The sequence below is a fragment of the Equus asinus genome, chromosome X, assembly GCF_041296235.1.
Source record: "Equus asinus isolate D_3611 breed Donkey chromosome X, EquAss-T2T_v2, whole genome shotgun sequence".
Classification (NCBI taxonomy): domain Eukaryota; kingdom Metazoa; phylum Chordata; class Mammalia; order Perissodactyla; family Equidae; genus Equus; species Equus asinus.
In genome coordinates, this window is record NC_091820.1 from 39,222,752 (window position 1) to 39,293,226 (window position 70,475).

A 70,475-nucleotide genomic window follows, 5' to 3' on the forward strand; every position below is an offset into this window, starting at 1 on the left:
GCAGGATGTCACCTTTCTGAGCTGTTTGGGATCAATATCCCAGAGGATATCACTGAAATGATTATGTTTGGGATCACAAGATTTGTGTCACAGCTGTCTGAGCCTTTTGTGTGTGAGGTCTCAGAACACTTTGTAGGGCTGGTGCTCATGTTATGCGGTGTTTGAGTATTTTTCCCCTACTTACTTTCCCCTCATTAACAGCGTGTCCTTTAAGTACTCCCACCAGCTGGGACAGGTGTGTCACTCTCATTCTGTTTGCGTCCAAGCCTCTGAATTGCTTTGTGGTCTATGACAAGATTGTGAGGCCTTTGCCTAGATTTTATGTATATCCCAGGTGGTGAGGTCTCTGTGTCCATAGTATGAGGTATGTGAGTTGTTTGGGGTTTGTGTCCCAGTGTGGAAGTTCCCTGTGGTGTTTTGGTGTCCCAGGGTGTGAGGTCTCTGAGATGTTTGTAGGAGTCTGTGACCAGAGGATGAGATCTATGAAATAACCAGCTATCTATGTCTCATTATGCAAGTTCTCTGAGCTTTTTGCCAGCCTTTGGCCAGAGTGTGAAGTCTCTAGGCTGTTCTGTGGTCTGTGTCCACAGTGTGAAATCCCTGAACTGTTTTGGATTCTGTGTTCCATGATGTGAGGTCTCTAAGCGCTTTTGTGCTCTGTGTTCAACAATGTCAAGTCCCTGAGCCATCTGCTGTATGTTTCCAGTGGTGAGGTCTCATTCTGTTTCACGCCCAGCTGGTACTCCATGGTATAATAAATTACCTTTATTTATTTACCCTCTTCCCTCTAGGTGTTTGCTCCTCTCACACAGACCTGTGCACGTGTGAGTGTTTCCTTAGAACACTAATTTAGAGGCAGGAATTGTCAGGCCAAAGGAGTCATTTATTCAACAAACTCACTGTGTGCAGAGCTCAGTTTTAGGCACTGCAGAGACACAGGGACACTAGAAATCCACATACACACTGGTGGCACTGACATTCTAGTGGGGAGAGGTGTCAATTTTTTATTTTGATCAATGCTGCCACACAAATTCACACTTCCATCAGTGGCATCAGGGTAATGAATGTCTTTTTACGGGTCAGGGCTCTGCAGCAAGGGGTTGGGCGCCCTGGCCTCGCTCTCAACAAGATCATCAGGATATGGGGCTGAGACTGGGGGGCATGGGAGGGAGAGACGGGGATGGAACGTGGGCAGGAGGAGGAAGACATGAGTTTATTTAGTGGTGTTGTCGTGAACCGAAGATTGAACGGTTCCTGGGACGTTGACAAGAAACACCCCTTCCTAGGTCGCACACACACGGACAGCGTGAGGGGTGAGAATGAAGAGTTAATAATAAGACAATGCAGCTCCGGGACATACCATTGCGCGATGCGGAGAGGGAACAGTTCGCTCCGGGAAGTACCACGGCGGGGGGGCGGAGGATCACGTATTCTGGAAGAAACCACTCTATGTGTGGGGACACGAAAGGGCTCATCCCGCGCGTGGATCAGCCCCCACCCCAGATAGAGGAGAGAATGGCGCTGCCCTAACCGACCTCGGCGCCGTGGTGGTGGGGGAACCCCGCCCTTGGCCTAAAGCCTCCATCTATCAGGAAGCCGCCATCGCGGTGGTCTTACATTTGGTCCCGCCTGGGTTGGCTCTACAGATTCCAATCAACAGCAGAAGTCGGGTAGGGTGGAAGGCCGCGGAGCGGTGATTGGCTCCGGGGTGAGTAAGGCGGGATCAAGTCCCATCCTGAGCTCTGATTGGTCACCGCGAGCCGGCCTGCCCCAAGCTCTTTCAGGGTACCGAGGTTTTCCGGAATTACTTACAGGCTGCGAGCCGGGTCCTCCGGCTCTGTGCTGCCATTGGCTGCTGGTTTGACGCAGGCGCTGTGCCTCCTGGGTTGGCGTTCAGGGTTGCAGAGGCAGGGCTTTGGCTACTGGAGAATGGAAGTTCGAATCCCGTCTAGGAACTTCAGTTTACGCACCTGTAAAAGCAGCTGGCATTATTGGCTGGCACAGAATGTGTCGGGTAATCTTTTCTCTTCTCTTCTACCTATTCTTTTTCTTTTTAAAACAATGCTTATTGCGTCCCATTATATTGCTTTCAGGACCCACTCACGCTTCGCAACAGCACTGAGGAAAATTCTGCTCCAGGGTTCCTGACATCTGTATTTCAGGCCTCCAGTAGGTCTGAGTCCTGCAGAGAAGGTTCAAGGCGATCTCATGATCCTCCTCCAAGGCATCACCTCCTCCCTCCGGAGAGGATGACTTAGAGGCTTCCTGCCACCTCTGGACCAGGCCTGACTAGGGGTGTGTGGAGGTGTATGTGTGTGGAGGAGTAGGGCCAGGCGGTCGGCCATAAATGACCAAAGAGAGATGCATGATTTCATGCTCTGGGATGGAGGGGTGTGTGGCAATTAAAAGGAGAATTTTGAAGGCGGACAAGACAACTCAAAAGAGTAAACTTTTTAATGATGGGATTTTAAGCATCAGGCAGGGGAGGTGTTTGGCTGAGTGCAGGTAAATAGGAGGAAAGTGGTTCTCACCTCAGTCAACTCCATCATAAGGTAGTCATTACACGCCGTGCGTGGTTTGTAAGACTGTCCAGGATGGGAAGTCTCGGACTTGTTTTGGAATGTCAGTTCAGAGTATGACATCTGTGAACAGACTGTGATGCCTCTTGGCTGTTTTGGGGTCCGTGTCACAGGGGTTCAGGTCTGCCACATGTTTCTGGGTCACTGTTCCAGGGTGTGAAGTCTCTAAGCTGTTTGGGGGTCTTTGTCTCTAGATGTGCAGGTTTTTTTTTTTTTTTCTTAAAATTGAATTTTATTTTGTTTTATTGGCATTTCTTTGACTACTAGAGGAGCTTAATACTGTTTTTGGAGCTTGTTGGCAAGATATATTTAAGCTTTATAAATTTCCTTTTATGTCCTTTGACCTTTTCTCCTTTTTTTAAAAAAAGGTTTTTTAAAAATCATTTTAGATTTAGAGAAAAACTGCAAAAATAGTGCAGAGAGTTCTTGTATGCCCTTTGCCCAGCTTCCCCTAATGTAGAGAACTTACGTAACCATAGTACAATTTTAAAACCAGGAAGTCAGCGATACTATTGTTCATGAGGTGTTGTTCACCTGTTTGGTGTCTGCATCCAAGGTGTGAAACATCTGAGCTCTTTGGACCCGAGCTCTCTCAGGTTCTGTGTCCCATGCCGTGATGTCTTTGAGCATTAGTGTATGTTTCTAGATGCTAGGTCTTTGATCTTATTGGTGGTCTTTGTCACAGAGAATGATATTTTTGTCCTATTAGGGGTCTCTTCAGAGCATGTCTTCTCTGAGCTGTTTGGGCTTCTGTGTTCAGGGTGTGAGGTCTCTGAGCGCTTTGAGGGTCTGTGTCCAAAGCTGTGTGTACTTTCAGTTTTTATTGGTCTCTAGCAGAGATTCGAAGGTCAGTAAGTACTTTGGGGTTCTGTGTCTAGGACAGGGTTTGCCAACCTCAGCACTATTGACATTTTGGACCAGAAAATTCTTTGTTACGGAGGGCGTCTTAGGATGTTGTATTCGTTTGCTAGGGCTGCTGTAAAAAAAAAAAAAGTACTACCAACTAGGAAGCTCAAACAACAGAAATTTATTGTCTCACAGTTCTGGAGGCTACAAGTCCGAGATCAAGGTGTGAGCAGGGTTATTTCCTTCTGAGGGCTGAGAAGGAGAATCGGTTGCAGGCCTCTCGCCCAGCTTCTGGTGGTTTGCTGGCAGTCTGACGCTCCTTGGCTTCTGCGGCCTCACCCTGATCTCTGCCTTCATCTTCACGTGGCGTTCTCTTTATGCACGTGTGTCTGTATCCGAATTTCCCTTTTTATAAAGACACCAGTCATATGGGATTAGGGACCCGCCCAGCTTCAGTGTGACCTTATCTTCCATCTGCAATGATCCTGTTTCCAAATAAGGTCACATCCTGAGGTTTTAGGGTTTGGGACTTCACCATATGAATTTGGGGGCGGACGCAATTCAACCCATAACAGATGTTTCACTTGAGAAAGACAGGAAAGGAGGGAGAAGGAGAGGGAGAGAGGGAAGGAGCAGCCGCCAACGTCCAGAAGCTGTCCTGGCACTCACAGCCCGGCTGTGTTATTCTCTTATTAGACATAAACGATCTCACAGAATACTAATGTCAGACACGGTTACTCTGAGACCGTGCTAAAATGAGACAAAGCAGAACTGCTTTATAACGTTGTCTAAGCACAGACAAAAACAAGGTCACTGTGCCACCCACAAGACGCCAGACATCCCCCTCTCTTGGTTAAAATGACGGACTGCTACTTCTTTACCAATTGCAGCTTTATCCTAACTCTAGTCTGCCCTCTCTAAAGATAAGGTTTATCGAGATACCTGATCATAAAATTGCCCTCACTTTCTGACAGCATCCAATCCAGACTGAGCTGAGCCCCCACTTTCTTAGACCCCCCCCCCAAACCACTCAACTGAAGCCCAGATCCTATAATGGGTTCTTTCTAACACCCTCCTGCCAAGATGTCCCACGGTTCCCCGGGATGTGCTTTCTCCCTCACTGCGGTCAATCATAAGCCCAGCCTGTTCAACTTGAGGTATGTTCCTGGGGGATCTTTGGCTAAAGGGCGCTGACAGGCAGTATCTTTGATCTCTACTCACTAGATGCCAGTAGCACCTCCCCCCTCCCAGCTGTGACAACCCAAACTGTCCCTAGGTAGTACCAATGTTCCCTGGGAGCTAGAGTACGGAGTGTTTGAGGAGTCTGGGGGTCTTTGTCTGAGGTTTGTGTTCTCTGAGAGGTGTTTGGGTCTGTGTCTCAGGACGTGAAGTCTGGTCTATCTCAGGGTCTCTACCATACTGTTGGAAAGCTCTGAGCTCTTTGGGGTGCTGTATCAGGAATAAGTGACCTCGTTATGTACCAAAATCCAGACATGAAATATTTGTGGCACCCTCGCCCCGACCCTGGCCATATGCCAGTTCAGAAAGGCAGTGAGAAGAAGGAGTCACGTGATTGGTCGTGAACTCCTCCACACACAGTCACAGCAACCCCAGCTTCCTTGTCTAGACCATGAAGTATATATAGGTGGCCCACTTCCTTCAGAACATCTATCTTGCCCTTTGTTCTAGAGCTCACAGAGTCACCCTTGACACCGTTTGTGGAGAGCGAGTTGTAGGGAGGTGTTTGTTGTGTCTCCTCACACCAGAGCCCTGGAGTGGGAACCCTTGTCTCTTGGGATGGACGTTGCTTAGATGGACGTTGGAGTCCATCTCCCCCTCAGGCCTCGTTCACACCCAATACTACCAGCTCACACCCAGTACATGTGGGTTTTGGAGCCTGGTGGACCCTCTTTCAGAGCATGGAACCCCCAAGTCCTGGGAGAGTCTAGCTTTGTGCATTGTATTTCTAAACCTAAACTTGACTTGCTGAGGTTTTACAAGACTGCTCTGAGTCAGTAGGACAATGTGCGATCCATACACCTCTACTCCGTTAATTTCAGCCCTCCCTCGCGCCCCCAGTCACACTTCACTTCTGAAAGCAGAATTCAGGGCTGGGAGAAGGGATGCAATCCAGGTAAATGCCTGGCCTGGCCAGGGGCCAGTGTGGGTCTGAGACTGTCTCAGTTCGAACATAGGAGTAACATGCACATATCGTTTAATATAAATATGTGTTGGGTTCAAGAAGGAATAAACATTTTCCAGAATTGTGTCTCCATCTCTAGTAAACCTACAATTTTACTTCAGCTGTTCTCTCAAGAACATGCATCACAGGCTGTGCATCAGGAAGCAAGGATGCACAGTGAGAAGAAATATTGTTCCTCTTGTGAAAACTGCAAATAAGAGAGACAGGTTTGTACATTTATGCAAGAGGCAGGATCTGAGCTCTGGAGAAAGGCTTGGGGGGAGGGTGCAGGGTCTCAGTGAGTCAAAGAAGCCTTAAGAGAAATTAAAAATTAGTTTGAACTAAATGAAAATGAAAATAAAACTTAGCAAATTTGTGAGATGCAGCAAAGCAGTGCTTACTTTGAGGGAAATTTAAAAGGCATTTTGGCTTCTGCCTTGCTCTTTCTTGGATCCCTTGCTCTAGGGGAAGCCAGGCACCATGTCATGAGGACACCCAAGCAGCCCCATGGAAAGATTAATGTACCACAGAACTGCACCCCAGCCAAAAGCCAGCACCATCTTGCCAGCCGTGTGAGTGATCCAAATTGGAAAAGGAGCTTCCAGCCCCAGTCAAGCCTTCAGATGACTGTGGCCTGAGAGACCCAAAGCCAGAACCACACAGCTAAGCTGCTCCTAAATTCCTGACTCCTCCAAACTATGTGAGATAATTAATGTTTACTGTTGTTTTAAGCTGCTAAATTTTATGGTAATTTGTGGTGTTTCTGAACTCTTTGAGAGTCTCTGTCCAGGTTTCGAGATTTCTGAACTTTATACATCCTAGGGTGTTTTGGGCATTCTATTTCACATTTTTAGGCCTCTGATCTCTTTGGGTTCTTTCTCTAGGTTTTTAGCTCTCTGCATTATTTGGGGATCTATCTCCCGAAGTGTGGCTATTTTTCTGCTCATGTCCAGAATGTGATCATAACTCTTTGGGATCCTTAATCCTGGGGTATGATGTCTCTAAGATACTTTGTACTGTACTTGGGTTCAGGATTTGAAGCCTCTGAGCTCTCTGGCAGTCTTTGTTCTGGGTGTGAGGTCACTGAGGTGTCTGGGAGGCTGTGTCTCAGGTTTCCCGACCATGACCTCTTTGGAGGACTGCGCACAGGTTTTGTTTGTTCTTTGAAGTGTATGCATTTTTAAATGCCGGGAAGAGACATCACCAAGATGACTGAAATCTGCATCCGTGGCGATAGGTGTCGGAGCAGTTTGGGCCACTGAGTCCCTAGATTTGAAGTCTCTGCAGTGTTTGGGAGTCTATGTCCAGATATTGACATTTCTGATTTTGAGGGCAGAGTGAATTTGTGTCCCAGGGTGTCAGCTTTCTGAATTGTTTATGGGTGTATGTCCCAGGAGGTAAGGTTCCTGAACTGTTTGTGGGTGTATGTCCCAAATGTGTGAGGTCCCTGATATGCTTGTGGCTACATGTTGCAGTATATGAGGTCTCAGCTCATGGGTGTATGTACCAGGATGTGAGTTATCTGAGCTCTTTGAGTATGCGTGTCTGAGATTATGAAGTCTCTGATGTGTTTGGATGTATGTTTCCCAGGATGAGAGATTTCTGATTTGCTTGTGGGTATATATTCCAGGATGTTACTTACCTGATCTATTTGGGTGTGTATGGTGTAAGGTTTCTGATCTGCTTGTGAGTGTATGTCCCGGGGTATGAGGTCTCTGATTTGTTTTTGGCTCTATGTCCCTGGATGTTAGATCTCTGATCTCTTTGTGAGTGTATGTGCAAATGTGTGAGCTCTCTGATCTCTTTGTGGGTATATGTGCCAAGGTATAAGGTCTCTGAGCTCTTTGTGGGTATATTTCCTTGGTTGTTAGATTCCTGAGCTTTTTTGATTGTGTTTTCTGCAGCATTAGTACTCTGATCCATTTGTTGAGACTGTGTTTTTGTAATATATGAGGACTATTCTGTCTGAGGGTGTATGTCCCAGAGTGTGAGGTCTCTGCCGTGTTTGTGGGTGTATGTGTCTGGGTGTGAGATTTCTAAAACGTTTGTGGGCGTAGTTCCCAGGATGTAAGTTCCCTGGACCATTTGTGGGTATATATTCCCAGAATGTGAGATCTCAGATCTATCACTGTATATGTCCCAGTATGTGAGGTCGCTCTTCATGAGTGTACGTCAAGGGTATGAGCTCTCTGATACTTTTGTGTTTTTATGTCTCAGGAAATGAGGTCTCCGATTTGTTTAGGGAGAGGATTTCACATAATGTGAATTCTCAAGTATGCTTGTGGCTCTATGACCTAGGATGTAGGTCTCCGATCTCTTTGGGTGTGTATGTCCCATGGTATGAAGTCTCTGAGCTCTTTGTTGGTATTTATCCCAAGGTGTGAGGTCTCTGATCTGTTGGGTGGTATATTTCCCAGGATGTGAGCTCTCTGATCCATTTGTTGCTGTATACCAGTATGTGAGTCTGTCTTCATTGGTGTATGTCAAGGTCTGTTTGTAGGTGTATTTCCCAGGGTATGAGGTCTCTGGTCTGTTTCTGAGTGTACATTCCAGAGTAAGGAGTCTCTGATCTGTTTGTCCACATAAGTCTCTGGATGTGTAAGGTCTCTGATCTTTTCAGAGCTGTATCAAGAGGTCTTTCATCTCTTTATGGTTATAACTCCCAGATGTGATGTCTGTGTTGTATCTGTGGCTGCATGTCTTAGCGTTTTAGGTATCTGGGTTGTTTCTGCAAGTGTGCCCCAGGGTGTGATCTCTTTGTGCGTGAGTGTCCCAGATGTGAGGTCTCTGATCTGTTTGTGGGTATATTCACCAGAATGGGAGACCTCTGATACGTTTATGAGTGTATGTCCCAGGGCATGAGACTGCTGATCTGTTTGTGCACGTAAACCCCACAATTTGAGGTCTCTGATCTGCTTGTCACTATGATTACCTGTGCGTGAGGTGTCTTTCATGGTTGTATGCCAAGAATGTAAGTTGTCTAATATGTTTGTGGTTGTATGAACCTGGGTGTGAGGTCTCTTGTTTATGGGTGTGTGTTTCAGTGTGTGAGGTTCGTGAGGTCTTTTTGGGTTTGTGTCCCATGGTGTGAGGTCTCTGATCTATTTGGGGCTATTTTCCAGGATATGAAGGTTACGACCTTTTTGTTGTTATATATTCCATGATGTGAGGTCTGTAACGGTAATTGTATATCGTAATATGTGAGGTCTCGTACATGGGTGTATGTAAAAAGTGTAAGGTCTTTAATCTGTTTGTTTTATATATCCCTGGGTGTGAGGTGTCTCATCAGTTAATGGATTTAATTCCTAGAGTTGGACATCGCTGATCTGTTTGCAAGTGTGTCTCCCATGATGTGATGTCTCTGATCTTTTCGATGGTGCGTGTTCCACAATGTGCGGTATCTCATCTATTCCTCAGTGTATTTCCAAGTGTGAGGTCTCTCACTCTGTGAGGGTATATGTCCTATGATGGGAGGCCTCATGTATTTGTAGGTATATTCCCAGGATATGAGCTCTCTCCTCTCTTTTGAGCAGTATGTCCCAATTTGAGAGGACTCTGCTTCGTTTCTGAGTGTATTTCCCAGTATGTGAGGTCTCTGAGCTGTTTGTGCTGTACACTGCAGGATTTGAGTTCTCCAGTCTATCATGTGTGCATGTCTCAGGTTGTGAGGTTGCTAATCTCTTTGTGAGTGTATATCACAGAATGAGAGTCTCTGATCTGTTTGTTGTGTTTGTCAAGGGTATAAGGTCTGATCTCGTTGTGCATATATGTCCCAGGATGTATGGACCCTAGCTGTTTGCGGGTGTTTGTCCCAGGTTGTGAGAGCTGTTGGTGAGTGTATGTCCCAGGATGTGAAGTCTCTGATCTGCTTGGGTGTATTTGTTCAGGGGTGAGATTTCTAATCTGTTCTGGGGTACATATCCCAGGAGGTAAGGTCTCTGATCGCATGGTGTGTCTAATTCCAAGAATTTAAGTAAGGTCTCTGATCATCTGTGGGTGTATGTCCCGGACTGTGTGTTTCTCTGCTTTCTGTGGGTGTACATACCAGGTTGTGAGTTCTCTGATCTGCTAAGAGGGTTATTTTCCAGGATTTGAGGTTTCTGATTTGTTTGTGGGTGTATATCGTAGAGTGTGAAGTCTTGGGTCTCGTAGGGTGTGTATGTCCAGAGTGTAAGGTTTGGACCTCTCTGTGGTTGTGTCTCATGGTGTGAGGGCTCTTCTCTGTTCATTCCTGTATGTTTCAGTGTGTGACGTCTGTTCGGAATTTTGTTAAGGATGTAAGTTCTCTGATATATTTGTTGTATGTTGCAGGACGTGAAGTCTCTGTTCTGCTTGGTGGTGAATGTCCCAGTGTGTGAGGTCCCTGAGTTCTTTCTGTGTGTATGTCCTGGGGAGTGACAGGTTTGTGGATGTATATCCCAGGTTGTGAGCTTTCTGATCTGTTTAGAAGTGAATTCCACCAAGTGACATATCTGAACTCTTTATGAGTGGAGGTACCATGCTTTGAGGGTGCTCACACATTTGTCAGTGTATGTGCTGAGTGTGAGGACTCTAATCTGTTTCTGGGTGTGCTACCCAGAATGGGAGGTCTCTGAACTGTTTGTTTGTGTTGCAGGACTTGAAGTCTCTGATTTCTGTACGGCTGTATTCCCAGGTTGTTAGGTCCCTGATTTGTCTGTGGGTCTATATATGTGGTAGGAGCTCCCTGATTGGTTTGTGGGTGGATATCCCAGAATGTCCTGTCTGTACTGGCCTATGTTTGTATATCTCTGTTCAGCTGAATACTGGCCCCCAGTGATATCCGTGTTCCAATCCCTGGAACTTGGCGACCATGTTAACTTTTTGGCAAAAGGGACTTTACAGATGTGGTTAAGTTAAGCACCTTGAGATTGAGAGTCTATCCTGGACTATCCAGGTGGGCCCAGTGTAATCGCTAAGGTCCTTACATGTGGGAGGCAGGATGGTAAGAGTCATAAATGATGATGTGACGATACAAGCTGTCAGAGAAGGTGATGTAATGATGGAAGCAGAGTCAGAAAAGCAGATATGACAACTGAAACAGGAAGAAGAGAGACCAGAGAGAGATTTGAAGATGGAGAAAGGGGCCATGAGCCAAGGAATGCAGGCAGCCTCTAAAACTGGAAAACACGAAGAAATGGATTCTCTCTTGGAGCCTCCAGGAGGAAGGCAGCTCTGCCAACAGCTTCATTTTATCTCTGTAAGACTCATTTTCAGGCTTCTGACCTGTAGAAATGTAAGATAATAAATTTGTGTTGTTTTACAATGCTCTGATTGTAGTGATTTGTTACAGCAGCGATAGTAAATGAATGCAGTGTCCCGGGTTATGATGTCTCTCTCTGGCTGCCAGTGCACATCCCAGGAGGTGAACTCCATGATCTGTTTGTGAGTGTGTGTCTGATGATGAGAGGTCTCTGATCTGTGTGTGGGTATATGAACCAGGGTGTGAGGTCTCTGACCTATTTGAGGGTGTGTGTCCCAAAATTGGTGGTCTCTGAGCTGTTTGTTGGTGTATGTCTCAGAACATGAGGTCTCTGATCTGTTTGTGTGGGCATGTCCTAGGATGTGAGGTCTCTGAGCTGACTTGGGGTGTGCGTCCAGTATGTGAGGTCTTTAAGATTTTTGTGGGTTGCATTTCAGGTTGTTAGGTCTCTGATGCATTTCAAAGGTATTTCTGATGCTAATGAGCTTTCTGCTTTCTTTGGTGCTATATATACCAGGATGTCAGGTCTCTAATCTGTTTAGTTATGAATGTCCAGGGGGTGTGAGATTTCAAAGAGCTTGTTGTGAGTATACGTCCCTTGGCCCAAATTCTCTGATCTCTTGTGAGTACGTGTCCCTGGATATGAGCTCTCTGATCTCTTTGTGGGTATATGTCACAAGATATTAGGTCTGTCATCTATTTCTGGCTCTTTTTCTTAGCTTGTCTGGTCTCTAACATGCTTGTGAGTGTATGTTATAAGATTTGAGATCTCGGATCTATTTCTGGGTGTCTCCTGTTGTATACGGTCTCTGGTGTGTTTTGGAGTGTATCGTATGATGTGAGCCCCTCGATCTGTTTGTCAGTATATTCCTCAGAAGGTAAGGTCTCCAATCTCTTTGTGGGTATATATTGCAAGGTTTGAGGTCTGTGGTCTCTTCGTGGTTACATGTCCAGGTTATGAGGTCTCGAATCTGTTTGTTGATGTGAACACAGGATGTGTTCTCTGATCTTTTGTGTATGTGTGTATCTGGGGGGGTGGGTTATGTCTAATGATGTGAAGATTCTCATCTGTTTTCTGGTAAATGGACCAGGTTAAAAGGACTGACATGTTGGAGGGTGTTTTCCCAGGATTCTCTGATCTGTTTCTGAATACATGTCCTAGGATGTGAGGTCTCAGAGCTATTCATGGCTGTACATCCCAGGCATGAGCTCCCTGAGCTGTAAGTGTATATATCCAGAGTATGAGGGTTCTGAGCCCTTTGTGAGTGTGCGTCTCAGAGTTGAGGCCCGTTTGCAGGTGGACGCCCCAGTACCTGAGCTCTCTCATCTCCTTGTGGGCGTATGGCCCGAGAGGTCAAGTATTTTTAGTTATTCTGGGTGTATTTCGCAGGATGGGAAGTCTCTGACATCATGGGTTCCTGCTGTAAGGTTTGAGGTCTCGGGTTCATTTGTGGTGATGCATTTCTCGGGTGAGGTCTCTTATCCATTTGTGTGTGTGTGTCACAGTATGTGAGGGTATTTTTGGAGGGGGAGTCTCTTTTGCTTGTTTGTCTTGGGTATGAGGCCTGTTCTTTTTTGTGGGTATGTGTCGCAATTTGTGAGGTCCTGGACTTGTTTGTGGGATGTATGACTCCGGTGAGGCATGTGAGCTGTTTGTGGTGTATGTCCTAGGATTTTTATGTCTCTGAGCTTCTTGGAGGTGTGTGTTTTGTGATGTGAGGTCTCTAATTGTTTGTGTGTGCGTGTCTCTGCTCTGCCACCTTAAGGCCCCCTAAAGATGCTCATGTTCTAATCCTTGGAAACTGTGCGAAGATGCGACCTTACGTGTTAAAAAGTACTTTGTAGATGTGATTAAATTAAGCCTCTGGAAATGAGGAGATTTTCTAGGTGGGTTCAATGTAATCATAAGGGTGCTGAAATGCAGGGGACGGGATGGTTATTGTCACTGAATGCAAAAGAATGACACAAGCCAAGTCAGCTGTGGCGATCTGGTGGTGGAGATGTTTGTGGGTGCGTGTCCCAGAGTGCGAAGTCTCTGAGCTGTTCATGGGGGTGCGTCCTGAGATGTGACGTTTCTGATTGTTTGTGCATCTATGTCTGTAGTCGGCCAAATAATAGGCCCCCAAAGATGTCCAGTGAAGGATGTGTGACCAAGGAGCCCTGATTGAAGAGATGCGATGATGCAAGCCGAGTCAGAGAAGGAGATGTGACAACAGAGACAGAGATCAGAGAGGTTTGAAGATGAAGCATTGATGTCTTTGCAGGTGGAGGAAGGAGCCGGGGGCCAAGAATACAGGCAGCTCTGGGAAGTGGAAAAGGCAAGGAAATGGACTCTCCCCTGGAGTCTCCAAAAGGAAGATGACTGTTCATGCCTGACTTTTGAGGGTATTTCCGACAGTTTGAGGTTTCTGGTTTCTTTGATCCTATATATATACTGGGATGTTAGAGCTGTGATTTCTTAGCTTTGTATGTCCAGAGTAGGTAGGGTTTCTGAGCTCTGTGTGGGTATATGCCCCTTGACTTGATCTGTTTGCTGGCAAACGTTCCAGCACATGAGCCCTCGGATCTGTTCGTGGATCTGTGTTGCAAGATGTCAGGTCTGCGACCTGTTTCTGGTCTTTTCCTAGCCTGTGAGGTCTCCGACTTGATGGTAGCTGTGTTTGGCAGGATTGGAGGTCTCTGATCCGTTTGTGAGTCTGCGTCTCCGGTGCGTGTGGTCTCTGCATTGTTTGTGGAATAGATCCCAGGAGGGGAACTTTCTGATCTGTTTGTTATGGATGACTCGGGACTTGAAGTTTCTGATCTGTTTGTGGGTACATGTTGCAGAGTTGAAGTCTGTGGTTTTTTCATCGTCACAGGTTGTGAGGTGGTGCATATCCCAGGATTTCAGCTCCCTGAGGTGTTTAATGGTATATGTCCCATGGTGGGAGGGCTCTGAACTATTTGTGGCGTTTGAAGCCTCTGATCTGTTTGTGGCCACCTGTCCAGGCTGTGAGGTGAGGTGTGTAATCTCTGTTGGTATATGTTCCCGGATGTGAATTCCCTGATCTGTTTATGGGTAGCGTCTGATGGTATGAAATGGCTGATGTGTTCACTGGTCAGTGAACCAGAGTGTGAAATCTCTGACCTGTTTGGGGGTGTTCTCCCAGGATCTCATTTCTCTGATCTGTTTGCTTTCAGCATGCCCTTGGAAATGTTTGCTCTCTGAACTCTTTATGGATGTCCATCCCAGGATAAGAGTTCTCTGAGCTGTTGGGGCGTGCATGCTCCAGGTTGTCAGACCTCTGAGGTTTGGGGAGTAACTTTCCAAGCATATGAGATTCCTGGTTTGTTTGCTGATATATATGTGTGTCTATGTCTATATACATTTAGCTGATCTGATAAATCAGTACGTCTAGGCTGTGAGGTTATTGAGGTCATTTCCCTTGGTTTGAAAGCTCCGACCTGTTTGGGAATATGTCCCAGAATACAAGCTCTCTGATCTTCTCCTGGGTGTGTGTTGCAAGATCTCAGGTCTTTGATTGGTTTCTGGCTATTTTTCCTGGCACGTGAGGTCTCTGACCTGACTGTGGGTATGTTGCAGAATTTGAGATCTCTGATTTGTTTGTGGCTCTCTCTCTGTCCCAGGTCGTGAGGGCTCTGATCTGCTTGTGGATGTATGTCTCAAGATGTCACGTCTCTGTGCTTATTCTCGGTGTATTTGCTGCATGGGAGCTCTTCAACCTTTTTGTAGCTTCATGTCGCAGCATTTGAGGGCTGTGATTCCTTTTGGGTTGTATTTCTCACATGAGGTCTCTGATCTGTTTGTGAATGTATAGCATGGTATGTGAGTGCCTGATCTGTTTGTGTGGGTTTATCAAGGGTGTGAGGTCTATTCAGTTTGCTGTTACGTGTCCGAGTTTGTGAAGTGTGACCTGTTTGGGGGTTTATGTCTAAGAATATGTTTCTCTCTGCAGTTTGTGTGTGTGTCCTGGACAGAGTCCTCTTCTGTGTTTGCGAGTTTAATTCCAAGTGATCGAGAACTGTGAGCATTCTTAGGTGTTTGTCCCAGAATGTGTGTGTCTCTGTTCTTTTTGGATGTCTGTTAGAGGGTAGGAGTTGGCTCATCTATTTGGAAGCACATGACTCAGAATGTGAGGTCTGTGAACTGTCCGTATAGGTGTGTCTCTGGTGGCTGAGTAACAGCACCCCAAAGATGTCCAGTTCCTAATGCCTGGAACCTATGATTATGTTAATTTACATGGAAAAAAGGACTTTGTGGATATGATTAAGTTAAGCATCCTGAGCCAAGGAGATTATCCTAGATTATCTGAGTTGCTTAATGCAATCACAAGTGTCCTTATATGAGGGAGGCATGAAGGCAAGAGTCAGAGAACACGATGAAGTGACGGAAGCAGAGGCAGAAAAGGTGACAGGGTGACATAAGTAGAGATCAAAGAGAGACGGAGGTAGAGATGGGGGCTACAGAAAGAGAGAGAGGTTGGAAGATGAAACCCTGCTGACTTTGAAGACTGGAGGAAGGGGCTATGAACTCAGGAATGCGGGAACTCCAGAGAGAAGTCCACTCTACTTACACCTTGGCTTTTACCCTGTGAGACTCCTCGTCAGTCTTCTGATCCGCAGAAATGTGAAATAACAAATTTGTGGTGTTTTATGGCAATAAGACTGTGGTGATTTGTTACAGCAGCAAGTCCAGAGCCCTGAGGAGATCAAAGGCCTGCACCTTCAAGAAATGGAATAAATGTGGCTTTCTTTTCTAAGAGAGAAAAGAAAAGAAAAGAAAAGAAAAAAAGAAACAGTGTCCCAGGTTGTGATGTCTCTATCCAGTTGTCAGTGCACATCCCAGGACGTGAGCTTCACGTCTGTTTGTGAGTGTCTGTCTGATGGTGGGAGGTCTCTGGTCTGTGTGTGGGTGTAGAACCAGGTTATTGTGTCTCTAATCTCTTTGATAGTGTATGTTCCAGAATTTGTGGGCCCCGCTGTTTTGGGGTGTATGTCCTAGGAGAGAAGGCCTCTGATCTGACTTTGTGTACAGGTCCCAGGATGTGAGTTCTCTGAACTGTTGAGGTATGTATGTTCAGGATGTAAGGATTCTGAGCTCCGTGGCCATATTTCCCTTTGCTTGAAACTCCTGATCGAAACAGATGTTTCTGTTTCTGTTTCTGTTCAAGAATGTGAGACTTCCTGGTCTGTTTGTTTGTCTCTGTCTTGTGGTGTGAAGCTTCTGGTATGTTTGCTAGTGAGTGAAGCAGGGAGTGACGCAGGGTGTATATCCCATGATGGGAATTCCGTCATCTGTGGGTATTCGTCTGACAGTGTGAAGTGTCTGATCTTTTCAGTGGTGAATGAACAAGAGTGTGAGGTCTCTGACATGTTTGAGGACGTTTTCCCAGGAGGTGAGTTCTCTGATCCGTTTCTCAATGCATGTCCTAGGATGTAAGGTCTCTGATGTTTTGTGAATGTACATCTCAGAGTGTGAGGTCTCTGAGCTGTTTGTGGGTGTATGTTCCAGGTTGTCAGATGTCTGATGTCTTATGGGGAAATTTGCAAGCATTTTTGATTTGTTTGCTGACATATGCCATGAAGTGATATTCTTGTCTGTTAAGGTGTACATATCTGGGATGTGGGATTTCTGAGCTCGTTCTGGGTGTATGTTTCAGGATGTGAGGCCTCTGACCTGTTTATGGGTGCATGTCCCATGTTGACAGCTCTCTGCTGTGTTTCTGGGTGCATTTCTTTGCATGTGAGGACTCACTTGTTTCTGGGAGGATCTCTGTGAGTGTGTATCCCAGGATCTGAGTTCTCTGATCTTCTTGAGTCTGTAGGCCCCAAGATTTCAGGTGTCTGTTTTTATCTGGGTGCGTTTACCAGCATGTCAGGTCTGTAACCTGTTTGTTGGTTTATGTTGCAGGATTGGAGGAGTCTGGTATGGTTTGAGTTGTATTTCTTAGATCAGGTCTTTGAACTGTTTGTGCGTGTATGTCACATATGTGAGTGTGTCATCTCCTTGGGTGTTTTTGTATAGGGTATGAGGTCTGTTCTATTTGTAGTTGTATGTCCCACTTTGTCAGGTCCCTGATCTGTTTGTGTGTGTGTGTCAGAGAATGTGGGCTTTTTTCTGCTCTTCGTGTGTGTATATCCCAGAGTCAGAGATCTAGTCTGTTTGCGGGTCCTGGAGTGTGGATCCTTGATCTCCTTGTGGGTGTATATCCCGCCATGTCAAGTCCCTGTTCTTTTTGGATGCGTATGTCCCAGAGAGTGAGTTCTCTTATGTCTTTGTGGGTTTAATTCCCAGAGCGTGAAGACTCTAAGCCTTACTTGATGCATGTCCCAGAATGTGTGGCTCTCCTGTCGTTTGCATGTATGTTTCGGGGTAGAAGGTCTCGATCGCTTTGGAGGTGTATGACTCCAGCTGTGAAGTCTGCGAGCACTTCCTGGGTGTATGTCCCAGGATGTCAGGTTTCTTTTTGTTTGTGCATGTATGTTCTCTTTGGTCAAATAATGGGTCACCAAATACGTCCTCACCCCATTCCTGGGACTTGTTAATATGTTGTCTTACCTGGAAAAAAGGACTTTGCAGATATGTATTTGGAAAGCATCCTGAGATGGGGCAGTTATCCCGGATTATCTAGGAGGGCCCACAGTAATCATGAGGGTCTTTGTATGAGGGAGGAAGAACCTTTAGGATCAGAGAAAACTAAGTGACTGTGTACGTCGAGACAGGGAGGGCTATGTGATATAGAGTCACAAAAGGTGAGGTGATGGCTGAAGCAGAGGTCAGAGAGAGAGAGAGAGAGATGCTAAAATTCAAGCTCGAATGCTTGGATCCTCTGATTTTTTTGTGGGCTATGCCGCAAGATGTCATGTCTACCATCTGGTGTATTTTCTGGGCATATTTTTCAGCACGTGGAATATCTGACTTGATCGTGTTGCAAGATTTGAAGTCTCTGATCTGTTTGTTTTCTGTGCTCCAGAAGGTGAGGTCTCTGAGCTGTTTGTCCATGTATGTTGCTGGATCTGTTTGTGGGTGTATGTCCAGGATGCGAGGGCCCTGATCTGTTTGGGTGTGTATGTCCCATGATTTGAGGTCTCTGAATTATTTGATGTCCTGCATCCAGCATTTTACTTCATATTTTGGGGTCTATACCCTAAGTCTCAGAAGGATTTCTGAACCTTGGACTCAAGGGTCCTGAGCTTTTTCTGGTCTACATTCCAGGGGTGAGTTCAATGAGCTGTTTGGGTGACTGTGTTCTAGAATACGTGGTACCTGAGCTCTTTTGGTTTGAGAGTTCCTTGACCTGTTTGGGACATATTTTCAGATGTGAAGTCTCTTTCTTTTGAGAGGTCTCAGTCCCAGGATGTGAGGTATCTGACTCATTAGGGTTCTGTTCCAGGGTCATGATCACTGAGTTTTTAATGGGGGGGGGGGGCAGTTAGTGAATTTTCTGAGCTGTTTGGAGGTCTTTGTTTAGTGTGTGAAATCTCTCAACTCTATGGTGGCCTCTGTGCAGAGTACGGGGTCTCTGAACTACTTAGAAATCTCTCCTTTCAGGGATGAGGTGGCTGAGCTATTTGGGGTCTGCGACCCTCACATGAGGACTCTGATGTGTTTGAGTGTCTGTGGTCAGGATGTCAGCCCCATGTCCCAGAGAATGAGTTCTCTATGATGTTGTGGGTTTTGTCCTCGGGGGCCATCTTTTGGAGCAGTTTCAGGATCTCTTTCCAGAGTTTGAGGTCTTTCTACTGTTGCAGGCCTCTGAGGTGCTCCCCTTCTGTGTCCCGGAGTGTGAGATCTCTGATCTCTGTATCCCTTGGTGTGAGGTCCCTAACTGTTGGGGTGTGTCTCCAAGGGCGAGGCAGCTCCAGGGTGTGAGGTCTCTGAGTGCTTTGGGGTTCTATTACCAGTTTATGATGTCTCTCGGGTGTTTGAGGGCTATCTCCAGGTTCTTAGGTCTCTGAGCTGTGTGGGGGTCTGTGTCCTAGGGTTTAAGTTTTGTTAACTCTGAGCATTTTGGCACTGTACGTCTGATGTGTGAGGTCTCAGGCCTATCCGTGGGTCTGTTCTCCAGATTGTGAGGTTAATGAACTCTTTGAGAGTTTCTGTCCCATCATGTGAGGTGCTTGAACCGTGTGGGCATATGTAGCCAGGATGTGCTGTCTCTGAGCTGTTTTTGTGTCTGTCTCCCAGGTTCGAAGTTCTCTGAGCTATTTGAGAACTTGCGTCCACGATGTGAGGTCCCTAAGCTGCTGTGAGTCTGTGTCCCAGTTGTGAGGTCTCTCCGCTGTTTGTGGCAGACTTTGAACAAAATGTGAGGTTTCTAGGCTGTATGGTGATCTGTGTCCATGAGTGTCAGGTGCCTGAAATCTTTCCGGATATGAGTACAAAGTGTGAGTTCCATGAATGGTTTTGGGGTCTGAGTCCAGGGTGTGAGGTTTCTGAATCATGGGGAGGTTTGTGTTTAGAGTGTGAAGATTCTGAGCTGTTTAGTGTTGGGAGCCTAGGATATGAGGTTTCTGGGCTCTTTAGGGTCTGTGTCCAGGATGTGTGATCTCAACTTATTTGGGGTCTCTATCACAGGGTGTGAAGTCTCTAAGCTATGTAGAGGATTTGTGTCCGGATTTTCGGGATTCTGAGTTCTTCTGTGAACCAGAGTGGGAGGCCTCTGAGCTGTTTGGGGATCTGTCTCAGTGTACGAAGGCTCTGAGCTATTTTTGTGAAATCTGTGTCTGGTACGTGACATCTCTGAACAGGAACCTGTGTTGAGGGTGTGAGATCTCTGAGCTGTCTGGTGGTCTGAGAAGAAGGTGTGAAGTCTCTGAACTGTTTGTCCTTCTTTATTGCAGTTTGTGAGTTCTCTGAGAAATTGGTGGGTCTTTATCCCCAATTGTGAAGTCTCTGAGCTTTGTGGGGGGTCTGTAATCATATTTTCAGGTCTCTGAGCTCTTTGGATGCATGGGTTACAAAGCGTGAGGTCTCTGAGGTGTTGGGTGGTCTTTCCTAGGGTGTCCTGACGCTGAGCTGGTTAGGGGTCCGTGTCAGGAGATGTGAGGTCTCTGAGCTGTATATAGATGTTTCCAGAGTTGGAATTCTCTGCACCGAGTCTGTTTCCGTGCTGGGTGATCTCTAAGCCTTTGGGGTCTGCGTCTGAGGCTTGACTCGAGTTGTTTGTGGCACTATGTTCTAGGGAGTGAGGTCCCTGAGATGTTTCGTGCTCTATTATCCAGGGCGTCTCTGAGCAATTTGGGGGTCTGTGTCCCAGATATGAGGTTTCAGAATCATTTGGGGATCTGCAGAGTGTGAGGCCTCTCGGTGTTGGGCAGTCTGTATCAGGGTGGCACAGCTCAGCTGTTCGGGGGTCTGTCCCAGGATGTGAGGTCTCTGAGCAGTTTGGAAATTGATGATCAGGGTGTGAAGGCTCCGAATAGCTTGGGTGGCAGTAACCCAGGTTGTGAGGCCTTTGAGATGTTTGTGCATCTCTCTCTAGAAAGTCCTCTGGTGTGTTTGGGGTCTGAATCCCAGCATATGAGGCAGCATGAGGTCTCAGAGGGCTTTGGGAGTGTGTTCTAGTCTCAGTGCGGCCTGTGTGTTATTTGGGGCCTGTGTCCGGGTATGAGATCTCTGAGCTCTATGGAGACGTGTACTCCAGGGTGTGAAGTCTCTGCGGTCTGGGGTCAATATCCAGGGCATAAGGTCTACAAGCTGTTTAGAGGCCTGTGTCCTAAGTCTCCTGTGTGTGTCTCCGAGCTGTTTAGGATTCTGTCACCTGTGTGTGAGGTCTTTGAAATATTTGGGTATCTGTGTCAGTGTGTAACATCTCTGAGCAAAAACAAACGGCACTGGCTCATACTCAGGTTGAGGGATGATGGAAACAAGTACATTTGAAACATCATCTCTTTGTTCTCTGCTTTATACCCTGGCACATATAGGTGCTCAATGAATATTTGTAGAAAAAGCTTCCCCCAGCACGCACAGACTTTCCTCTTTGAATGTACTAGGCAGGCTTTGGGTTCAAAGCCTCTATGAGCAGAGAGGGTCCAGCTAGAATTTTATCATATTTCTGTATTTCTACTATCTTTATTTCTCTGGTTACTTATTTTTGTTTCTTTCTAGTGAGAATGGTTTGTCCATTTATTTATTTTATTTTATTTTGGCAGGGGAAGATTTGCCCTAAGCTAACATCTATTGCCAATCTTCCTCCTTTTTTTCCCTACCCCCCCCCCCCCCACCAAGCCCCAGTACATAGTTGTGTATAGTTCTTTTGGTTCTTCTATGTGAGCCACTGCCATAGCATGGCTACTGACAGACGAGCAGTGTGGTTTCACACCTGGGAACCAAACCTGGGCTGCCGAGGCAGAGCACACTGAACTTTAACGGCTAGGCCATCAGGGCTGGCTCTGGTTTGTCCATTTAGACAGCAATGGATTTAGTTTGCTTTTTCAGTGCATGTGAAAATTAAAGTATAAAGCAAGCTTATTGTAGGTCAAGACGTTATATAGATGATGGTGCAAGTGGTATAGTGTGCAGAGTATTATAGTCAAATGGCTGAGGTTTGAGGAACATGTCCCTGAGCACCCCAGCTCCCAGCCTTTCATCCCCCCAATCCCTACCTACACAGGTCTTCAATCCCCACACCTTGATTTGTTCAGTCATTGATTCTTTTTATTGATGCTCACCCCGGGCTGGGTAGGGCCAAGGGATATACAAGAGGAGAATCAGATTCGGTCCATGCCTGAAGGTCAGTCTGGGGGCGGGGAGCACAGACACACAGACGGACACACAGACAGACACACAGATCTAGCATCTGGTGGCAGGGCACACAGTCTCACGTAGGGGCACTCTGGGCAAAGGTAGTCAGGGAAGGCTTCCTAGAGAAGACCTCATGGGGGAAGCGAGGGGCGAGGCAGCCATCAGAGCTGTCGCCTTTTGTACATTTGTGGGCAGGTAACGAGACCAGGGGACCCAAGGTGAGCGCAAAGGGCTGGGGCTGGGGCTGGTGGGCGGCAGAGGCTTCCCTCTCACCTCACCATAATCTCATGGGTAAGCCATCCCCATTCCCCCATTCTCGGCCTGTACTTTGCCCTCTGCCACATGGGCCCTTTCCTGGGGCCCACCTCCATAGTTTTCAAGGCTTCCCTGAGACAATCCACGAGGACCAGGTGCTCTGCCCAGTGCCTGGCACCTCATCAGCACCCCATCAATGCACATTTTTCTCCTAAGTGCTATCTACAGCCTAGCTAGGCCTTGGTTCCAGCTCTGAGTAGTCACAGCAGTCATCATATCCCAGCTCAGGGCTCCCAGCACCAAGAGCCCGGGTGCCTTCTCTGCACTCCCAAAGGCAGAGCTCAGTCCCAGCCCCTCTTAAGGGCTGGGAAGGTCTGGACTGCCTTCCTCTCACTGGTCAGCGAGCCACGGGCATCCATTCCCCTTCCAGTGGCATGTGGATGTCTACTTCCCAGATGTGCGGCCCCGGAAGAGACCGTACGGCTCTTAGGCCAACACTAGCCAGCATGTGGGCATGAGCAGAAACCAGGCTCAGCCCCCAGCCCTGGAGCCCTCCTTTCTTTCACTAGCAGAGCTTCTGTGGGAGGGAACCACGCGGGCGGGGAACTCCAGGCTCTGATGCCAGCCCGCCCTGGGGCTGCTTCCCCACACCCTTGGGGCAGTAGGGAGAGGGTCTGCAACAGACCCCTCAAGCTCCAGGCAGAAGCAGTACAAAAACAAACATCTTTCTATTCTGGGGCTGGGCTGGGGCTCACCCCTTGGACTTCCTTGATAAGCCATGAATCCCAACTGCAGAAAGTCCCGGTGCTGAACCATTACTTCTGAAGGTGGGCAGGGGTTTGTAAGTGCAACCCACAGATGGGGCTGGGACAGGGAGGGGGAACTCCTGGAGTCAGTCCTCACGGCAGCCCCGCAGCCCTGAGTGTGGGGCAGGTGGAGGCGGGCAGGAGGCCCTGGCAGTCATTCCTCGACAAAAGGGCAGCGATGGGTGGGTTGGGCGGGCAGCTTCAGGCCCCCAAGGTCAGTCTGGCCTCAGACTTCAAAGGGCTAGAAGAGGTATTTGCGGCAGGATTCAGTCCCACACTTGCATTCAATACGGACCCGCTTCTTGGGGGAGCCAGGGAGCCCAGCCAGGCCAAAGTTGGAGTCCATGCGGGTGCTCTCCATGTCCACGGGGTCCACTGTGGAGTCACAGCCAGGGAGGGCAGGAGGGGGAGAGGACTTGTTAGAAGGCCTAGATGAGGTGGCCCGCTGCCCTTTTTACCATGAGACCCGTGGATCTTGGGGGCTGGGAGCAGGTCTGGGGTTTGGGTCAGGAGGAAGCTGGGGGTCGGTGCTTTGGAGCTGGGGCCAGGGCTCACAGTACTAGAGGGGTGTTCAAGTGTTAGGAAGATGGCCAGGGGTTGGGGGTTGTTGGGGAGGCAAGAGGCTGTCAGGGGGAACCAGGAGGGTCATGTCAGGCAGGAGTCAGGAATGGAGGGTCACCTGGCCGTCCAGAGGGGCATCTGAACTCTGCTGCCAAAGATTCCCCCCTCAAGTGTCTCAGAGGTGGCTAGTTTGTCAAGAAGGGGACTGGCTGGAGGCCACAAGGGTGTCCAGAGGCTTGGAATGAGGAAGGCCAAAGTGGGTTAGGAGCAGGGAGGGTTGGGGGACTGGGGAAACTCAGACAAGATTGGAGTCAGGAGGAGTGTCTTAACTCTCCTGCCAAATGTCCTCCCCCAGGAGTCTTGGGAGAAGTTGGTACAAGTGTCTCAGAATTGGGGTCCAGGGGTTGGGAATAAAGGGACCACCAAGGGGTGGGCAGGGGTCCAAGAGTCCAGATGGGAGACTGGGAGTCAGGAAGAACATCTTAAAGCTCCTTGGGTAGGGGTCCTTGTGTCCCACATCACTGTGTGCCCCTGCCCCCGGTCCCCTGCCACCCCCACCTTGCATGTTGTAATCAAAGGTGAGCTCCTCGCCTGCCCGGATGGTTCTTGTGGCAAAGAAAGCGATGCGGGGCAGTCGCTCATCAAGGTTGTCTATGAAGACGTTGTACACCTGGAGGTTGGGGTCACACTGGGCAAAAAAGAACAGCGGGAGGGTGAGGAAGTGCCCCAGCCTGCTCCTCCCGACTCCCCACCCGCCTGTGGGGTACCCACACTGTGGTTGACAAAGTGGGAGATGTTGCCATAATAGGCGGCATCCACGGTGTACACGTCCTCCACGTAGTCCAGGTCGAAGAGGTAGGTGGCACCCTGGCGGTCGTAGATCTGGCCCCGCCGCTCCGCCTCCTCTGAGGTAATGATCTGGGGAGAGGGCCATGGGGGAAGGGAGATTGGCCAACAAGGCTCAGGAAAGCCAGTGTAACTCCTGACCTCCAACCTGGCCCCCCAAGGGGAGAAGAACAAGTGAGCAGGGAGGCACCCCAACCCACTGTGGGTGGCTCAGGGGGCCGGCAGGCACGGACACACAGGAGGCAGTGATACGGAGGGGCTGTCAGCCCTTCTCAGGGGGCTGGGCCTCAGCTGCCCGCCACTCATCCCTCCTCAGGCCTCTGGATGGCACGAGGAGTCTCTCAATGCTGGGTGGAGGCTGGCCACAAGGTGCAGTAGTGAGAGACAGACACACACAGACCCCCGATGTAAGAGACCCACAGTGAGACACAGTGAGGCGAGCCAGATCAAGGGCAAGGAAGAAAAAGGCCCAGGGCTCAACAGAGAGGGGCAGGCAGAGTCGGGGGGGAAAAGAGACGCTGACTGATCTGGGGCAAGAGAGCCTGAGGCATTGCGGGAACCAGCACAAGAGAAGTGAGCCAGTGCAGGCCGTGCAGACAGTAGGAAGGACATGGAGGATGAGAAGAAAGAGGGCCCTGGGAAGGTGGGGAGAGAGAGACTGAATGAATGGGAAGGAGACTCAGACAAGAAAGCCAAGAGCAGAGTTAGAAACACAAACAGAATCTTAATACGCAAGACTCAGGTCCAGAGAGAAGAGCAAGACCCCCAAGAGTCTGAGATCGCAAGAAAGGGGCTAAGGCCAAAAACAGAGAGATGGAAGATGAAGATGAAAGAGATGAAGAAGAGGAGCTGAGCACCAGTGAGAAGCCCTCCCTCAGCCCTGCCGCTGTGCAGCGCCAACTGGTATTTAAGATGGCAGGAGGCATCTCCTCCTCCCCCGCTGGGTCCCTGGCTGTCCTAGTAAACAGGAAGCTGCGCCACCATCCTAGCCCCAACCTGTCCTTGCCTCCCAACTGCTGGTGATGGATTCTCCACCCGACCCCTTCCCCGACAGATCTCTCCCCTCTGTCCCTCATGCCCCTTCTTCCCCCTGGGGCCAACCACAGCCTTCTGGTAATCCCCAAGTGTAGCCAACCACACCCATCTCTGTGAGGGTCCCACAGGGCCCAGGACTGCCCGTTCCTCAGCCTAGGGTCCCTCCAGACCAGGGCAGGTCTCGTTCTCCACTCTTGGTTTTCTGCCCACCCCTCAGAGACAGGTGCCCGCACTATGCACAGCACACACACCATAAATGCCCTTTATTTTTATTCTGCTTTCCAACCCAGAGCCCTGTCCTCTGTCCCGCAGGCAACTCAAATGCTCTCCTCCCCTCACACCCCTTCTTCCTTCCCTCTCCCTTTGTCAGACAGCACTGCCCACCACACCCCCTGATGACGCTGGACGCAAACCCAAGACCCACCCTGGCCTCCTTCCTTGCTCACCCTCATGCCAACTAGTGACCATGCTCTTCCCACTTCTGGTCCTGACCCACATTTTCTCTAGCCAGGATGGCCACACTAGTGTCCTGTCTCCTCCCTGCCTCTTGCACCATCACCTCCAGCCTCTGCCCTGTGCCAAATGCTGATCGACTATGCCTTTAGAAGACCAAGATCTACCCCTCGGGCAACACTGCTCACTGCCCCATACTCCACTCCATTCCTTGAGGAACGTGGCTCCCCCACACCCCCAATTTTGGTTTGTTTGTCCACTCATGCATTCAGTGGATTTTTATGAGGCTACCCTGTGCCTGGTCCCAGGGCTCAGGAGTCACAGTCTGCTGGGGGAGACAAATGGACCAAGCTGGGTCCCTGTTGTTAGGGGTCACAGTCTGGTGACAGAGATGGACTCAGACACCCACAGTGCAAGATGCTGATCAGGAAACACAGTGCTTAGGGTTCAAGGGGCAATGGAAAAGAGAGACACCATCTAAAGCAAGGTGCAGATCATAAAAGGGCTTTGACACCAGGGTGAAGAGGAGGGGCTCTCTTCTGAGGGACAAAACAGGAGCCACAGAAGCGTTTTGAGGAGTACGTCAAGGTCAGTCTCCCTCCACCTCCCGGAGAACACTGACTCTTCGTCGTGGCATCAACTCCCAACGGATGTTACTTCTCTGTACAGCCTTCCTGAACCTTCCAATCCCCACCCACTGCAGAAGCTGCTGCCTCTATGAAGCCTTGGGATCAAAGGGCAGCCCCTGCTGGGCTCAGGAGCACACTGGGTGGTGTCTGGGCCAGCTTTTTCCTTTTAGCCCCTCCCCAACCTGGAGGAAATGCCCCACATCCTTCCCAGGCTCCATCTGCGCGCCTGCTCTGCCCCTACCTGCTCCCCGAGCCTCACCACGAGTGAGTCACACTGCAAGCCCTTCAGGGCACAAACGGTTCCTTCTCTCTTCTTTTCAGTCCCACTCTGTACGGGTTGGTCCACCCTGAAAACTCGGAAGCAAATCAGTCCATGTCCCTGCTCCCCAGCAGCCCCCCACAATGGCTGGGGACACAGATGGGCTCTGAGCTGGCAGCCTGGAAAAGGTGTTGACGGGAACAGGAACGAGAAGACCGGAGTCCGGCTGCTGCTCTGCCCCTTCCTGGTTACGGAATCCTGAACGTTCTCTGCCTGCGCCTGTTTCCTCAGCCAAAAAACCCTCTACCAGGTCTGGCAGTGCACCAGCTTTAGACACTTGGGCCGTTTTTATCCACTTTACTAGCTTGGTGACTCTGAGCATGTTACTACACCCCCTGGGCCTCGGTTTTCTCATCTGTAGAATGCAGATGACAATGACAATAATCCCAACCTGAGAGGGGCTGTTGTAAAGATCCTGCAAGATCAGGGCTGTGAAAGGTGTTTCTGGTTTTGTTTTCGTTGGGACACGGAGCAATGTTAGGAGCTGGGAGGAGTACTATAGCTTGTTGAAATCTAAGATGCTCCCTTATTTTATGTGCCCTTTCCCAAGAAAGGAAACATTGCTAACTAAATGATAACATGCCGCCATTGAATTAAATTAACTGAGACTCACTTTCATTTCAGGGTTGCTGAAATATGAAGACAGGGCATGTTTTAGGGATGAAACAGGCTCTCCTTCTCTCCGGGGCGACGGGGGCGTGTTCTGCTGGACGTGGAGCGGTGCAAAGGAGAGGAAGGGTAGCTCACGTGGAGCAGCAGCAGCGCGGAGGCGGCGAGCGCGGAGGGCGCGTGCGTGTCCAGCCTGAAGACGGACAGCGCGGCCAACAGGCGTGGGGTGTAGGCCCTCGATTACGTGACGCCAGCCAGGGTCTGGGACAGCACCACACAGTCAAGTACAATGAACACTTCTGCAGTACGGTTTACAAATATTACACCAAGGGAGAGAACAGACTAAAGAGGCCCCTGTCAGGTCTGGTTGGGTTTTGTAGCCAGATTGGTTACAAAAAAGTCGGTTTTCGGAGCATCCTGGATTTTCTGCATTTTGGACTGTAGGGGCTAACATTATTGAAGTCTTACTGTGTAGTGAACACTGTTCAAGTGCTTCACACAGAAGAACTCATTTAGTTCTCACACCAACTGTATGAGGTGGGTGCTATTATCATCCCCATTCTACAGATCAGGAAACTGAGACACAAAGAGGTTGAGTGACTGCTGATGAGTGGTGGAGCTGGGACTCAAGCTCGGGCAGGCAGGCTCCAGGGTCCACCCTGCTGACCCTCTGCCACGCTGCCTCCTCACAGGGGTATGCCGGGAGATGAGTTTGGCTCTGGCAGTGTTTGGGGGCCCCACAGGTCTGAGGGTGTTGGATCGGGACCTGGAAGTCACTGAATGTGACAGGAGGGAAGCCAAGATATAGCCTGAAGAGGACATGTGGAGAGTGGGAAGAGTGAGGACAGGGAGTGAGGGAGTCCCTGGCAACCCGGATGTTTACAGCGTGGAGGAGTGAGGACGCCGAGCAAGAGCAGCCAGAAAAGTAGCCCGCCCAGGAGACTCCGCAGAGCCTGTGGGCCACACACTCTGCCCCCTCGCCTGTCAGGGTCCTCTGGGTTGCAGACAGCTTTCCTTCAAGATCGGCAGTACAGTGAGGCTAGACAGTGCCTGCTCCAGACTTCCTCTCAGTTTGTTGGGCTCCTGTGGGGTCTGGACACCTCCTCCTCCAGACCATCAGGGGCTCTGGAATGTGCACACGTTCTCCTCCAGACTGGGGACATCCCCTGGGATGTTAGCATCTCCTACACACTGTTAGCATCTCTCTGAGGTCTGGACACCTCCTCCAGAGTGTCAGGACATTGCGGGTGGGGACACTTTCTACAGGCTGTCAGAGTCCGCTTGGGTGTAGACCTGATCTCCTTCAGACTTTCACAATCCCTCTGGGGTGAGGACACTTTTTTCCTGACTGTTGGGACAGTGGGGTGTGGACACTTCCTAAGTCAGACCGCCAGGGTGCCCTGGAGTGTGGAGAGCTCGCTCTCTTCCTCCAGGGCACTCTGGGACATGGACACCTCTTCCTGCAGATTGTCAGGACCCCCCACCTCTTAGATTGTCAGGTCCTCTGACATGTGGACGTTTCCTCTACCAGACTGTCAGGGTCCTCTGGGGTATGGATGTCTCCTCGTCCAGACTGTCAGGTCCTCTAACGTGTGGGCTGCTCTGCCCCCGGGGCTATGACCCTCTCTACTTTATAGTTCGTCAGAGCAGGAGTTTTTCCTCTTCATCAGTGTTGTTATTACAGCGTGGACATGCTCAGGTGTGTGTCTCTTAGGCCAATCTCTGTCACTTCCCAACCATATCAACCCCTAAGAGACCTATAGAAATATGGTCTTTGAGGTGTTACCATGACAGGGCGCATTCATGGATTAAAATGGTCAAGGTCCAGGGAAGGTAAATGTCCCCCAACGCATGAGCTGGTCCTATGCCACAAAGAACTGCCCCACCCCGAATGCCCACTGTGTCCCACCCTAGAATGGGACATGTGCTGTTGCAGACACTTGTTATTAATATATGCAAACCCCTTTTGTTCTCCACCTGGGCACACGGCTAAATCACACTTCCCAGCCTCCCTTGCACTGAGGTAAAACTAGTGACTCAGTTCCAGCCAGTGGGGGTGGGCAGAAGTGATGGGCATCGCATCCAGGCCTGGCTCATTAGAAACGCCCCCCTTCTACCCGACTCTCGGCCCGCCTGCCAGGCAATGCTGTGGATCAGAGGCTGCTCCAAGGCTCTGAGCATGGCACAGGCACAAGAGGGAAAGAGCCTAGGTGGCCACGCTGCCGTGGGGGAGGATACCACCCAGACACCCATGCTGGACCGCGACAGGAGCACACAGACTTCTAACGTGTGAAGCCACTAAGACTTGGGGTTGTTCAGTACGGCGGCTAGCCTGCCTAATACAGCCAGCCCTTCCCCAGTGCCCTGCCAGTCCAGAGGAGGAGGTAGGCAACCTCCACAAGGCAGGTCTGCGTCCTCCCCCAGACTGTTCATGTTCCTTTGGTGCAGACTAGTAAAAGGTGCTCCTTCTGGGCAGCCACTGCTTGGCGATAAGCTGGACCCTTGTGAAATGAGAAGAGGAAGTGCCCTTTCAGGTGATGCAACCCTGTGCAGACCACACGGCCTGTTAAAAGGAACGCTGCCTGGATTTCAGTTCCCACTTTCCACTTTGCTAGGTACCCTTATGGAGTCAACCCAGTCTGGAAGTATTGCAATGTGCTTTTAACTACCAGCTTGGAATACTCACCCCTGCCAGGAGGTCCCTATCACACTCGGGTTAACCCCCCCGACCTTTCCCACAGGGAAAGCAGGGAAGCTGCAGACACACAGTGGGCACACAAAGTGGGAAGAGCCGCACACACATGCCCGGTCCCATCTCCCTACCTCTCCCACGTACTCCATGACGAAGCTGTTCTTGCGGATCTTCTCCAGCGTGCGGACACCCCAGCCGCGTCCATCGTCCGTGCGGAAGATGCAGAGGTCATAGCGGATGCCCTTCTGGACCACGCGATTGGGGCAGTCATAGCCGCAGCGGCAGCGGGAGTTGCACTCGTAGATGGGCAGCCCGGCCCGCAGCCGCACCTGGCCCTGGTCATTGTAGGCAAACTTGTGCAGGGACGCCCCGGGGCAGCAGCCTCCAGCGGGTGCCCACAGACAGTCCTGGCACTCGCAGCCCACGGCCACCTGGTTGAGGGTGATGCCCTCACCAACACGGTACTCATTGATGTACACGAAGGCCCGCGGGGGGCCGTCCAGGTCCACCTCGTTCTCCACGGTGATGCGTCCCAGATGGCTGCGCTTGGCATTGAGCTCCTGCTCCCAGCGCCGGAGCGCCCGCCTCTGCTTGGCCTTCTGCACCAGGTAGTTGGCCAAGCTTGGGTCCAGGTGCCGGGGCGGCTTTGACCGGTGGTGCCTCCGGAGCAGCTCCCTTTCTAAGTCCTTGTGGAACTGCTTGAGGATGCGCACACACTTGAGGTTCTGCCGTGGCTCCCAGGTGCTCTCTGAGTCTGGGTAGCCACGCCATTTTACCAGGTAATACTCCTGTTCCTGTTGGGGGGCCAGGGGGATGGGGGCACCATAAGTGGCGAGACCCTTGGGCCAGTCCTGTGGGACTTCCATCCCAAAGCCGATGGATAAGACCCAGACCACTCCCCCACCCTTTTCTGGAATGACTCCATGCAGGGGTCAAAAAGCACGGGCTCTAAAGTGAGAATCACTCAGTTCAAATCCCACTCTCCCCCTTACTATATCTGTCTAAATTTCAACTTTTAATTTAGTCTCCCAAACCCGCTCCCTCCTCTGTCTTCCCCATCATCAGCTCCCTCCTTCTGGCTATTCAGGCCCCAACTCTTGGAGTCATCCTTGACTTCTTTTTCTCACACTCCCCACATCCACCCTCAGCAAATCCTGTCAGCCCCACCTTCAGACTACATCCAGAATCCGACCACTTCAAACCATCACCACTGCCACCACTGTCACTGCTCACCCGGGCTGTGGCAGTAGCCTCCTCGCTGGTCCCCCTGCTTCCGCCCTTGTCCCTACAGTCTATTCCCCACACAGCAGCCAGAGGGATCTTTTCTTGCTGAGAGGCAGCTACAGGTTAAAGTTTAACTACACAGGTTCTAGTTAGACACCTTGGGTTCGAATCCAGAATCTGCCACTCCCTAGCTGTGTGGCCTTAGGCAAGTTATTTAACTTCGCTGGGTTTCAGTTTCCTCATCTGTAAATAAGTAAAAAAGCTACCATTCTCTAGCATTCATTATGTACAGGTACTGTTCTAAGCAACTTACATGTATTATTAACTAATGTAATCCTCCCAACTCTATATGAGGTGGATCCTACTAATCAGCCCCATTTTACAGATGAGGAAAATGAAGTCAGAGAATTTGGGTAAGTATCCTGGGGTCACGCGGCAGGATCTGAACCCAAGCATGCTGGCTCCAGTCTGTTCTCTTAACCATCCTGCCATTACCTCCTCTGGCAATAGTAAGAGTTCCCATTTCACAGTGTTCACAGGGGGATTAGATGAGTGTGTGAGAGGAAGTGCCTGGGATACCAAAAGTGCTCGAACCCCTTAGCTCTCATCATCTCCACTCCTGGGCCCAGCATCTCAATCTTTGCAATTGGTTTGTATTCCCAGGGAGGTGGGAAGAGAGACTCATTTGGGGATTCATTCTGGCTCCTGCCTCCCTCAGAAAGCCACTTTAGTTTCCCCACCTCTAAAATGGGGATAATAAGAGGGCCTCCTAATCCTTTTTTTTTTTTAAGATCAGAGGAGAAAATCCCCTTTGGAAACAGGTGCAGGCAGTGCGGGGCAAGGGGGCAGGAAGCCAGCTTCCTTGACACACCCCGGCCATGGTCACCCCAGACTCACGCGGATCTTCTTATAATCGCACAGGTACTCGACTTCAAAGTCATAGAGGTTCCTCTTGGAGATGCCAAGGGCAGGGCAGGAGAGCTTGGCCAGGCGGCACAGGTCCTGTAGCTGATTCCAAGAAGACTTGCAACACACACTACAGCCTAGAACAAGGAGGCCGGAAAGAACGCTTACTGGGCATCCTGGAGAGGCCAGGAGTCAAAGGGGACCCCAAATCCTCCCTGGGATTTTCAAAAGACTGCCTCAGAGGGAGTGAGATTGAATCCACAGGCCCTCCCAGTGCTGAGACCCTTCTACAACAAAGCTGTGCCACTTCCTTCAACCCCAGTGCTCATTGTCCAAGGCTACCCCTGGAGCGGCAGACCTCAAAATGGGATATGCTGCATGGATTTCCTAAAGGAATCTAGTCTCAGAGCTTCCGACTCCCTCTGTACTATTCCTCAAAGTGCCTGCCAACTTGCCTTGGGTTCAGGACCTGGTCATCCTTCTCCCCTGGTCACCCTCCCCATCGCAGTAGGGTGCACTGCCCCAAGCAGTGGATGGGGATGGGATTAAAACCTCCAGGGTACCAAACAAAGGTGTAACTGGAAAGACTGGTTGGCAATCCCTTATCTGAAACTCCTGGAGCCAGATGTGTTTAGGAATTCAAATTTTTTTTTTGATTTCATGAGTGTAGTTCTAGGTATATCCCATACATTCCTAACACCCCTACTGTGGTCAGGGGCGTCAAGCCATAATCAAACACATGAATATTTCTGCAGCAGAAGTCTGAATTTTCACAGGAAATAGGAGACATAAAGATGTAAGATAGCGGCACTGAATAGTCCCACTTTATAGTTTAGCTTTGCCACTGAATGGTGCCCAACGTAAGTTTTCAGGGATTTTTAGATTTTGGAATTATGAATAAGAGGTTGTGGAGTGGTATTAGATTACAGAAAGCGTCCTTGAATGATTAGTCTGGGTGCCTTAAACCCACAAGGTATATTTCTGCAACCCGCATTGTGACTTTCTCTGTCTCACCCTCTTTTCTGTGAAAGGTAAAGCTCACCCTAAGGGGTAATGCTCTGAATTCAGGAACAGGCAAAACAATATAGGTTAGTGACAACAATTATTTTAAATATACCTGGAATGTTTCTGGAGCTACCAAAATTTTTCAAGACACATTTTTTTTTTAAAGGCTTCTTTCTGATTCAAGGCCCATTCTTAAGATGCTTTAGAGGCCATTTTATCAAATCATTTCACAAAGCACTTAATCCAAATGTAGTCAGTCAGTCCTCACCCTATTTTTTAAATGTTTAATATTTTCTGCCTCCCACTGCAAAACATCAAACGTTTAAACTCAAAATACTGCAGATGTCAACCTAAAAATGTACAAGAGCTTTGCAGAATGATTTCGTGTGCACTTCCCCCTCCACTTAGGCAGGCCCAGGGGAGCCTCGGCCAGTGCCCGTGCTTTCCTCCCCTTTCAAACCCCTTCACTCGCCTTTGAAACCCCACTAAAGTGGTGCCAACTCACACCTCCAGCTGCTGCCTCCGCACTGACCACAGGTGGACTCTCCTACCCTCAGATGTCCCCCTCGCACTTATGGAACCCGTCCTCCTCTCAGCTTTCCTCACCCAGAGGAGCCACCCCACATGCTGAGAGTCACCCCTCTCTCCCTGCACATGGGGGAGTCCGGCTCTCCTACTCAGGAAGCCCCTTCCCTTCTTCCTGGAGGAGTCCCCTCTGCTGCAAACCTTCCCCCATGACGCCGAGAGGAGATACCCTCCCCGTGAAGAGTCCCCCGTCCCCCCACTCTGTAAAGGAGGTCCATCCCCTTCCCTTCCCTCCCCTTCCGGCGTCTCGCGTGGACACCAAACGGGTAACGGTCACCAGCGGCCGATTTTCCCGCGCGCGGGCACGGCCTCCCCGACGAGTCCCCGCGCGTGCGCGCGCCGCCCTGTCGCGATCTGAGGCGCGCGCCCCCCTCCCGCGGCCCCACTTAGCCCCGCGCCCGCCGCGTTCCGAGGCACGCGCCCCCTCCCCTCCGCCCCGCCCAGCCCCGCGCTCCAGGCCCGCGCTCCCCGAGCCCCATCCTTTCGGCGCCGGGCTTCCGGCTCCCGGCCCCGTGGCCTCGGACGCCGGGGCCCCGAGCCTGCGACGCCACCCCTCCAGCCCACCCGGCCCGGCCAGCGGGCCCGCGCCGCTGCCACCACTGCTTCACCTTTTAAATTTTCCGCCATCTTTCCTCACGGCTAACGACATTCGGGCCTAACCAGCCTCGCGAGAAGAGAGCTCGCGCGGGCGTGGCCGAGAACGCGCAGCCTATTGGCCGCACCGCGCCGCGAGCAGCGCCCGCGCGGACCAACCGGCGAGCCGTGACCGGAATCCTCCCCGCCTCCGCGCTCGGTCCCGAAGGCGGGTGCTCGCCGGCGCTTTCCCAGAGTGCGTCTGGGCGGCGGCGGCGGCTGAGGTTGCCGGTGGCCCTGTCGGGATGCCGGTCTGTCTGTCACGCTGTCAGCCAATCATGTTGTCAGCTGGCCTGACGGGGGGTCAGACCCCCAATTACCACCGTCAGTCAGTCCGTCACCATATTTTAACCCCAAGCAGCCCGTGACTCCCAAGGTGGACTGTCGCCACATACAGCTGCTCAGTCACTCGATTCAAATCAGACAATGGATCAGTCACTATGACGACTGTCTAGTCAGACCCCCGCCCCCCATTCACACTGCCTGTCAGTCAATGGCAGCATCCATTCGTGCCCTCGGGCCAGCTGCGAGTCCCTCCAGGCAGACAAGTGGCGCTTACTAACAGCTACACTGCTGGTCAGCCAGCCTGTCATTCCCTTCGACGGTCCCTCCTTCACGCTGTCAGTCAGTCAAGCAGCCGGTCTGTCTGTCTACCTTACCCTGGGACCAGCTCTGAATCCCCCTGGGGGAATCATCAGTATCCAGCCATGCCCTCAGGCAGGCTGTCATTGTCAGCATCTAATGTAGCCCTGTCAAGGCAGTCACTATCCACTGTCAGTTGGTTACTCTGTAATTCGCCCAGGTTACTCGGTTCGCACCATGATCAGACAGTTATTCCCTCAGAGCAAATAGATACAGTAATTAAAGGTATGATCCAGCCTCCACGCCACCTGTCACTGGGTCAGGAGTCTGTCACTTCTCAGGCGAGGCATGCCCACCATTGGTCAGTCAATCAATAGCCTCTGACCCTCTCGGCCCCATCAGGTGGCTGTGATTATAACCACACACAGCCATGGAGTCAGGCAGCTACACTGATCTTTCAATTGGTCAGCTGGCCCGTGACTCCTTCAGTCTGCCCCTCATTATATTGTCAGTCGGTCAGGTAGCCATTCTTAGCATCTGCGTGACCACACACTCTGTTGAGCATGCAGTGATTCGGTCAGGGTGGACAGTCAGTCACCAGATACAGTTCCTTATCAGGCAGCCACAGATCTGTCCGTCAGTCAGCCCGAAATGCCCTCGGAATAGCCCTCCTGTACACATCGGCGGGCAGTGTAACATCCACATACTCCCTCGGGCCAGGTGTGATTCCTAGCAATAGTCAGCCATTCACAACATCCCGCCACTCAGGCAGGCAGCAACACCATGCGTCATCAGTCAGCCAGCCTTGTCAGTCCCTCAGGAGGCTGCCTGTCTCCTTCACTGTCGAACCACCAGCCCCAGCCAGTCCTGAGTGGGCTGTAATTCAGTTAGACGTTGAGTACCTCACAGCATCAGGAAACTGCACTGTCAGTTCCTCAAACTGCCCCTCTCCCTGTCAGTCCTTGAATTATGTAGTCAACCAAACGGGTATACAGTTAATCAAACAGTTGTTCTGTCTGTCTGCCAGTCCAGCTGTGAGCTGGTCGGGGAAATGGCTGGTCAGTCGAAGGTTCCAATAGCCCCTGCTTGCCATGAGTGGAACAGTCAACATTGTAAGTCGCACCATGGATTCCCTTTCCTCCCTTATTCCTTCTAGAACAGAGTCAGATGCTGGTCCTCACGTGCTCCCAGTCTCCTCGGGCAAGCAGGACACTCCTGCTCCCAAGGAGTTCAGGAGGCCTCTCCAACCCACAAGAATGGTTTAAGGCATCACCTCTTCCTGCCTGAGTCTGGAGGAGCGATGTAGGGGTCTGTGGGGGTTGGGGAGCATCCTTTGGCCCTCTCCAAACAGTATAGAGTAGTGGGCAAAGGCATGGATTCTGGAGCCCCACTACCTGGGTTCAAGTCCCAGCTCCAGCATTCACTAAATTGTGTGACCTTAGGCAGTGTCTTCATCTGTAAAACCTCAGATGAGTGACCTTGGGTGGGCATCTCTCACTCATCTGGAAAATGAATCTTTCTGGACTAGCACCTTTTCAGGAGACCTCAAAAGTGACAAGCTACCCCGTTATTATCGTGTTCCACTCCCAGCCTTGTGTCTGTTCATTCAGCATTAATTTAGTGTCAACTGTATATACTGCCTTGCCCAGTGCTGGGGCCAATACAAGGTTTTATCCATTCCAAGCCACACAAGTTTGACCTGCTTTTAATGTAAAAACTCGCATTGGAATGTACCACACATACAGAAGAGTCCACAGACCATGGGTGACCAGTATACTGAGTTTTCACCAGTGAACATACATGCGGACCAGAATGCAGGTTAAGGAAAACATTGCCAGCCAGGGCTCCAGAAGCATTTAATATTTTGACATCTCTGCAGTCTAGCTGCATCTCACAGCCTGGTGGGTCATAATTTAACTGGCCATACTTTTGTGTCTTTCTTAGTGATACATAAAATAATGGTGCATTTTATAATCGATGGTGATTCCAGACCAGTAACATCTAGTAATAGCAATAATAACAGCAGCAGCGGCAGCTAACATTTGTAGATACCTACAAGGAGCCAGGAACTTTGCAGACATCATCTACTTTAATTCTCACCATTGCCCAGTGAAGTAAAAGCGTTTTTATCTTCTCATCTTAAAGACTGAGGAAACTGAGGCCCAGGGAGGTCAAGCAACTTGCCCATAGTCAGTTCTTTTACCCCAGGTCTGTGCCTGCTCCAGCTAGTACTCCTGGGGATTCAGAGGTTGTGTGATGCAAGGTCTTTTCCAGGACAAATCCTGCTGAAGGGATCAGGGAACACTGGATTTCTAGGGTTTTCTTGGGGTGGCGGTGGGGAGGTGATATGACAGGCCCTTCCTTGACTTAGCGCTCGCTCTGGGACCTGGCCAGGGTGGGGTGGGGAGCGGAGTGAGAGGTGAAGGATAATGAAAGAATCGAAGGGAACCTGAGATCCTCTCCTTCTCCGGCTTCCACGGCTGCGGGGGGAATTCTTAAAGGGCAAAGCCAGCTCCTACTCCCCACACCTCCAGCGTCGTTCATTTCCTCCTGTCCCTAAGCCCCCACACTACACCTCTGATGATTGGGAAATTCTTCCACTGGTCTTGCAGACGGAAGAAACCTGCCCTCTCTGGATCACCCCTTGCCTTTATCTTCCTCCCCTCTCCTCCTCCTCTAAAGGCAGGACACCTGAGATCTTGAATCCACCAGGTTGCAGAAATGGGAAGGGGTAGGCACCTCTATTCCAGGCTTTGAAGTGCCAGAGTTTCTAATTACTCCCTTGGATACAGCTTTAAACACCAGGGACAGTTTTAAGTTGCTCCTTTTTTTCTGGAGAGCAAGTCCTACAGGAGGAGGGGTGACCCAGTGGGATCCTAGTTGGAAATAAGTTACATATTGCTACCCACTGTATAGATGAGGAAACCGAGGCTCAGAGGGAGGCACCTTGCCCAGGTTCTAGAGTAGATCCAGCTGATTATTAAGTCTTTGCCTCTTCCGTTGTCATTGGCCAGGACTTGGTTTGTACTGGAAACTGGGCAGAACCAAATTTTAAAATTGAGAGGGGGGTACCAGCCCAGTGGAGAAAGATTGGCATAGATGTTAGCTTAGGGACAATCGTCCTCCAGCAAAAAGAGGAAGATTGGCAACAGATGTTGGCTCAGAGCCAATCTTACTCACCTCCCCCCAAAATTAAATTAAATAAATAAATAAAATAAAATTGAGAAGGGGATCTGCCCATTGGTGTCCTGGTGTGTGAGCTGTTGTGTGCATGGAGAGTGGGGAACTCTCATGGTCTGGTATTCTGTTGCTTGAACGGTTTAAAAAATAATTAAATAAGTGAATGAATAAATAACTCTCCCACTCATTCACCACACCCAGCCTTACACAAAGCTTTTCCCCACCTCAGGGCCTTTGCACTGGCTAGTCCTTCTGCCTGGAATGCCCTTCCCCCAAATATTCACCTGGCTGACTCCTTTCTCTTTAGGTCCAGTATAGCTGTCACCTCCTCCAAGTGGCTTTCCTTGAATGATCCATCTGAATGGCATCTCCCCTCAGCACATCATAGCATTTATTGTGATCTAGAAGTATCTTTTGTTTCTATTTGATTCCTTGTTTCTCGTCTGTCTCCGCACCTAGAATGTCAGCCTCACAAGAGCAAGAAGTGCTGTCGGGTTTTTTCCACTGCTTTATCCCCAGCTCCTAAAGTAGCGCCTGGCAATAAGTGTTTGTGGAAAGAAAGAATGGCAGAAGGAAACAAAGAAATAGAGGCTAAATGACCTAGGGCACAAATGAATGAATGACCATATACATGTAAGGCTAAATAAATGAAATGGGATAGATGAATATGAGGGATTTGGGGGAAAAACACCCCAAATTCCCAACTTTGAAAAATAATGAACTGCATTTAGAGAAACAAAAAGACAGTTATTTTATTTTTGTTTAAAAATTCTTGAGTGAGGAGAACTGAGAAATTTTGTATAAAAAGGGCCCCAGCTATTGCTAGGGCATGTGTCGGGGCCAGTCAGAGATAACAGCACTGAAGGGGGTGGTGGGGAAGAAACGGGATTTGGGGGCCTGGAAGCCGAGAGTGGAGGGCAGCGAGCAGCGGCTGCCACAGGAGTGGGCACAGAACAGGTGTAGGGGGAAGCGACTCAGTCGTCCCATTCATCGTCCTCATCTTCATCGCCAGCCTGGTCCTCCCCTTCGTCTGGAGGGAGAGAGAGAGAGTGGAATTCAGGTTCAAAAGCCCTGGTACGGAGGTTTACTAGGGCCCGAGAAATCGGGACTCAGGACCCTGGGGGGCTGAGGTCTCCTGCTAGGAAATCAGACCTGGGGCCTGTGCGTTGGGTGAGGAAGGGGTCCCCTTACAAGACAGGGATTATAGCTGGGGTTTGAGTTCTAGCTGGAGTTGAAGTTAAGATTATTGTTAAAAATGTGCCGTTAGTTGGGATATGACTGTCACACAAAGGGTTAATGTTAACAGGTTTGTCACTTAATGGGGTAAATTTAAATATTATTAGCAAAGGTGGAGTAAATTACAATATTATTGTTTCATAGAGGGTTAATGTAAATATTGTTGACACATAATGGGGTTAATGATAATATCATTGTCAAAAGATGAGGTTCATTATAATATCGTCATATAACAGATTCATGTTAACCTTGTGGACACACTCAGGGCTTAATGTTAATATTATTGTCAAAGTTGGAGTTAATTATATTATTGTCACATAATAGGTTGAGGTTAATATTATCCTCATGTAATTGTCCTATAATGACGATATTGTTGACACAAGGGATTCATGTCAACATTATTGTAAAAAGATTGGGTTAGTTATAACGTTATCACATAATGATATGTTACTATCATTATTAATAAATGAATAATGTTAATATTATGATGAATGTTAATGAATGTTAATCTGATGACACATGGAGTTAGGGTTAATATTATTGCCAAAGATAGAGCTGATTACACTATTGTTACATAATGACAATGTTAACATTGTCAAAAAGGAGACTGATACAAGATTCACGTTACTACTATCAACAACAGATGGGGCTAATGTTACTATTGATCGTGACTGTTGGGGTCATTTGTAGGCCAACACTAGCGCTGGCAACCAAGGTCACTGTCCTGGCAGGATGAGCTCGGAGAGGGCAGCTCACAGCCTCGCGGGGGAGGGTGGGCTCTTACCGGAGGAGTGGATGGCTCTGCTTCTCTTCTGCATCACATGCATCAGGGCCCCCACCAGCCCTTCCGAGCTCTGAGGTGGCGGCTGCAGCGCTGAGCTCTCTGGAGCCCCAGGGGTCTGCAGCAAGCAGGGTCCAGGACAGAGGGCTCAGGGCTTGTGAGAGGAGCACTTCTCCCCACCACCTTTGACATTATTCCTCCTCCCACACACTTCACTCTCCTTCAAGGCTCCAGGCCCACCTCTCCCCACCAACCTCCCAACTCTTTCACTGAACCCCAAAAGCCTAGGAATGCCATCAGTCTCAGCCCGGCTCCAGCCCCGGCCCCGGCGCCAGCCCCATAATATCCTGACTCGCACAGCACACACCAGAGTTCCAGACCCCCAGTCCTCCATCCTGCCCCTCCTTACCTTGTTCAGCTGAATTCCCTGCCGGATTTGATCCAAAAGTGCCCCTCGACCCCCACCAGTGGCCGGGCCCCCGGAAGGCCCCAGAGTAGGAAGGGGTGGAGGAGGAACTGGCCCATCCCCAGAGCTGGGTGGTGGTGGTGGTGGTGGTGGTGGTGGTGGCGGCACGGGTGGTCCCCCAGCTCCAGGGGGTGGAGGGGGTGGTGGTCCAGAACGTCCAGTGGCTGGTGGGGGTGGGGGTGGAGGGCCCCCTCGTCCCGGGGGTGGAGGTCCCCGGGGAGTTGGTGGGGGTGGAGCACCTCCCAAAGGTACAGAGGGCAGTGGACCAGAACGAGCCTTGTTACTCCCCACAGTAGGGGGCCGGGAGGGCTGGTTCCCTCCTCCTCGGGATGGTGGTGGGGGCGGTGGAAGTGGCTCTGAGGGGGAAGAATAACACATAGCTATTATTATAGTTTTCTTTAGAGCCTCAGTTTTGCTCATCTGTTAAGTGGGTACCCCAGCTGACCACCTCCTGATTCAAGCAATATAAGGGTTCCCATAAGGACTGACTGGCTGCAGTGTATCTCTTAGAAATCAGCTACCAGGGCTGGAGAAGAAGGGGGTGTCTAGAAGCGGGGACTCACCGTGGCGCCTCATCTCCTGCCGCACAGCCTCCAGCCCGCCTTGGTCCTCAATGAAGTCATAGATAAGTTTGGAGGTCTCGGCATCGGTGAGCTGGGCCTCGCTGATGCCTGCCCTGGAGAACAGGCTCCGCAGATCCGGGTCCAGGTTGTTCACCTGCCCGGGAGGAAAAAGGCCAGGGTAGGGGTGGGGGAGTAAGGTGGGGAGGGAAGGGGCACACATCATCATTGGGTCCACCCCAGAGAGGGATCTGAGAGGGGTGTGGGAAGGGTGGGGTCTGGGGGTAGGTCTGAGCAGTGGACTATTGAAGGCTGGGTGGGAGTTGAGCGGGGTCCAGGGGATTTTGGAGTTACTCACGTCAAATCCATTCTGGGGGTCCCACCCCACGTGGCTGACATGTCTGGGGGAGGTGAGGAGACCCCAGTGAAGCTCCATCGTCCTTCCTTCCCTCCCTTCCTAGTGAAGCCCTCTTGCCCGCCCCTGCCCCGAGGGACTCTGAGGGGCCAGAATTAATGAATAAGTCATAAGTGAATAAAGGAGCAAATGAGTGAGAGCAGGAGTTATGGCATTAGAAGGGGTCCACCGACTGTGGCACCCATCTGTCTACCCATCCCTTTATCCACCATCCATCCACCCATCCATTCGTCCACCTAGCCATTCACATTCACCTGTCAGACCACTGAGCCATCATACTTTTGTCTCTTGACTCATCTGCCCACACATAGCTGTTTACCCATTTGTCCACCAATCAATCTATCCTCACACACACTTGTCCATCCACCCACCCATCTACTCACATGCCCACCTTTCCATCCATCCACTCATTTGTCTACCCTCTCAACCACACGTTTATGTCCATTTGTCCTTTGAACAGTCCATTCATCCACATATCTGGCCACCTATCCATCCCCATCCACCTTGTCTGTGAACCAATCAATCTATATATCCATCTGTCCACACACCCACCCACTCACCCATGCATGTACCCACCCACTTCCCATTTACCCATCTACCCATCCATCCAACCACCTATCCATTCAATCTCCAACCCTCCCATTCATTCACCCATCCATCTATCCTTCTACCCACCCATCCACTCATCCACCAGCCCACTCAGGGTGGGACTAGGGTGAGGCAAGTGAGGTGCCTAGGGTGCAAAATTTAAGGAGGCACTCACTCTCAGAGTTGTGAATTGCAGCTGTAGGAACCTGAGAGCGACTGCCTCCATAAATTCTGCAACCTTGGTGCCTCATTTGCTTCTCCCTAGTCCCAGCCCTACGCCCACCCATCCATCTGCCCATCCTTCCAATCAGCTCTCCTCCTGTCCACGTGTTCATCTACTTCCCCCTCCCAGGGATCTGTGGGCTCACTGGGGAGAGGTTCTCACTTGAATCCACTGGGTGCACCAATATCAGCCTTGCTGATCTTCTTCTTTCCTGAGCGTTTCTTATCAGCTGGGCCAGGCCCAGGTGCTGGGAGCCCACGGTATCGTGAACTTGTGATGTCTGGGTTCTGGATGTCCACTGTCACCAGTCCCAGGGACAGTGAGCCAGCTGGTGGGCCTGTGGGGAAAATAGAGTGACGGGACCATTGACCCACTTACCTATCAACCAAAGCATATGGACAAGAGTCAAGAAGACTGTTGGGCGAATCTGTGTGTTTGATGGTCATGGAGGAAGTGGATGAGGGGTCCAAGTAAGGTTTATGGAAAAGGGAGTGGGTCCCGCAAACCATTCATACATTCATTGATTCATTTATTTATTCATTCACTCATGCTTATCACTTAAGTATTGACTCATTCATTCACTCATTGAGTAATTTGTTATTCATTCACTCATTCATTTAATCATTGCTTTTTCACTAACTGAAATTTTATGTCACTTACTCATTTATGCATTGTTCAATTCATTCAATCACTCACTCATTCATTAATTTACTCAATCATCCATCCATTCATCCATTTATCCACGCACCCATTCATCTATACATCTATATACCCACTTATACATCTATCTATATTTTCATCCTCCCATCAAGTCATCCCCCCATTCGACCACCTATCCACCACCAACCGATCTATATTTTTATCGTCCCATCAATTCATCCCCCCATTCAATCATTGATCCACCACAATCCATCCACCCGCACATTCATGCACCCATTCATCCATCCATCCTCCATCCAGGTACACATCCATGCACCTGCTCATCCATCCACACAGCCATCCATCTACCCATCCATCCACCCACTCACATATCCACTCAACCATTCACCCACTTATCTCTGCGCCCACCCAACTACTCATCCATCTACCCACTCCTCATCTATCCATCCATCCACTGCCTTAACCACCCATCCACCAAGAGACACAGGGGAGAATCAGCACTCACCACCTTGGTCTCCACCTGGGTATGAGGGAGGCAGGGATGGGAGCCCTCCTCTTCTCTCTGGGAATATGGAATGGGTAGAGAGCTATCACAACTCTGTCACAGGTTCCTGGGCTAGCCCCTTATTACCCCTACTTGCACTAGAGGACTCACCTTCATTGGCTGGTGCTGGTGGTGGGGGTAGCTGGCGTCTGTCTGTGGAGAGACAGGTGGACTGGGAACCAGAACCATGAGAAGGGCTTTTCCAGCTCCCCACTCTTACACTCACCTCTGCTCACTTCCTTTCCTCCCCCAAGGCCTCCTCACCTCCACTTTGCCTCTGATTCCTTTTTTGTATCTTCTCCTGCACCAGAGCCCGGAAGGCCTGGGCCTCGCCCTCGTCTGCAAAGTTCAGCCCTGCTTGGCAGTCCTGCACATGCCTTGGGGTCAGCAGCCTTCCAGGCCCCCCCCCACCTTTCCCATCTCCTCCCCACACCCCAACTCTGGCCCAGGGGTTGGGTGGTCACTTACATCTCCAGCAAAGGTGTGGAAGAAAGGGGTGGGAGTGGAGTAGACTATCTGTGAGTACAGCTCCTGTTCCCAGAGCAGCCGGCCAGCCTGGAGAGGTGCAGGGTAGAGAACACAGCGGCACTGAGGCGTGCCCTGGGTGGCAGGCCTCAGTTATCTAGGCACGGAGCATACTGTCCAGATTTGGGGCCCCAGGATCTGATTTGGAGATTTCCAACTCAGCATCAGAGAGTTGGGGGTCTAGGTGTCAGATGTGGGGGGTTGGGGTACAATACGGGAGTCAGACACGGCAGTGAGAGATCTGTATTCAGAGTTCAGGGCCCTAGATGTGGGACTCGGGGGCTTGAATTTGAGAATTTCGGACTCCAGTCCTGGGAAACTGAGCCCGTCTGTAGACTCCCTTCATATGGACAAGTAGGGCTCCAGTATTGGCAGTTGGGGTTGAGATTTGAGGTTCAGACATATAGATTTGGGAGCTTGAGGGGCAGGGTTCAGCCAAGGTAGGCACAATTTGAGGTTTGTGGAGCAGAGTTACGGCTTAGGAGTTTGGTCAATATTTGATGGCCCTGGGATCTTGATGTGGTTATGCTGGGTCCATCTTCATGGGTTTAGAAGGATGAATTTGGGGTTTATGCCTGGAGAGTTCAGGTTGCGGGTTTGTGGAACCGATTTTCGGCTTAGGAGCTACTTCAGTATTTGAATGTTCAGGAGTTTTAATATGGGAATTCTAGGGTCCATGCTGTGGACTTAAAAGGACAGATTTGGAGTTCAAGACTCAATAGCATATTCCAGTTTGGGGTTTGTGGAACAGATTTATGACTTAGGAGCTAGGCAAACATCTAGGGGTCAGGAGTTTTGATGGAGGACTTCTGGGACCCAAAATGTTGAGTTTAGAACAGATTTGAGGTTCGGGTAAAAATACAGTGCTCATGTTTTTGGAGTTTGTGGAACAGGTTAGATTTAGGAAGTATACTAATATCTAGGGGGTTATAGATCTTGACATGGAGACTCTGGGGTCATCACAGACTTAGAAAGGCAAACAGAGTTTGACATCTGGATGAAGTTTTTGGTTCTGGGGCTCAGGGGTTCACTGGTCTGAGGGCTCAGGGCTATGGACACTGATCTGGATTTGGGGGTTCAAAATTCGTTTGCATGTCCAATGGAGAGCAGGGGTCACCTGAAGGCCATAAAGGCGGATGAAGTAGGACTTCTGGGGGTTATCTTTCACGAAGCACACAGCCCCACAATGCTCCTTGGTCCAGTGCTTGGCTCCAGGGGGTAGCGCCAGGTACAGCTGAACAACCGCAGTGGCCAGTGTCTGGAAGAGGAGAGCAGGGCTCAGAGGAGTCTGGTCAGGGGCAGCCAGAGGGTCTGGGAGCCGGAGCTGGTTCTTCCTTGCCTGTGGCTGTCATGGCCCTGGAGGAAGAGCCACAGCCAGAGGGAAAGTGAATAGACATTGAGATCTTCCTGGGATTGGTCAATGGGGGTAAGTGGATTCTAGGAGAGGAGATGATGGAGAGGGAGAGGAAGAAAGGAAAAAGATGGGAAAGATGAGGAGAGAGGAAGGGGAGGAAAGGAGGAGAGAGAGAGGATGGGGAAGATGAGGAGGCGGAAGAGGAGGAGAGGAAGAGGAGCAAAGGGAGGGAGACAGGGAGGGCCAGGAGATCCCCAGCTCACCCAGCATTTCCGTCCAAGCATCTCGAAGAGTCGCTGGTTCTCGTGGTCCTGGAGGAGGGTGGAAGGTTTGTTCTGCTGAATCCCAGCTCCTCCACGGCCCCCAGGCCTGCCTCCCACAGGGCCCCCACTCATGGTGCCTCCTGCCCTTGTCCTCTCCGGCTAGCCTCTGGGTGCAGGGTAAGAAGAGGAACTTCCGCAGTGAGCAGGGGAACAGGAAGTGCAAAAAACCACAAGGGAAACAAGTCCTTCAGGGGCCCCTCGGTGGGCCTGGCCTCCCTCCTCCTCCCTAGGACAGGCTCGGACCCTCCTCCCTCAGACTGGAGCCCTCCTCCATTTGACTGGTTAGACCCATCTTTTGGACCAGCTCATGTCCTCCTCCTTCTTTCTTACTCTCTGGGGCCCATCTCCCTCTGACTGGCTCAGACTCTCCTCCCTCTGATTGGCTGGCAGCAAGAGCTAGGCCACTGAAGCACTTCTGCACAGGAGCAGGCACGGAACTGGGTGGCCTCGTTCTTCCCCAAAGCATCCAGTTAGTCTGGGCCCAAGGTCCAAGGTCCCCAGTGCTGAAAGGTTACCGCGTTAACACTTCTCCTTTACTGACACAGTGAGCACCCCGGATCCCACCCCACTACTGAGACCCGTACAACTTGCAAGCTCTCAGCTCACTTCCCATCCCTTACCTCTGCCTCCCCGCAGCTCCCAAATTACTTTCTAATTATCATCCCCTTTTTTGGAGAAAGGAATAGCATATATGAATGCCTAAACAACATTTTGTTTACTTTTCATGGCTTTTGAAATTTTAAAAGTATGTAATCTTCAGAGACTTGCTTCTTCCCCACTCAACATTCTATTTTTATCTAACAAACATTCATGTACCACTGAATGTGTCGGGCAGGCACCGTTCTGACCTCTTTGTAAATACTGACTCATTTCAATCCTCGCAACAGCCTGTGGTGTGCACACTATTGCCGGGTCCATTTGACAGAGGCACAGAGTAGTTAAATAATTTCCCAGTAGCTCCCAGAAAGCAAGTGGTAGAGCCTGGATTGCACATCAGGCAGCCTGGGTCCAAGGTGCACACTTTTCATGACTATGCTCCACTCCTTCTCTCTATTACTAAGACACATATTTGCTTATAGCATTAGCTGTTCATTTTCACTGCTATATAGTATTCTATTGTGTGGCTGTACAATTTTTATTCATATTCTCCTGTTGACAGATATCTGAGCTGTTTCTGGCTTTTGCTGTTGGGAGCAACAGCACTGTGTTGGCTCCCGTACACATCTCCTGGGCCGCAGAGGCATGCATACTCTCCGGAGGGGACTAGGGAGTCGTGGACTTTGCATATCTCCAACTTTACCAGTTAACGCCAGACTGTTTCCCCCAAGTGAATGCTAGCTCAGTCCTCACTCCTCCCTGGGCCTCAGTTTCCTGTTTGGGGACACGAAGCTCTCAGGCACACATACAGGCACAAAAACAGGTCTGGAGTATGACTGACATTCCCAGGTACCTGACAAGAAACAGCACATTTCAGGGTGGGACCCACAGTCCTGCCTGGAAACCTGTGCAGCTCCTACACCCGCAGGCTCAAAGCTTCCCTCCTAAGCCTGGGCTCAAAGCCCCTTCTGATGTGGCCGTTCCAGCCTCCCTCCCCGCATCCTCCCTCACAGCTTAGCTGATGGCGCCCCAGCTCACCAGGCGATTTCATACCTCCAAGCCTTCCAGCCTGGTCGTTAGGGCAAGCCCTGGCTTTTCCTTAAAAGGCCATTGCCTCCTTCATGCTAACACTGCTCACTGCGCTCTCGCTGTGGGCCAAGCGCATCTCCAGTATCTGACACAAACTACAGGCTCAATAAACATTTATTGAAGGAATGAATGAGGGATTCATGTCTAATTTGATTTAGTGTTTTCTGAGCTTTTTCTAAGTGCCTTACATCTATGAACTCATTTTACAATCACAGACGACCCCATGAGATAGGCACTCCTGTTATCCCCATTTTACTAATAGGGAAGGCAAGGCCCAGAGAGGCTTAACCAACTCGCAGGAGATCACACAGCTTGCGAGTGGTGGAACTGAGGCCAGTTCCGTGAGAATCTGTTCCTAAACTGTTAAGTGCCTCATGGGGCCAAGATACAATTCTTCTGCCCCCCTCTATGTCTTTTGTCCTCCACCTTCCTACTCCTTCTCTCTCTGCCCCTAGATCTGTCCCCCTTGAAGTCTACATCAGAGACCTTAAAACTCTGCTACATTGGCTGTTTTTATTTAACATGTATTTTTTTTATTAAGATTATGATAGTTTACAACCTTGTGAGATTTCAGTTGTACATTATTGTTAGTCATGTTGTGGGTACACCACTTCACCCTTTGTGCCCTCCCCCACCCCCCCTTCCCCTGGTAACCACCGATCAGTTCTCTTTGTCTATATGCTAACTTCCACCTATGAGTGGAGTCATACAGAGTTCGTCTTTCTCTGTCTGGCTTATTTCACTTAACATAATACCCTCAAGGTCCATCCATGTTGTTGTGAATGGGACAATTTTGTCCTTTTTTATGGCTGAGTAGTATTCCATTGTATATATATATATATATATATATATATATATATATACACCATATCTTCTTTATCCAATCGTCAGTTGCTGGGCACTTAGGTTGGTTCCACGTCTTGGCTATTGTTAATAATGCTGTGATGAACATAGGGGTGCATGGGACTTTTGGAATTGCTGATTTCAGGTTCTTAGGATAGATACCCAGTAGTGGGATGGCTGGGTCACAAGGTATTTCTATTTTTAACTTTTTGAGAAATCTCCATACTGTTTTCCATAGTGGCTGCACCAGTTTGCATTCCCACCGACAGTGTATGAGGGTTCCTTTTTCTCCACAACCTCTCCAACAGTTGTCACTTTTTGTTTTGGATACTTTTGCCATTCTAACAGGTGTAAGCTGATATCTTAGTGTAGTTTTGGTTTGCATTTCCCTGATGATTAGTGATGATGAGCATCTTTTCATGTGTCTATTGGCCATCCTTATACCTTCTTTGGAGAAATGTCTGTTCATGTCCCCTGCCCATTTTTTGATCGGGTTGTTTGATTTTTTGTTGTTAAGCTGTGTGAGTTCTTTATATATTATGGAGATTAACCCTTTGTCGGATAAGTGGCTTGTAAATATTTTTTCCCAATTAGTGGGCTGTTTTTTTGTTTCAATTCTGTTTTCCCTTGCCTTGAAGAAGCTCTTTAGTCTGATGAAGTCCCATTTGTTTACTCTTTCTATTGTTCCCCTCATCTGAGGAGTTACGGTGTCCGAAAAGATTCTTTTGAAACTGATGTCAAAGAATGTACTGCCTATATTCTCTTCTAGAAGACTTATTGTTTCAGGCCTAATCTTTAGGTCTTTGATCCATTTGGAGTCTATTTTTGTGAATGGTGAAAAAGAATGGTTAATTTTCATTCTTTTACATGTGGCTGTCCAGTTTTCCCAGCACCATTTGTTGAACAGACTTTCTTTTCTCCACTGTAGGCCCTCAGCTCCTTTGTCGAAGATTAGCTGTCCATATACATTGGCTGTTTTTTAAACTAACATTTAAAAGTTGCATATTTTCTGTTCTTACTTCTGAGTAGCAGACAGGTTTAAAATTTCTGTTTTTCTCTAAAAAAAGAACCTAAAGTAGATTTTTGTGATTTTAGTCCCTAAGAGAATGAGTTTCCTCACTGTGGAATATAGTGATTTATTAATCACTTTAATATCAAGTTGCATATTATTCAGATTACTGAATCACTCTGTGGACCTGCATTAATAATTTGGTGCTCATTTCCTTTACTTTCATGTGGTCCCATCAACTCTTGCTCTTCTGCACTGGATGACAGTATTTGGTGAGGCGATGACCTCAAAGGTAATTTGCTCTCCTGGGCCTTCAAGTAGCTTTAAAAACAAGATCAAAAACCTTAATCCAGCTTTTGTGATTGTCCTCAGCAGGAGAGTGTGTCGAATACAATCAGTGAACCACAGCTGGGAGCCGGAGTTCTAACTTACTTCTTAGTAATCCAGTGAATACCGCAGAACCCCCAGGAACCAGGACACACCCAATAACTTACACCCACCTCATGCTCCCCCATCACCTCCCCCTGCCACCTCCCCAGGGGTCACCAGATGGAGAACCATTTCCTGTTTCTATCTTGTGCTTATCTGCTTTATCTTGAGAGGATATTGCCTACAAATCCCAGTCACCTGAGGAGGTAATAAGACGTCAGGGTGTCTTCCACATTCCCGTCACCACCACCAGATTGAGTCCATGGAGGAGACACAGGCATGGGGTACTTCTGTCCTCTAAGACCAAACCGAGGCCAAGACAATGGGGCATTCCCATTGCCATGCCATCCTTCTCCTCTCCTTACTTTCCTGCCCCTCATAGTCTTCTATACCCCTGACTGAGGGGAGCTTCCTGGGGATAGGCCCGACCTAAGGAAACAGCAGTTCCTGCCCCTCTGACCCAGTGCTCCCTTTTAATAAGAAACATTTAGGGAGGCCTCCTTTCACCATCCTGGAATGACATTTGTGGACTGTAGGAGTCTTGGTAGTGTGGGGCTGTCCCCCAGCATTCCGGGCCCCTGCCCCTTCAATGCCAAAGTACCCCCGTCATTGTGACAACCAGTCTGCCTACCAGCAATTCCCAAAACACACCCCCAGGGCGGGCAGGAACAGGACCTTTGTCTGTCTTGTACATTGCCATATCCCCACCACCCTACCAGGACCCTGCAGGCAGAAAATCAATATTTGCTGAATAATCCTTGTACAGTTAGATATCTCTGCCGTGATTCACTGTCCTCTTCCCGGAGGGCTCCCCCGTCCTCTCTGCTTGGGGAAAGGGGGAGAAGAACAACGCAGAGTGTGCAGGGGCCAGCCGCGCCATGGAGGTGTCCGCACTGTTCACCCATGCTCCCGGCAAATGGGTGCTTCAGGGCCCTCGGGAGAGGGGCCGATTTCTAGTCCTGGCGAGGTGGAGTGAGGACAGGGTGCGTGCGCACAGAAAAGCAGAGACACCTCTAGAGGGAAGAATGGCTCAGCGCTTAGAACCACAGGTTCTCAAGCTCTACCGCCTGGCTCTGGTTCTGGCTCTGGCACTCACCAGCTGTTTAAAGTCTAGGAACCTCTCAGTGCCCAGTTCTCTCACCCATAAAGATAATAATAGCAGTTAAGGTTGTTGTGAAGACTAAATGAGATAATTCATGTAAAGTGATCAGGACAGACCTGAACACATTATAATCATGCATTATTGTTGTTATTGTCTTTATGAAAGAGCTGAGTAACTTGGACAAATGAACTATCATCCCTTCAGCCTAGCATTCTCCCTACCCCCACCCCAACCCTCTCCTCAGCCTCCTCCATCAGACTCTCAGGTCCCACCACCACTGGTGGATGGTCAGAGACCCAGAACACATTATCACCTTCCCACAGCCCTTTCTCTACCTTCTCCTGCTGCAAAGCCCACCTCAGAGATCCATTCTCTGGGCCCAGCCAGACTGTTCCAGGGTCGTGACATGTTCCTGGAGCCCTCCCTGCCAACCTCGGAGGTCCCACCCTCCTCCGTTTCCCGCTCTACTCCCCCTACCTGCACAGGAAAACCCTGTGCCAGTCAGCCCTCTCTCCTCCGAGGTTTCTGGCTCCTAACCTCGGACCAGCCGGGGAGCTAAAGGTCCCTTCCTACTCCCTACACTGCCCACACCCTCAAAGTCACCAACAACTCTCCCTAGATGGCTGCTCCCTACCTCCCTGCACTGCAATCTATGTGATCCCAAGCGTCCATTCCCTAGTCTGTGACACCAGAAGTGTCCACACCCAAATATGTGTGACCCTAGGGGCGTCCACTCCCCCATGTGTGTGAGCCCATGAGTGTCCAAACCCGTGTGACACTAGGAGCATCCACTTTCCGGTCTGTCTGTCCCAAGCGCAGCCCACCCCCTTGACTGTGTGAGCCCAGGCGTGTTGACGCCACAGCCTGGAACGGACCACAGCGGCCGTGGGGAGGAACACAAAATGGAACAGTCCGCCCAGGATGGTACCACTGCGGAGGGGGCGGCCATCTTGCAACATACCACTTTATTTGTGGGGGAGGAATATGACGGCTGCCTCATCCCCTACTGGAGAGGAGAATGTCGCAATCCTGCCTGTCCCAAGATCCCAGTCCCGTCCTCCCGGCTCCCACCGCCTCGGGCGGACCTCACTCTCTGCCCGCGCGCCTGGCCTCTCTCACAGCCGCCATCTTAGCCACTCTCCCCCTCGATTCCTTAATTTCAAAGCAGCTCGCAGGGCGCCGCAGCCGGCGCGGGCTCGGGACCGCCGCGGGCTCGGATTGGTCGATGCCGAGTTCTCGTCCTCGCTATTCTTTGACGCCACCCGGGCCTCGGAGAATAACGTAGCCCCGCCTCCGCTCCCGCGCGCCAGGCCCCCATTGGTCACGGGTTCAGGGCATGCGCAGTGGACGCCAGACCAGTGAGTCCCGGCCGCTCAAGCAGGGCTGTGGGGACTTCGGGTGGTGGGTTCGAGTACCGCCTCAGAGGGTCCGGTTGTTCCCTGGTGGAAGGGGCCGGAGGTGGTGCTTACTGCCGGGGTTAGTGAGACCACACACCTGGGTGGGGTGCCTGGTGCGCTGGGCCATCCAAACGTAAACTGTAACAAACCCAGGGGGGTTTTCGTGCCTGCGCCCAGTGGTGTGTTTAAGAGACGACTTTCCCCGGTTTTTGACGCGCAAAGAGATGGTGTTGGAGCATTAGGCCTGGTCAGACGCGACAGCATTGCTGCGATTGACATGTGTTGTTTACTATACATCGTAGGTGACATAGCCAGTTACCTACTTTAAAGTTTGCAATTTTTACATTATATATATGTAAATTAAAAGTATATCCTACATACATTATAAGATATATATAAATATCTGTAAACAAATACATGATTCATAGGAATATGGATATTGATGATGGGGGGAGCTTTGGAGCCACAGTTCACTGCCCTGGGTCAGTCACGTGCTGAAAGGGAGGGGACTATTAATAACTTAACGTGGTGCCCCCAGTTTGGGGAAGCCCGAGCCCTGAGCCCGCTGCTTTCACCAGGTGGGGCAAATTGCCCTAAATTCGTTTGGAAACGCCAAGTCCATGCCCAGCACTGCCTCCACCGCTGGAAACACAAGGTGGCCTTTGTATCAGTCTGATCCTACAAAGATCGTCATTTTAACTGTGTGTATGGGCGTTTGGGGTACTGGGTAGAGCAAACCAAAGGTTCAGTTAAAGTGTGGGCACTTTGTCGTCCCTCAGTGTTTCTGATGGTGGCTGGGTTTGTAACGTATGTACTTCAGTTTACTGTCTCCCCTCAGGGGCCGTCGTTGGTGAGGGGTGCCTTGTTTCTGTTTGGGCTCTTGCCCTGATGGTTATAGTATGGTATAACCAACGTGCAATAAGCTATTTCTCTTTTACAGAAATACACCCCAAACAAAAGAAAATCTTTAACTTATGAATAAAAGAATGAGCCTATTTGAATAAAGTAAGATGCTTTAAAAAAGCCTCTAATAAATATAGCTTGCATTGTATGTCCGTAGTCCTTTAAATTAGACAGATTTCATTTAGACCTTGATTACAGGCAACTTGAAGAGAAAAAGAGTCGTCTTTTTCCCTCCCCCACCATTGGCTAAGTTTGGCGACTATAAGAAAGCACAAAGAGTGTTTTATATAATCTTAAGATCAATGGAGTTTTCAGAAAATTGAGTGATAAATATGTGCATATGCATAGTGCTAGTATAGCTTGCGTGAGTGCCATAAGTTGGTCAGGAAGCCTTAAAAATTTACTTGTTGCCAATGATGGTCTTTTAAAATCGAAGCAAAATCTTTTAAAGACTTTTTTCACTTTTTGATTTCCTTTGATTTCTGACTAAAAGCTATTTTGCCATTGTTTAAAATTATTCAGGTGACTGGGTATGGGGCAAGCAACACAGTGGGGCAAGGCAGGGTGGCCAGGCCTGGGAAATGACAAGGCGCGGGGATTTAAAACAATTCATCCTTTCAAAGGGTTTTTTTCTGATTAATTAGTAATCGTCTTGTCAAAGATAGATGACATCCTTATGTAAAATGTGAATTATAGAAGAATTATAGCGGGGCAGGGTATTTGGCAATGAGTGAGGCCAGGTACCAAACAGAATCTCTACTCCCTCCATAAGGCTCCGCGGATCTGCTCGCGATACCCCGAGCGCCCTACTGGTTTGGGTTTCACAAAGAGTAAAAATAGATGCCAGGCTGCAGTGCAGTTAGTGGCCAGACAGCTTCTGGGCCTCATCCCATAGATTTATTTTCCCAGAAGAAATTAACCATGTACGGAAATCAAACAAGTAAATGGAGTAAAATATCTTGTAAGGGGTTTATAACTAAATGCGTTTGGGTAGATTGCAAAGATGATGTTAAGCACAGAACTGTGTCCCTCCAAAATTCATAGGTTGAAGCCCTCACTTCTAATGTGTCTGTATTTGGAGATGGGGCCTTTACGGAGATAATTAAGGTTAAATGAGGTCATAAGGGTGGGGACCTAATCCAATAGGTCTGGTGTCCTTATAAAAAGAGGAAGAGACGCCAGAGAGCATGCACACAGGGAAAAGGCCATGTGAGGACACCGGGGGAAGGCAGCCATGTGCAAGCCAGGGAGAGAGGCCTCAGGAGAAACCAACCCTACAACACCTTGATCTTGGACTTCCAGCCTCCAGAAGTGTGGGAAATAAACTTCTGTTGTTTAGGCCGCCCGTCTGTGGTATTCTGTTATGGCAGCCGGAGCAGATTGATACAGATGGGCACAAACATTCCTCCCGTATCTATAGTCATACCCCTTAGCAAAGTGACTTTGCAGCTCCCCTATCCAGAAGTGGAGTCTATTTCCTCACCTCGTGAACCTGGGCTGGCCTTCTGACTTGCTTTGACCAAACAGAATGCAGCGGCAGTGCCGTTATGTGAGATCCAGAGCCCAGCCCTCAAGAGGCCTTGCAGCTTCTGCCTTGGTCCCAGGGGAGCGCTGCCCTGAGCCCTTCATGTGAGGAAGCTGGTCTGCTGTGCTGGAGCATGAGAGAGGGTGTGGCAGAGAACCAAGATACCCCGACTGACAGCCAGCACCAACTGCCAGACTTGTGAGCAAGGCTATCGGACCTTCCAGCCCACCTCCCTCCACTTGATTGTGGCCATCTGACTGAGCAAGGGAAATCCAAGAGAGGAGCCACCAGCTGATGCCAGCTCGCATTGCCTACCCAGAGATCCTGAGCAGATGCACTGTTGTAATTCAAAGCCACTAAGTTTTACAGCGTTTTCTTTGCAACAGTAACTAAGCTGACACAGCATTCTTCTCTCCCAGGGCTGAGTGAACCTGACAATATTCCTAAAGGACAAACTTCGTTTTGGCAGCCAAAGGCCCAATCCTTGTTGGTAGGCCAGAGAACTCCCACAGGGAGGTGGAGAAGATGCTCCAGCCCCAGGGCCGGGAGCCCAGTTGTAACATTCAACACTAGTCCACTTCAATTCTCCTTCCTCAGATTGGGAGTCAGTAGCCTTTGCTTTCTTTGAAATTGTGGTGATAACTACAGGAAATTCCAAACATAAAACAAGCTGGTTTTTTTAAAGCAATTGTGAGCTTTCACCAAAGAAGCGTCACTGTAAAGTATGTTATGGGCAAGTGATGGTATGTAATTTGAATACTTAGTTATTAGTCTGAATAACCAAGTTGAAGATGCTGTATAATTTCAAATGTAGAAACAGCATCCTTCAAGATCTAGAGAGAGAAGACTGTTAAAATTGCCTATTTTAATGTTTGCTCAGTCTATTACAGAATTTTTTCCACTGCCAAAGAGTAGTTGGAATTTTCACTTGATTTCAAGCCAAATCCATAGTGTTAAAATACATGGTAATCTCCATCGGCAGCTTGTTGGCAGTGGGTGAAGGAAAGTCCTCCTTGCACAAGGACGGATGACTTCTGCTGAAGACTATCAAAAACATTCTCTAACGCAGCGTTAGGAAAAAGGTCTTTTACTTCCCTGCCCAAGTGAGCACTGAATTTCAAGGTAGGGCTTCCCACTTCATATTTTGATCACACAGTGAGTAGGTTTGGTTTTGATCAACATAAAAGCTTACATGTTAACAATACTGCCTTGCAATATTAACTCTCAACTTCCAGTCTTTAGTTTCCTCGAAGTCATCCCTTGAGGGCAAGTGGCATTTTTCATTCAGAAAAGTGATGTCACAGTAATCCTTCTAAACCTTCACTGAAATAGGAAACCGAAATACATCGCCACTCTGCTCTGCAAAGTGGAAAGCTGAGCCACAACGCTGAGAGAGCTCCAGAAACTCGGCTAACGAGCTGAAAGGCTCCTGACAGTCACACGACATTTATACGGCCTATCTTCAGACAGACAAACGTGTATACAGGCTTCACATGCATGCTCACACTCAGACAGGGGTGTGCATGTTTGTGTGGATCATGGAGCCGTGTAGTGGTCAGGGGCCTCAAGGGGATAAGCCTAATATCGTGGAGTGATGGAAGAGATTTAGTAGGTGACACCCCCACCCTCAATACCCAATTATTCTTCTAACATAATTCAGTGGGGTTATCACACAAGAGTTCAGGATTCGACCTTAGACAGGAGAGGAACACCTGTAAAGCTTATAGACTGCGTTAGATCCGCCTCATCAAAATTCATTCATTCAACAAATATTTTTTCTCTCTGTATTTTTAATTGAAGTATGATTTCCAGACAATAAAATGTACCGATTTCCAGTGTTGAAATTTATTCGCTTATGTAACCATCACAACCAAGAAACAGAGCATTCCCATCACTTCAAAAAGTTGCCTTGTGTCTCTGTCCCTTCCCAGTCTGTCTCCAGCTCCATCCTCTGCCTCAGGCAACCACTGACCTGCTTTATGTCACTATAGGTTAGATTTGTTGTTTCTAGAGTTTTATGCATATGGAATCATACAGTATGTACTCTTTCGTGCCTCGCTTCTTTCACTCAGCATAATTCCCACACAATGTTAATAATCACATATGATTATACTCACATATACCTTAAAATCTGTTTTTCTTCATTTTACAAATATATCGTGAACATTTTCCGCACCACTAATTATTCTCTTAAAATTTAGTTTTCCATGACTACATAGTATTTCATTGTAGGGATATACCATTTTTTTTATCTCTTTGCAATTAATCTCATAAGTAAGAGCTTTTTTAAAAAAAGCAATAATCTTTATACTTTATTGAGGGTTATTGACTATCATTGAGTTCAGAGAGTAAAGTCTCTTCATAAGCAGTATATAATATTTACAGTTGGTTAAATGTATCTATCGTCCGATTCTTTTTTTATTGCAGTAACATTGGTTTATAACATTGTATAAATCTCAGGTGTACATCATTATATCTTGATTTCTGTGTAGATTACATCATGTTCACCACCCAAAGACTAATTACCATCCATCACCGCACACATGTGCCTAATCACCCCTTTTACTCTGCTCCCTCCCTCCTTCCCCTCTGGTAACCACCAATCTAATTTGTGTATCTATGTGTTAGGTTGTTGCTGTTGTTGTTTTTCTCTTCTACTTATGTGTGAGGTGATATGATATTTGACTTTCTCCCTCTGACTTATTTCGCTTAGCATAATACCCTCAAGGTCCATCCATATTGTCACAAATGGCAAGATTTCATCTTTTTTTTTTTTGAGGAAGATTAGCCCTGAGCTAACATCTGCTGCCAATCCTCCTCATTTTTGCTGAGGAAGACTGGCCCTGAGCTAACATCCATGCCCATCTTCCTCTACTTTTTATATGTGGAACGCCTGCCACAGCATGGCTTGCCAAAGTGGTGCCATGTCTGCACCCAAGATCCAAACCAGCGAACCCTGGGCTGCCAAAGGGGAACATGTGAACTTAACTGCTGCGCACCAGGCTGGCCTCTCATCATTTTTTTTCTATAGCTGAGTAGTATTCCATTGTGTATATACACCATGTCTTCTTTACCCATTCATCCCTTTTTTTTTTTTTTTTCCCCAGCACTGGTCCTGTGCACTCACTCTCAATTCCTACTGGCTCAGCTAAGACGTAACTTTCTCCATCAGTCTGTCCTAAGGCCCAAGCCTGTGTTGGCTGCCTCTCTTACTAAACCCTGGAATGGTGGTTCTCAGTGAGGGCCGTTCTGCCTCCTGGGGGATACTTTGAAATTATACCCATTCATCCCTTGATGGGCACTTAGGTTGTTTCCAGGTCTTGGCTATTGTGAATAATACCACAGTGAACATAGGGGTGCATATATCTTTATGCATGTGTATTTTCACTCAACAAATATTTTTGAGTGCCAGCTCTGTCCCAGGCACTGTGTTAGCCTGATGGTAAACAGCATAGGCAGAGCTGCTGTCCTCACAGAGCGTCCATCTAGAGGGGAAGATGGACCAGTCACCAGGCAATTATTGATTACTTGGTTCCAAAATGATGAATTTGTGATCAATTAAGTTAATAACCTGTCTCATTCTTTTTATCCAGCTTTATTGAGATATAATTGACAAATAAAATTGTATATATTTAGGGTGTATAACGTGATGATTTGACACATGTATACATTGTGGAATGATCACCACAATCAAGTTAATTAGCACAGCCATCGCCTCACAGAGCTACTTTGTGTGTGCGTCTGGTGAGAACACTAAGGATCTACTCTCTTAGCAAATTTCAAGTATACAATACAGTATTGTTAACTATAGTCACCATGCTGTGCTAAATCCTCAGAACTTATTCATCTTATAATTGGAAGTTTGTACCCTTTGACCAAATCTCCCCATTCTCCCCCGCCAAGCTCTTCCCCACCCCCAGCCCCTGGTAACCACTGTCTCATTCTAAGACATCCTTATAGCATTGTGTCTTTTCAAATACAGTTAACTATGTTTCCTAAACTCAGCTAACTCAGCAAAAATGTGAAATTTCTCAGTCTCAAAAACTTGATTATATTTTAGGCACAGAATAGCGCATTTCCCTGCTTGAGTACATCTGATCTGCTCACTTCCACACAGGGAAATTTAGGACCCTAAACACCAAATCTGCCTTCCCGTTAGAACACACGGCTGTTGCTGGTGATGGGAGGTGATAACTAACTAAGCTGACCAGAGCACCATCAGCCACCCCTTCCCCAGCCTCAGCATAGAGATTTCTTTAGTGCCTCCCTGCATTCGCAAATTGGAACTTTCAGGATCAGTTTCCCTTTTGGTTTAATGTATAATTTGCAAAAGAAACTTATTTGGTGTCTGATGGCCTGCATCTGTAGTAACCACCTACTGGTTTGGTCAGCCATCACTGACAGGTAAACTTAGTCTACGAAGTAGTCTCAGTCTACTCAGTTTGCAGAGCCAAAGTGAATTGGATCCAAAACTGGATCTTTGCCCCCAAACAAGAGATTGGTCTCTGCTTTATTACATAGGGATTGTCCTGATGAATCACTGAGCCATCTCTACTCCATCAGATGTCTATCAAACATCTACTACATGGCAGGCGTTCTGCCAGATGGCTTATACTGTATCCATTCTCTCCTTTAACCCTTGCAACAAAGCCACGAGATAGTTACTTTTGTCTTCGTTTTACTAATGAGGAAACAAATTCAGAGAATTTATATGACTTGATTGTTCAAGGCCACACAGCCAGCACAAATAAAGCTGAGCTGTGTGCAAATTAATAAGCAGAAATCTCATTTAAAATGGAGTCGGGACCCACAACTAAAATATACAACTATGTACTTGGGGGATTTGGGGAGAAAAAGCAGGAAAAAAAAGATTGGCAACAGTTGTTCGCTCAGGTGCCAATCTTTAAAAAAAAATGTTAAACAAAAAAATAAAATAAAATGGAGTTGGGAGGCCAGAAGGGGGAGCTCTCATGCCCTACGACGATGGCCCAGCCCAACAGGAAGAAGAAAGACTCTCTTCTTGCCCAGCGAGAGCTCAGCCAATGAGAGACTGTCAGAACTCAGCCAATGAAAAGCCACTACACCTCGGACTCTTTGTTTACAGTAGCCTCCCAACTTCCTCTCCCCTCTAGAAAAGAATTTCGCCTTGCTGCAGAGGACTTGTGCTTGGCTCGCCATGCTTGTAGATCCCAAATTGCAATTCTTTGATGATCCCCAATGAACTCCTTTTTGCTGGAGAAATAACTGTTTATTTGTTTAAGGTCAACAACTGCGTCCACCTCAGCTCCCCTATCCCCACACCCCATTCATGTATAAACTCCTATCCAGGGGCCAGCCCCATGGCCAAGTGGTTAAGTTCCTGCGCTCACTGCGGTGGCCAGGGGTTTCGCCGGTTCGGATCCTTGGCATAGACATGGCACCCCTCATTAGGCCATGCTGAAGTGGCGTCCCACATGCCACAACTAGAAGGACCTACAACTAAAAATGTACAATTATGTTTCGGGGGAGTTTGGGGAGAAAAAGGAAAAAAAATCTAAACTCCTATCCATCCTTCAGATCTTAGCTGAGACCTCATTTTCCACAGGACTCCTTCTCTGACACCCTGAGTTCAGGTGCTATGCCACACCTGTTTGCTCCTGCGCCCCCCTGGACTTACCCCATCACATTTACTACAAACTCATGTATCCCTCCTCTGTAATCACTAAGTGGCAAGAGACTTGCCAGCCTTATTGCCCAGTTTCAGGTGTGTAGGAGATGTTCAAGAAATAGCTATTGGATGAGCGAAAAAAATGAACGTGTGGATGATGCACTCCAAAGGTTTCCACGAATCCCAGAGTCTCCCCTAACACACAGTATGCCTCCTTTTGATAGGGCTGTGCCCAATGCTGAGCCCCCTGGAGTGGGGGACAGGGTACAGAAATGAATGAGTTCAGCTTTATGAGTTCACTGCTAGGTGAGGAGACAGCCCAGAAAACAACTGATGGTAATGCAGTGTGCCCTGGGTTGGAGGAGAGGGTAGGGTGGAGGGAAGGCAGCCAAGAGGAGGAAAATCAACTGATGTCATCGAAGATGAGGCGAGTAAAGTTTGGTTTGCCCAAATTAGTTTCTCAATTTGTTACCATACAAAACTCGGGTTCTCTTGCCTGATGTGCATCCAAAAAGCCAATTATTATGACATCAGCTTTTGGGAAAAGAAATGTAGCTTTATTTCGTGAGCTCAGTCTGCAAGGAGACAGGGGGCTTGTGCCCTCAGATCTATCTCTCCAATCCAGGGCTTGGGGTGCAATTTATGGGATGAAGGGCAGGGTGGTCTGAAGTGTGGAGATAGATGATTGGAGGTTAGGAGAAGTTAGGTAATTGATGATCTGGGCAAGTAGTCCAGCTTCATGGCTCTTCATAGGACGCATGCTCACAAAATGGTGGTGTTAGTGATGAGGATCAAGGCTCCCCCAGGGAGAGAAGTCCAAGGTTTCCTGCCCTACATACCAATTTATATCATCCTCCGGGAAGTATAGGACGTCCTGACCTGATTCGACCTGATTGGCATCCAAAGGTATAGGACTACCCAATAACCAGACCCCACCTGCACTGACACCATTATAACAACTTTTTTACGTGATCTTTCCTCTGTCTTGTAAAGAAATAACTTACCTATGCCTTATAAATTGAGCCCTGTCCTCAGCCCATTGCAGATCTTCACTGCCTATGGGTCCTGTCCCCATGCTGCAGCTTGTCACTGCCTGTGGGTCCTGTCCCCATGCTGTTCTCTGAATTAAAGAGCACTACTACCAGGCCTTGAGAGTCCAAGAAATCTTTCTTTCAACTCCTTGGCTTGCCAAGCCCGCATCCTTAGTATGATCTGAGGGTGGAGTTTTTCACTCCTTGACATCAAGAAGGTCACTTATCGAGCATTTGCGCAGGCCCAGTTGATGGGTTGGTAGTCTCAACTGGCCTGAACTGGACAAGAGGTCTCAGTTCCTGAAAGACAACTCTTAATTACTCTGTTGATAAGATGAGGTGAGTCGAACTGGTCCTGGAGGGCCCACGGTTGCAAATTCAAATATGAGACAAATCACAGGAATATAAGTTATGAACCGGAGAGTCGAGTCTGACAGCTTTACCATCACATGCTGATGGATAGGCTAAATGCTCACACTTTTACCTGTGAGTGATTTATTATTTACAAGTGGATATTATTACCGGTGACATTATTTGCCAGTAATTCCAGGGCATTTTGCACATCACTTGTCCCCTTCTCCCTGCTCCCACCTTCTCAAGCCCAGGTCCTCCACAGAGCCTGCCTCCTCAGTCTCGCAGTTCCTTCCCTCTGCACTCCCAGCTCTGGTCCTCGCTCAGCCAGTTCCCTCTTTGGGCAGTACAGGGCTGAGCCCCGCAGAAGGCTGGGAGCAGTTTGAGGACAGGAATAGTGAGTGACTCATGTTTCTGTGTTCCCTCCACACTGCTTGGGTCAGATCAGACCAAAAGATGGAGAAAGGTATGTGGACTGATTTTTGGGACCCCTTTCCCCGGTGTCGCAGGCGAATCGAGCAAGCAAACTGCATAGGTTTTAAGTGAGGATAATAAAAATCCATGCCGACTGCGAAGCAGACGCGCGGGCCATCTTCAGCCTGTGTCCAAATGCCCTCGCAATCCCCGCGTCTCGTGACTGAAGACGCCAGCTGGAGAAGTCAGCTACGGGAAAAGATAAAGGGAACTGAGCTCCTATATCCCCAGCTGCATTTCTTAGAGATGGAGGGAATAATTAACAACCGCGGTCCTTGCCTCCCTCCCCACACAGATAATGTCAGCATCTCTGAACTCGTTTGATGTACAACCAAGGAATTCTTGTTTATGTTACTTTCAGTGTATAATCTAGAGAAAAGCCAGATGTGCCTTATCCCTTTTGACATATATGAAATCTAGTCGTAAGGTTTTTTCCCTTCTTCCTGCACGTACACTGCTTGTGAAAGAGATATAAGCTGCACCTAAACTCACGCGCCTCGGAGCAGTTCCATCAGAGCGCTCTGGTGAGCTGTTTCCTGGGGTTCAGACTCCTCACACTGATTAGTGAATAAACTCCTTCACTAATAGCACCTAGACTCTTTATTTCAGTCCACAGGTATAAAATTCGTGTGTGACAGATAATTTACTGATTCTTTATAAATGTGTACAGCAAGCTGTTTGTCTCTCAGACCTTCATTCAGAGTTTCCTGGACTAATAGTTTCGGATTTCACTCCTGCAGGCCTCAGTAGCTTTCCCCTGCTGGAGGCACAGTAACCTCAGCCTGAGAACAAGGCCCACTGGGCAGCAGTTGTGGGGGCGGGGGATGGGGGGGGGGGACGACACGTTTACAGGGAGTAGAATTGGAACTTTGAGGAAAAGTTTCTGTTTCAGGATTTTAGAAAAGTATGGAGCTTGATTCTTTTTTTATTTTTATTTTTTTTAAGATTGGCACCTGAGCTAACAACGGTTGCCAATCTTCTTTTTTTTTTTTTGCCTTTTCTCCCCAAATCCCCCCAGTAAATATTTGTATATTCTAGTTGTGGGCCCTTCCAGTTGTGGCATGTGGGACGCCACCTCAGCATGGCCTGATGAGCAGGGCCATGTCCGCGCCCAGGATCCGCACCGGTGAAACCCTGGGCCGCTGAAGCGGAGCACGCGAACTTAACCACTCAGCCACGGGCCGGCCCCTGGAGCTTGATTCTTTATGTCCGTTTTGTAATCTTGAAAAGAAAAGGACTATTCTATTTTTTATTTTACTTTTCCTTCTGTAACATATCTTTTTTTCTTTGATAATAATAGATAATAACATGACTTTAATTAGGGAAATTAAAAGCCATTTCGGCACATTGCTTCAGCAATGCAACTCGAGAAACAAATTATGAGAGAAAGGGAGAAAATCTCCTTTTCACCAGTTGTTATAAAATTCTTAAGATATATAGATATAGGGGCCAGCCCGGTGGCGCAGTGGTCAAGTGCACAGGTTCCGCTTCGGTGGCCTGGGGTTTGCTGGTTCAGAACCCCGGGTGTGGACACGGCACCGCTTGGCAAGCCATGCTGTGGTAGGTGTCCCACATATAAAGTAGAGGAAGATGGGCACAGATGTTAGCTCAGGGCCAGTCTTCCTCAGAAGAAAAGAGGAGGATTGGCAGTAGTTAGCTCAGGGCTAATCTTCCTCAAAAAAAAAGAAAAAGAAAAAAGATATATAGACACAGTTAATGATTGACACATATTTAGGGTCCACAGTTGTTCCAAAATGCAGGAAAGTTAGATAAAAAGGAGGTGGTTGAGGGTCTGGATTTGGGATTGGTTGGTTTTGTGGGGACCTGGAATTGGCCACCCCAAGATATGTCTCTTTGGCATCAGGATTATTTGAGGCTCATTGCTTTTGATAAACTGGGACAGGGAAGGAGGAATGGAACTTGCTCTTCGTTAGGACACATTTACATTTGTAAGGTAAATCTCTATCTGTAAAGGTGCCTCCCTCTCTGTACCAGGAAGAAGAAAGGTGATGACCTTCTCTCTAAAAACTCTTAATCAATACCAAAGGCAAGGACTTAAAATCTGCATTGTATTGTGCTTCTCTGGTAACCTCCTATAACTGACTTCCCTCCCCCTCCCAACATTGGCATCTCCTTAAAGATTAAGCATCACATGTGAAACACCCCGTTTGGGGCTATATAACCACTATGTGCACCCCACTTCTTGGGTGCCCTTTCTTCCTTCGGGAAGAAAGGCCCTGGGCCATGGTTCCTCATAAAGCTTTGTTTAATTTTCTCTTGCTATTCTGTCTCATGTGAATTTAATTCGTTCTCCGGCCAGACGAACCCACATTTGGGGAGAGGAAATCTCCTCCTCCCCTACAGTTTGCATATCAAAGGCACGCTTAAGGTCAAGTTGTTTTCTATCTCTAGGAATTAGCTAGCCCTAGGAGGAGCAGTCTCTCCAGGATTAGCAAGGCCCCAAGATATCAAAGCATAAAATACATAAACCATAAAATACATAAAAGAAAAAACAGGATTAGAACATAATTCCATCCCGAGCCCTGGTAACCATAACCCCTTCATGACGGAGGTGCGAACCTGCGGCACAGAAGAGGAAAGCGATCTGTGCAGAATGAAGCAGCCAGTTCGCGGCTGAGACCTCTAGCTGTCTCAGCTCAGTGTACTTCATTGTCACTTTTCCCACAGCAAGTTAGCATGGCCGATATCTCTCTGTCTCACTAATTGCTCATAGATCCAATCCTCTCTCAGTGTTAGGGCATTCTGTGCACGATGGACAGACACTGCTTTGCAAAAGCCAAAGTAGCTTTGCTCCATCTTCCAAAACAGAACTGATGCTGCTCGGTGGAGAATGACCTCCAACGTGCCCCTCAACTTAGAAATTTCCACCAGTGCTTTTAGATCACGTAGAGTTTCAGAACTCTACAAACTTCATCTTTTGTTCGAATCAAATAATTTAAATATTTAAATTATTATTAAATACTTTAATAAACAAATGTTTCAGGACCTGCTTTAAATCTCTTATATTTGTTATATTAATTGATTTAATCTTCAAGCAACCCTATGAGCTAAGTGCTATTGTTATTCTGGTTTGAAAGATGAGGAAATTGTGGCATGGAGACATTAAGCAACTTGCACAGCTAGTAAGTGGCAGAATGAGAATTCAAACAAGTTGACTGACCCTGGAGGCCCCGCTTCACCACCACACGTTGCCTCTGCAGGAATTTTCTTCTGACTGCAAAGAAAAGTTTAGCAGTTGCTAGTTTTCTTTTTGAAAAAGGTCATCAAAAGAATGAGAAGACAAACCACAGAGTGGGAGAAAACATTTGCAAAAGACATGTTTGATAAAGGGCTATTATCCAAAATTACAAAGAACTCAAAATTCAACAAGAAGAAAATGAGTTGACTAGACTTATTGCGGTGATCATTTTGCAATGTATACATATATCAAATCATTGTGTTGAACACCTAAAACTAATACAAGGTTATTTGTCAATTATATCTCAGTTTAAAAAATTATAATAAAAAATCTGGGGGGGGGCGGCCCCATGGCCGAGTGGTTAAGTTTGCACACTCCGCTTAGGCAGCCCAGGGTTTTGCTTTGGGGAGAAGAAGAAAAAAGAAAAAAAGATTGGCAACAGATGTTAGCTCAGGGCCAATCTTAAAAAAAAATTATTCATGAAAATGAACAACTTGATTAAAAAATGAACCAAAGACCTGAACAGACACCTCACCAAAGAAGTACACAGATGACAAACAAGCATACGAAAAGATGCTCCACATCACAGGTCATCAGGGAAATGCAAATTAAAACAACCATGAGATACCACTACACACGTATTAGAATGGCCCAAATCCAGAACACTGACAGCTGGGAATGCTGATGAGGATGCGGAGCAACAGGAACTCTCATTCTTTGCTGGTCAGAATGCAAAATGGTCCAGCCACTTTGGAAGACATTTTGGTGGTTTCTTACAAAACTAAACATACTCTTACCTTATAATCCAGCACACGCTCCTTGCTATTTACCCAAAGGAGTTGAGAACTTTTGTCCACACAAAAACCTGCACATGGATATTTACAGCAGCTTTGTTCATAACTGCTGCCAAAACTGGGAAGCAACCAAGATGCCCTTCAGTAGGTGAACCGCTAAATAAACTGCAGTTCATCCAGACAATGGAATATTATTCAGCGCTAAAAGGGAATGAGCTGTCAAGCAATGACATGACACTGAGGAATCTTAACCGCACGTTACTAAGTGAAAGAAGCCGATCTGAAAAGGCTACCTACTGTATGATTCCAACTCTATGACATTCTGGAAAAGGCAAAACGACCGCGACATTTAAGAGATCAGTGGTTGCCAGGGGCTACGTGGGAGGGATGAACGGGCAGAGACAGAGGATTTTTCGGGCAGTGAAACTACTCTGTATGATAGTATAACGGTGGGTAGATGTCATTATACATTTGTGCAAACCCATAGAATGTACACCAACAGCGACCCCAATGTAAACTATGGACGCTGGGTGATAACGACGGGTCAATGTAGGTTCATCGATGGTAACAAATGTACCACTCCCGGTGGCGGATGTTGACAGCGGGTGAGGTTGTGCGTATATGGCGACAGCGGGTAGATGGGAACTTTCTCCTCAATTTTGCTTTGAGCCTAAAACTGCTCTAAAAAATAATGTCTATTTTAAAAAGATTAATTTCAAAACAACAATTCCATAGTCACTTTAGGCATATTGGCATTCTGAGATTATAAACAGGGTTATGATTATCAATGAAGTTATGGTTATGATGAGTCGAAACTATATGCTTTGTAGCAAGCTTCTCCCTCCAACAGCCTCTGAACCGTAAATGTGTGAGCATTAGTCAAGCTGAGTGGCTATACAGGAAAAAACAGGTAGGCTATTTTTCCAAATGCAGGGTAGTTAATGGGTTAAAAGGAAGCCACTACTCTTTTGTCTTCTACATTCATTTCCAACAGAGAAGAGCAATTCTTAAATTGTCTCTCAAGGTATTTGTTTGACACCATTAATTCTCATTCAATGGGTGTTTTTCTCTTTCACTTCTATGCAGGGGAAAAGAGGTGGAACAAAGAGAACCCCAGGCCTGGCCCCGTGAGTCTTCTGGGCCTTCTGTTAAATCGCTGGCTTTCTAATTGGGCACAGCGGGGGCAGAGCCCTGCTCCCCCTGCTCCCCGTTGTTCTCCTTGCTCCCCGCTGCTCCCCCTGCTCCCCGCTGTTCTTCTCGCTCCCCGCTGCTCCCCGAGGCCCGACACCGCCCTTCACGCTTCTGTAAGAGAAGAAATGAGCGCCTCGGAGCTGAGGCTGAAGCGCTCTAACCAGAAACCACACGTATTGCCTCCTTTCACAGAGTGACCTCCTCAAGGGCGCCTCTTGGCAACGCGTGGCTAAAAAGAGCTTTCTGCTGCCACCCTCCGGCCAAATGAATAACTAAAGTCAATGCTTGATTGAAATCAAAGGCGGAAACAGGTTGCGATCTTGCTGAAGATTCATCCTTTTAATTAATTCCTTTATTAACCAGTTGACATATGTTTGAAATCTTCACCGTAGAAATAACATCCGTTTTCGGCCTTAATCAGTCGCCGAATTCTACCGCCTTTCCTTGGCTGCAGTTCTCCAAAGGTTCCAAAGAGATTAGAAGTTGTTTTTCAAAAAATATTTATTCAATACCTTGTTGCACGTGGCAGTTTGCCAGGCAACGCGTAAGGATAATGGAACAGGCCTGGCCTCTCCGCTCCAGAAATGTATCAGAGGAAGGGCACACAGATGCAAGATGAAGAGCAGAACCGAGTGAACCGACACAGGCGGGAAAGCTATTTCCCTTTAACATTTCCAACCAGAGACACATACATTTTGGAAACAGAGTTAAGAAAAGGTAGAGAGGGAAGAAGCAGGCCTCCGGAAAACCAAATTTTGATGGAAACCGTTGCAATTAAATCCCCCGTAGTTAATTAAACAAGGCCCCCTTAGCCAAGAGTCCATTTTCCTACATTGTATTCTTTCTGTCATCATCATTATTTTTTTTATTGTTACATTACATACTATTTCCTTCTTGGCAGCTACCACCTAGATAATCTGTCCTTGTGGTCACCTCTGGTTCTAATTCCACTATCTCCAGAATTCTTGTTCTTTTCTCCGTTTCCGTGTGTTTGTGGGGGCACGGGAGAAGGATGATAACCCCGGGCCACACCGCAGAAAACATAAAATCAAACCCAGGACATCCGCTTTCTTAGAAGTCCTCTCAGCTGCCAGCCTCAGAGACCCCTGCTGCCCCTAGATCTGCCGGGGTGCTGGCTACCTCCCGGCTCCCACTTCTTCACTTCATTCACTTCAAATGGCCTCTGGTTGTTTCCTGGAGGCAATGCCTGGTACAGGACCCAATTTTTAGCTATTATTATCTTTTTTCCTATTGTTCCTTTAAAGATCCACCCTTCCACAAAGGTTACCATTTTTTAGAGACAATATGGAGATTATTGGTGACTTTATTATAAATTATTAATTTATGATAAAAATCACATAAATTTTTAAAGTGTAAGAAAATTTAAATACATACTATGGACGCTAGTCAAATTTTTAATAGACTAATGTATTCCCACCCCCAAAAGACAGCTGTAGTGCATGTGTGGGGGCGGCAGAGGTTGGCCAACTTTCAATTTTGCCAAGTTAGGACATTAACAAACTAACATGCCCTCAACTTCTAACTGTTCTCGCCATCATTTTATGAAAGAAAGAACATTTTGGGGCTGGCTGGTGGTGGTGCAGAGGTTAAATTCACGCATTCCACTTTGGTGGCCCAGGGGTGTGGACATGGCACGCCATGCATGGGACATCTGCTGAAGGCATAAGGAAATAAGCCTGGGGGCGCTGGTAAGACTTTGGAAGGCCTTTGGAGGGAAATGGGATTTTCCTCCCAAGACAAACAAAAGGCCTTTGTGATGGTGAGGCCCAGCGGCACCTGCGATTCCCTCCTGGTTTAAGAAACTGGTGCAGCTGCACCTCGCTTGTTATTGGTGATGATTAGAGGGGAAACAAGGAGACAGCACAGAAACTATGGTCTATTTGTGGAAGCCCGGAAAAGTCTGATTTCAAGTCAAGAAAATAAAATATTTTGTTGCGAAGACCCCTGGAAAATCTTCTCACAATTCGATTAGCGGGTCCTTGAGGACGTCCAGTCTTGGGTCAGGAGAACCGTGGCGTCGGCAGGCTCTCCAGCCCTCCTTTCTCAGCTGCGGCGGGAGCGTCAGCCCTGGGCTTGTCTCCCAGGCACACGCTGTGGGTGGCGTTGCTGTGGCTGCTGGGGAGAGATACAGCCTGTCCATCTCTCCTGGCTCTGGGCACATTTTTAATACCTTTATCAAGGTATAATTTACATATAAAATTCACCCGTCGTAAGTGTACAATTCAGTGATTTTCAGTAGTTAGAGAATCGTGCAACTATCATCACAATTTAGTTTCAGAACTTGGCCATCACCTCCAAAATTTCCCTCAAGTCCACTTGTAGTCACTCTCCACTCCCGACCCCTCAGCCCCCCGCGACCTGCTGACCTTTCTGTCTCTCTGGATTTGTTTTTCCTGGACATTTCATGTAAGTGGAGTTATACAGTATGTGGCCCTTCGCTTCTGGCTTCTTTCACTTAGTATAACGTTTTTGAGGTTCGTCCATGTTGTAGCATGAATCAGTGTTTGGTTCCTTTTTATTGTTGATAGTAATCCGTTGTATGGCTATACCACATTTTGTTTATCCGTTCACCAGTAATGGACATATGGATAGTTTCTAGGTTTGGGTTATTATGAATAACGCTAATGTGAATATCACATACAAACCTTTTGTGGACACGTTTTTATTCTCTTGAGTGGATTTCTCTTGACTTCTTAACAGTATTGAGTTTTATTCTCTTGAGTGAAACTGCTGGGTTATATGGTGCGTTTAGGAATAAATTTTCAATAAACCTGTCAAATTCCTTTCCAAAATGGCTGTAACATTTTAAAGTTCCACCAGCAATGTATGAGGGTCCCAGTTTCTCCATATCCTCATCAACACTTGGTATTATCTGTCTTTTTGGTTATAGCCATTCTAAATGGTATGTAGTGGCATCTTATTGTGTTTGTTTTAAAGATTGGCCCTGAGCTAACATCTGTTGCCAATCTTTTATTTTTCTTCTCCCCAATACCCCCCAGTACATAGTTGTATATTCTAGTTGTGGATCCTTCTAGTTCTGCTATGTGGGATGCCACCTCAGCATGGCCTGATGAGCTGTGGTAGATCCACACCCAGGATCCAAACTGGCAAAACCCTGGGCCACTGAAGTGGAGCACGTGAACTCAACCACTTGGCCACACCACAGGGCCGGCCCCTTATTGTGGTTTTAATTTTGCATTTCTCTAATGACTAATGATGCTGAGTATCTTTTCATGTGCTTATTAACCATTCCTATATCTTCTTTGGTGAAATGTCTGTTCAGATCTTTTGCCCATTTTTTAA

General features: G+C 48.4%; 2 protein-coding genes and 1 long non-coding RNA gene across 3 annotated transcripts; 1 reads left to right on the top strand and 2 right to left on the bottom strand.

The window, feature by feature from the left end:
- The first annotated feature begins 15,943 nt into the window (after positions 1-15,943).
- On the top strand, positions 15,944-32,064 carry LOC106827437 (uncharacterized). Its single transcript, XR_001397129.3, has 3 exons — positions 15,944-16,224; positions 27,104-30,559; positions 31,926-32,064. It is a non-coding gene; the product is annotated as an uncharacterized lncRNA (long non-coding RNA).
- Positions 21,467-34,331, bottom strand: SUV39H1 (SUV39H1 histone lysine methyltransferase). Its single transcript, XM_014835287.3, has 6 exons — positions 34,109-34,331; positions 31,902-32,047; positions 29,912-30,574; positions 23,969-24,115; positions 23,756-23,885; positions 21,467-23,011 (listed from the first exon to the last, which is right to left on the bottom strand). Exons 1-6 carry the CDS (start codon positions 34,125-34,127, stop codon positions 22,878-22,880), a joined length of 1,239 nt encoding a protein of 412 aa, XP_014690773.1. The 5' UTR covers positions 34,128-34,331; the 3' UTR covers positions 21,467-22,877.
- A 4,290-nt stretch (positions 34,332-38,621) lies between these two features.
- WAS (WASP actin nucleation promoting factor) lies at positions 38,622-45,722 on the bottom strand. The gene is made up of 12 exons (XM_014835293.3): positions 45,511-45,722; positions 45,011-45,151; positions 43,837-43,923; positions 43,633-43,735; positions 43,480-43,521; positions 43,330-43,386; positions 42,327-42,501; positions 41,297-41,339; positions 40,942-41,095; positions 40,322-40,734; positions 39,916-40,030; positions 38,622-38,925 (listed from the first exon to the last, which is right to left on the bottom strand). Exons 1-12 carry the CDS (start codon positions 45,640-45,642, stop codon positions 38,870-38,872), a joined length of 1,518 nt encoding a protein of 505 aa, XP_014690779.3. The 5' UTR covers positions 45,643-45,722; the 3' UTR covers positions 38,622-38,869.
- Positions 45,723-70,475: the final 24,753 nt, after the last annotated feature.

Excerpts from the sequence above, each read along its gene's own strand:
- SUV39H1 (XM_014835287.3), bottom strand. Across the intron at positions 24,116-29,911 it reads TCATGGAGTACGTGGGAGAG|ATCATTACCTCAGAGGAGGC; the intron begins GTAGGGAGATGG and ends CCCTCTCCCCAG. Across the intron at positions 23,886-23,968 it reads CCCACTTTGTCAACCACAGT|TGTGACCCCAACCTCCAGGT; the intron begins GTGGGTACCCCA and ends TTTTTTGCCCAG.
- WAS (XM_014835293.3), bottom strand. The coding sequence starts at position 45,642 with ATGAGTGGGGGCCCTGTGGGAGGCAGGCCTGGGGGCCGTGGAGGAGCT. Across the intron at positions 43,736-43,836 it reads TCCACACCTTTGCTGGAGAT|GACTGCCAAGCAGGGCTGAA; the intron begins GTAAGTGACCAC and ends AGGCATGTGCAG. Across the intron at positions 40,031-40,321 it reads AGGGAATTCAGCTGAACAAG|ACCCCTGGGGCTCCAGAGAG; the intron begins GTAAGGAGGGGC and ends TGCTTGCTGCAG.